This window comes from Eschscholzia californica, unplaced genomic scaffold (genome assembly GCF_041429995.1).
Source record: "Eschscholzia californica isolate CP2 unplaced genomic scaffold, dmEscCali1.0.p SCAF_4, whole genome shotgun sequence".
NCBI classification, from domain to species: domain Eukaryota; kingdom Viridiplantae; phylum Streptophyta; class Magnoliopsida; order Ranunculales; family Papaveraceae; genus Eschscholzia; species Eschscholzia californica.
In genome coordinates, this window is record NW_028238461.1 from 7,046,698 (window position 1) to 7,102,621 (window position 55,924).

The window sequence follows — 55,924 nt, forward strand, 5'->3', positions numbered from 1 at the left end:
TTCTATTCCACCTTCTTCTTCTATTCCACCCTCTTCTCTGATGTAGAAACGCAGCGGAATTAAAGATATGAAATAACTAAATAAGAACAATGAAATTAAAGATCAAATAACTCTAAATAATAAACTTTATTAAAACTTCAATGGGGTTTTTCTCTCAAATCTGAAAATAATAGACAAACTAGATATCCCTCTTATAGGGTTTTGGACTTTCCTAGATAGACTTGAATTAGAATTCCTAAATAATTAAATACTGCAACTTGCCTAAATAACTGGACTAACTCTGGACCTTTCCAATTATTGGAAATATTAAAATAGCATAATTCCTAAACCAAAATTAATTAATAAACATACTAAAATAAGAACTTTCTAAGTCCTCTCTCCTTGGCCGGTTGGACCATCACCGGGTCCGGTCATGGAATTAGTCTCCATGCCGGGTGCCCCTGCATCAGCATCCTCTTCCCTCAAGAGGTTCGTCCCGAACCGTTTGTGAAGAGAATGTAATTCCTCCTATCCATCTTCAATTGGTAATAATGTCACAATCTTCTTCCTCCATGGAAATTCATAAACATTCGAACGACCACGGTAAGTGGCATCAACATTAGATTGCCATGGCCGTCCTAATATGATGTGGCATAAATCCATATCTGTAACATCACAAGTAACTGTAGACACATAAGAAGAACCAATAGAAAGATTAATAGTACACATATGATCAACTCTTGTAGTAGTACCAGACTGAATCCAAGCTGTTTTATATGGTGTTGATTTAATTACTGTAGGAATACCCAAGAAATTGACTAGTTTAGTAGAAATCAAATTCCCTACACAACCATTGTCAATCACAATAGTACAAACTTTATTCAGTACTGTTCCCCGTGTAACGAACAAATTCTTTCGTTGAGATAAATTCCTCTTGAAAGGTGTGAAAAGAACTCGTCGAGTGAGTAACATAACCCTATCACCATTGTCGGGAATAGTGTTAATTCGTTCAAATTGATCCTCATCTGTATCCGAATTAGCTTTCTTTTCTACCAAATTGGCTTTACCGCGAGAGGGGCAAGCATTAGAATAGTGGCCTGTTTCAAAACAACGATAACACTTAACTGGAGGAGGCTTTTTATAAGGATTTTCTGTTAGTGATTTAGTACCGTCGTCCGCCTGCTTTGATTGATCTAATTCATCTGGTAGAGTTCTGACTGTTTGATTTCTCGTACTATGTCCTCGAAAAATTGAACGTGAATCAGATTCAAAAGACCGAGCTACACTAATACATTCAGAAACCGAATTAAAAGCTCTCAAATTAACCAAATCTTTAATATCATTACGAAGTCCGTCCTTGAATTTTTCTACTTTCATTGACTCTGAATCTGGGAGATTAAGTCTAGTAATAAGTCTTTGGAATTCCGAAGCATATTCCTCAACGGAACGTCTTCCTTGGCGGCAACGTAAATAATCAACACATAGTTGGTTCTCATAATCCGGAGGGAGAAAACGGGAGAACATTAATGGTTTCAATTCTAACCATGAAGAAATAGGTGGAAGGTTTAATAAACGACGATTCTCAGATTCCTGTTTCCACCAAGTAAGAGCAGTTTTAGATAAATAACCAGTTACACAACGTACCTGTTCAGGGCCTTCAACTTGCATAACATCAAAAAATATCTCAAGTCTAGAGACGTAATCCAAGAAATCTTCAATATTAATCGAACCATCATATGAAGGTACCTCCATTCGAATACGGTATGATGAACTAGGATTTGGAGATTCGATGTCAGTGGGTGGAATGTAGTGATCACGTTCGGTTTGGTTGCTTTGTACTCCCAAAGTTTGTCGTTGTTGTATGTTGGTTGGACGGGTGAGAGTGGTAGTAAGGTCACGGTTTAGAGAATTGGTGGAGAGGTGGTCTCGGTTTCGGTTGACCGGGTGGTTTTGATGACGTTGGTTGGTAGTGTTGTCGGGTTGGAAAGGGAGGTTGTGGTGTGGTTCGGTTTCAAGAGGGCGACGGTGTTGTGACCGGATCAAAAGGTGTGGTGGTTGATCGTGTTTCGGTATGAGGGTTGTATTGGTAGTGATGTTGATGGTACGGTGGGTTGGTTTCGATTGGGTTTGTTGGGAATGATGGGTATCGGTTATACGGGTAAAGGGTACGTGGGTCTTGTTGGGTCGTAACGGTTCCTAAAGGGCCAATTGGTTGGGTTTGGTTGGAGATGTTTCGGTTGTTGGTTTGTGGAGTGGTGAGGGTATTGTGATCGGCCGAGAGGTGGCTCTCGGGTGGTGGTCGGTGTGGTGTTGTCGTCGGCTCGGGGAAGGAGAATGATGGTGGTGTTGAAGAGTGGGTATAGGGGGGTAGCTAGGTGTTGGAAAAAATGTGTTTGGTGAATAGGAGGTGGTGAAGGGTGGTGTTATAATCGGTGGAGGGTGGCTAATGGTGTGGCCGAAGAGTGGTGTCGTCGGTTCGGAGGAGAAACCTAGAGGGGGAAACCGAGTGGTTGTGGTGGTGGTGGTGCCCGTTAGTGGTGAGGGTTGATGTGTGATAGTGGTAAGAGGTGGAGTTTGGTTTTTACACATACCTTCAAGTTGTTTGGAGATGATGGTGATTGAGTCATTGAGTTGATCGAATCTTTTATCGATTTTGTCGAATTTTTCTGTTGTTTCCTTCTTGTACTCATTGAACCCTTCTTCCAATTTTCTTCCTGTAGATAGCCCTTCTTTAATGTTGTCCCATTCAGAAGAGAAAGTTGGTGATTTCTCCTTAGTTGGTGTAGTAGTAGTAGTATTAACCATGATGATAAAAGTGATGAAAAAAATTATGGCTCTAGATACCACTTGATGTAGAAACGCAGCGGAATTAAAGATATGAAATAACTAAATAAGAACAATGAAATTAAAGATCAAATAACTCTAAATAATAAACTTTATTAAAACTTCAATGGGGTTTTTCTCTCAAATCTTAAAATAATAGACAAACTAGATATCCCTCTTATAGGGTTTTGGACTTTCCTAGATAGACTTGAATTAGAATTCCTAAATAATTAAATACTGCAACTTGCCTAAATAACTGGACTAACTCTGGACCTTTCCAATTATTGGAAATATTAAAATAGCATAATTCCTAAACCAAAATTAATTAATAAACATACTAAAATAAGAACTTTCTAAGTCCTCTCTCCTTGGCCGGTTGGACCATGACCGGGTCCGGTCATGGAATTAGTCTCCATGTCGGGTGCCCCTGCATCATTCTCCTATTCCACCTTCTATTCCTATTCGATCTTCTACTCTCATAAAAAATTCTCATCCTATGGTCACCAGAGGAAAAGATGGCACTCGAAAACTCAAAGTTTATACTATTTCAGTTTCTGATATCCTCTCTAATGACACTCCTACCACCTATCTTCAAGCTTCTAAAGACCCTAGGTGAAGACAGGCTATGTCAGAGGAAATTAATGCTCTTCTTCAAACTGGAACCTGGTCTCTTACTCCATCTACATCCACCATGAATATTATTGGGTGTAAATGGGTTGTTCGAATTAAAAAGAATGCTGATGGATCTATTTCGAGATATAAGGCCAGGCAAGTTGCTAGAGGATTTAATCAGGTTGAGGGTATTGATTATGAAGATACTTTCAGTCTAGTGATTAAGCCTGTTTCGATTCGAATTATTCTCTCTTTAGCTGTCTCAAAAAGGTTGGCCTCTTAGCCAATTAGATATTAAGAATGCTTTTCTTAATGGTTTTTCTCAAGGAGGAGGTTTATATGTGTCAACCACCTGGTTTCATTGATTCTGATTATCCAATTCATGTATGTAAACTTCAGTGGTCTCTATATGATTTGAAGCAAGCTCCTCGAGTTTGGTTTGAAAGATTAAGCTATTTTCTTGCCAGTCAAGGATGTCTGGCCTCTCAAACTGATACCTTTTTGTTCTATCATGTCGCTCCTTCCTCTGCTCTATATATACTCATTTATGTGGATGACATAATCATACAGGAAGTGATCCATCTCTGGTGCAATCAACCATTAACACTCTTTCCACTGAGTTTGCCATCTCTGATTTAGGTTATCTCAATTTCTTTCTGAGCATTGAAGTTTTACCCTCTTTTAATGGTTTACTCCTATCTCAAAGACAATATATTACAAAGTTGTTGCTTAAAACTAAGATGAGTGAAGCAAAATCAGTCTCTACTCCTATGGCAACCAATTGTGTTCTCAAAAAGAGTGTTGGGGATCCTTTAAATGATTCAGATACTAGGTTATATAGAAGTACAATGGGTGCTCTTCAATATGCTACCATTACAAGACCAGACATCTCCTTTTCAGTTAATAAAGTTGTCAATTTCTTCAAAGTCCAACTCAATACCACTGGTGTGCAGTAAAGAGAATTTTGAGATATCTGAAACACACTATTAATCACACTTTTACTATTACCAAATCCCCTCTCTCACTAACTGGTTATTCTGATAATAAGCTTCAGGCATTTTCTGATGCTGATTGGACTGGTTGCCCTCAGATCGTAAGTCCACTGGAGGGATTTTGGTTTTCATGGGTTCAAACTTGATTTCTTGGTGCTCTAAGAAGCAACCAACAGTGACAAGGTCGAGTACTGAGTATAAAGCCCTAGCTGATGCAGCTTCTGAGCTTGTTTGGGTTCAGTCTTTGTTTCAGGAATTGAAGATCACCTCTACTTCATGTCCAATTCTATGGTGTAACAATCTTGGTGCTACCTATTTAACAACTAATCCTATCTTTCATAATCGAATGAAGCATGTTGAGATTGCTTTTCACTTTGTTAGAGATTTGGTTAAGCATCAAAAGCTCCAAGTTCGACATATTTCAACTCATGATCAATTGGCTGATATCCTTACTAAGCCTCTCTCTATCTCTTGATTTACGGAACTCAGGTCCAAACTCAACATTGTTTCTCCCATGTTGAGTTTGCAGGGGGCTGTTAAGGATGTTCATTAGTTAAACTGTTAGTTACAAATAATTAGTTATAATTAGTTAAGTAACTAAGTTAGTTAGAGAAAGTTAGTTGAGAATTCTGTTTTAGTTTGATACTTGATTAGTTGTAACAAACTTCTCTCTCAATACTCTCTCTAAAAACTAAATTTATATCAAATCTCACTTGTAATTCAACTAATGAAAATAAGAGATTTTAGCATTTCAATCATCTTCTTCTTTTACACAGTTGATGAAACCTAGCCAAGTGATAGATAGTTAAAGTGTATTCACTTTCCTCAATTATTTAAGGTGATTTCTGAGATGTTTTAGGAACTAGGTAAGGCTATAAAGGAAGAGCTGGGTCACAATGAATTTTTCAGAACCCTAAATATCTTGGCAAACTCATTGACAATGTGTGATTCTTATCTCTTTATGGAAATTGTGCACATTCGATCTGGTGTTGAGGAGCATCTTCAATTTTCAGTCTATATTCTTTTGACATTAGAAAGAATCATTATATGACATATATATAATAAACTAAATAAACTTTATAGCTACTTTCCTAGAAGACATCTCGGGATCCTAAAAACCATATAAAATCTTTAAGGCTACCCTATGCCACCTAACTAAAACTCATTTTTTAATACTTACTATATGTTATTGATAACCTAGCTATTAAAATAAGTCAGGGACAAATGAATTTTTACTTCGATCGTCAATTAACTTTTGACATCCAAATAGGGTGAGTGTCCAACCACTACATTAAGAAATAATGGACCACAGTTCTAAAATCTATGTTACTAGAGTCATTATTTTGCCAAAAGAATTAGTTAATTTTTAGTCTTGGATTATATATCGTGTGAAACTCCACTTACAAAAGCTTCAAAATTTTAAAAGTTGGTAGGTCCTTTTGGGTTTAGGAAAAGCTAATGGATTATATTTGCATCCTATTCACATACAATTTTGTTTAATAAAAAGAAAGGAAAAACAGGTTAACTGAGTCCCCACATTCTTATAACTTAATCCATATGTAATTTTCTTTGTGTTTAATTAGGGCTGTAAACGGACCGAACTATTTTCGGATACAGTACTATCCGAATTCGAAATCCGAAATCATTCGAACTAACCGATAAGGGTTCGATATCCGACGGATGGTCAAAAATGACATCCGAATCCGATATTCGAAATGCTATTCGAATATCGAATATTATCCGATCTGAAATTCTGAATTTTAAGCCATAACATTATAACACAATATTATCCGAAATCCGAATATTATCCGATCCGAAATTCAAATACAATATTGTCTGATCCGAAATTCCGATAAGAGTTGAAGACTTGAAGTTGAACTTTGATTCTTTGAAGTCTGACTTCAAATGTGAATCGGATCGGATTTTTTCGAAGTCGGATATAGCTATATCCGAATCCGAAACCGATATCCGAAAATTATCCGACAAGACATCCGAAATTCGAATCCGAAATTCGAAATGTCGGATTATTTGAGTGCGGATGCGGATCGGATTCGGATTTTCGGACCACCGTTTACAGGCCTATGTTTAATTGTTTCGGTCGTGAAAGTAGTTGGGACCTTGTAGCAATTTTTTAATATTCTTTTAGAGAAAAAAAAGAAAAGAAAAAAGTGTCCTCTGAATTAATAACCGACTGAATGTAGCTAGTTTTGCGTTTCCTCGTGAGCCTTCTAATGGTCTATGGCAGAAGGTTAAAGGCTATTCACAACAAAACACAGAGTATTACGAACGGCTTCTGTTACGAAACAGTCCGTAAAACCACACCGCCTAAAACTTTTCTATTTTGAAGAGATTTATTTTTCCTCCACATTGAATCTCAAAGGAGTGGAATAACCTACTTAATCCCCACATTAAGTATATGTGTAATTTTAGTTGTTTTCAATGGTTTTATCTTAAGATCTTGAAACAAGTATTTGTATTCAATGCATGTATTTCAACTTATAAATCAACTCTGAATTTGATAAAGATCAGAGTTGGTGTAAGTTCTCAGTTTGATAAAAGTAAAATAGGTGTCCCACAAGAATATTATAAAAAGAAAAAAATCTTTTACTCATAATATAGATAGTTACACACATGAAACACATGAAGTAATTTAGGCTCTCTATATCTATATATGAAGATCTACTCATGCAACTTACACATACCATCATACTTGCATCTAAACAAGTGAACAACAAAGAGCAAATAATCTTGAAATGAATTCTAACAATCATATTCAAGAAGTGATTGAGGATAATCATGATCACTTAATGCAAGCTCATACTCATATATGGAAGTATGTTTTCAGTTCTGTACATTCAGGGATACTCAGGTGTGCTGTTTTGTTAGGCATACCAGACATAATTCACAGCCATGGAAAGCCCATGCCTCTCTCTAGCCTTGTTGCTGCTCTGTCTCTACCACCAAAGAAGACTGATTACGTCCATCGTCTAATGCGCTTCTTGATTCACGCTGGCTTCTTTCTTACGCAAAAACTTGACGAAAATCAAAAACAAGAAGAAGAAGAAGAAGAAGAAGAAGAAGAAGAAGAAGAAGAAGAAGAAGAAGAAGAAGAAGAAGGGCTTGTGCTGACACCATCTTCAAGGCTCTTGCTTAAAGACAATACTACCAACATGGCATCTGTTGTTCTTGCGATCGTGGATCTTATATTTATAACGCCTTAATTTGCATTTCTTAAATACTTGCTTTGAAGAGAAGAGTACCGGATCCTCGGCATTCATGGCTGCTTATGGTATGCACCTCTGGAAGTACTTGGGACAGAAGAAACCAGAACTTGGCAAGGTATTTAATGAAGCCATGGCTAATGACTCTTCCTTGGTGATGGATGTAATATTCAAAGAGGGTAAGACAGTTTTTGATAATTTGAAGTCTTTGGTTGATGTTGGAGGAGGCATAGGCTCTGCTGCTAAGTCTATTTCTGAAGAATTTCCACACATAAAATGCTCTGTTCTTGACCTCCCAAATGTGGTTGCTGATTTGCCAAAGCCCAAAGGGCAACAACAACATAGAGTTCATTGGTGGTGACATGTTTGTGTCCATCCCTTGCGCCAATTCAGTTTTCATGAAGGTATGTCAACATCTGCATACACATATAACCTAGGTATTACCACTTCCCCTGCAGGCTGGAACAATCCTGTAGTGATGATATTAGTAACCAAAAACTCTATTTATCCCTCCATTTTGGTCCTTCCCCCAGCCCTCCGCCGATGTGGCAACATATCAACGGAGTATATTTTCTCCCATTTCTCTCTCCAATTGCTCCACACTCAAGTGATATGTTGCCACATCGGCGGATGGCTGGAGGAGGGACCAAAATGGAGGGATGAATAGAATTTTTTCTATTAGTAACAACCCATGCTCAAAATTTCTCTTTTGAGCATGATATTAAATGATTTGTTAGAAATTTTTAGTAATACAACAAATTAATATAGGATTATAGAGACTTGAAACGTGTATTTAAATACACTTTCCTTAAAGCAATATTTGCTCCCTCTCCACTTGAGATTACTTATAGGTTATGAGCAAATTGCCTCCCAAGATATTACAAGCCTTATATAAATCTGCACAAAGTAATATGTGAGGATTTACTAAAGGAGCACAAGAACAATCAAGATTTGGCTAAGAGTTTATTATAGAATAAAAAGATAACTTGTTTTCTGATTTCTAAGTTGTGTTTTCTCTTATCAATTCTCTTATATATAAAGAGGTAAACAACTTTTATGAAAGTTTGCAACCTTTCATAAAAGTAGTTAAAGTTGTAAAGGTACATCTTCTTAATTTGAAATAAAACTTATAATTCAAATACAAAAAATTAGTAGACATAAATTTAAAATTCAAATGTTATTTTCAAAATAAAGTATTTTCAAATTAAATTAACTGTACATAATAAATTGTTCATTTTTTCCAACATGACTTAGACATCGTTTAGTGACTACATCCACTTTTTTCTCTCATGATATTAAATGACCTAAACATTATATTCTTGGTTGCTAGATAACCCTAGGTTAGTTAGTCTAACACTTGTTTTTTTCTGCGTGACGAGGAACACGTGCGGCCCTCACTCTGATATCATGTTAAGTTTGTGGTCATCCAACTCAAAACCAATTGTCAATGAGTGAAAAAGACCTAGATTTGGTTGCTAGATAACCCTTCTCCCATGTGGGACTAATCTCACACATAAACTATTTACTTGTGCACCTTAAGCCTCACTCTGATGCCATTTTAAGTTTGTGGGTATGGAGCTTAAAATTAAGGGAGATGCTAGAGTTACAAAGAATTTTGACAAAAAAAAGTTCCCAGCTGATGTGGCGGTTGTGATATTCATCTCTCAACGGTCTAGATTTGGTCAAAGTTTCAAACCACAACCGCCACATCAGCTGGGAACTATCTTTTGTCAAAATCTTTTGTAACTTTAGCATTTCCTTAAAATTAATTGACAATGAGGCGGGAAGTCTTATCTATTATCGAACCCATCTATTATTTTCCAGTTTCCCGAAGACTTTTGTTTTGTCTGTGGAGGACTAATTATTCTTTCCTATATATATATGATTACAAATATGCAGTTCATTATGCACGACTGGAGTGATGAAAACTGTGTAAAGATACTGAAGAACTGCAGAGAAACTATTCCATCTAGTGAAGAGGGAGGAAAGTTGATAATAGTAGACGCTGTGATGGAACCTGAGAAGAAAAAAGAAAATGCACATGAAACTGAAACTGAAACCCTACTGATCTTTGACATGATGATGCGGACTCTAATTGATGGTAAAGAAAGAACAGAGAAAGAATGGAAGAAGCTCTTTTCTGAATCTGGCTTTAGTGACTATAAAATTACTCCTCTTTTAGGGTTTCGTTCCTTGATTGAGGTTTATCCTTAGCCGTCTGTGCTAGCATCAGTGTGTACGTGTGCTCATTCGATTATGATTTTGTGTTCTTTTGGGGTTTGGTTTGTCCAGTGCTCTTCTGTTTTGTGATCTTTATTATGAGAAATCCTATTCATCCCTCCATTTAGTTTCTCTCCAAGCCTCCGCTCCCTCTGCAACATATCAATTGAGATATTTAATTTTTAATTATTTTGTTAAAGTAAAGGGACTAAAAGATGAGATGGGAAAGTGTAATAGTCCCACATTGCTCGCAAGAGTGTCCAGAGACTTGGGGCGTTACAGAAAGTTAGGTTGAAGGTCTTTTATGCAATAAAAAGACCAGGTCTGACGGCTTAGATTACTTTAAAACGAAATAGTCCAAACGGGCCTTTGCTTTTAGTCTTCGGGATGCTTTCGAGCATACGCTAGGATCTAAAGGTCTTGTTCTTTCCTCATTTGCTTTAAATCCAATGGCTAGAAATCATCCATGTGCGGTTTGCTTTCGAGATCATCTCTAAATCCAAAAAATCGTGTTCATTTCGCGATTTTGCCTCATATCCAACGCACCAGAAGGCAACCCAACCTTTTCATGCCGAAAAGGTCACCAAATTAGAGCCAATAACTACCAAAACTTCTCCTAATAGCGAAGAGATGCACCTCCTTGTTTTGTACCCTTTCGAAACCTAAAAATAGAACCCAAGATCACTCAATTCACTATCTTCTGCTCTTCTAAGTAAATTAAGCTTTTGAAGAACATGGATCGAAAGCATTCGAGTATGCCTTGAATATGGAATCGAGAGTAATTCATAACATCTAGAATCGAGAATCAAGAGCTTTCTAGTGTATCTAGAATCTGGAACAAGAGCATTTGATTGAATCTAGACTTGGTGTTAGAGCATCCTATCGTGCCTAGATACAAACTAAAGTGAGAAGTTATCTCGAAACCAAGTCAGGAGTTAACTAGAAATCAAGTTAGGAGTCAATAAGTTCAAATCAGGAGAAGTCAAAGAGTTCATATTGCTGATGAAGGTTCACCCGCTTTTTTGAACCGTGAAGTACTATCACAACCCTGCACGGAAGTTGTTGAATCCTGGGAGACATATACCTAACTGTTGGTACTTTATTGGGGTGTAAAATATCTTAAAGAAAGATAATTCATTATCGTCCCAACTTAACCCACTTTTCGCCTATCTCGGGTATGCCTGAAAGAACATTTACTATTATACACCAACATTGTCCATCTCTCTAATAATTAGAGGCATGACTATTCTGGTCTGATCAGTACGACCAGAAACTCTATTGGGAGAAACAGATAGACTAACAACTCGAAATATATACCAGACTATTCTATTTTAACTAAGAACAAAAACTCGATTGTAATAAGTAAACCAGAGAACGTAAAGACTCAAATCGATCTAGGGAAACAACAAATCACGACTCTTTTAAACTCAGAAGATGCCTTTCCATTAAGTCGTGACTATTCATAACTGTCTGTTCCAAATACCCATTAAATTTAATTTCACCCCAGACACTAAGATATTAATAAATAATTTTCAAACAAACCTAACCGTAGATTTTATATCCTTTGTTTTAAAAATCATTACAATTCCTTAATAATGGAGTTGTGTTATTAAGAGTTCAGTTTTTTTGGCCCCTTATTTTATGACTAACTTTTTTAATTTCTTATTTTTCATAAATTTAAAATCAATAAATTTTTTTTTGGCGTCGTTTCTATATCGTCAAAATCTTTATTTATTTTCTAAAACTACCCTAGCATAGGTAAACGTGTATGGTTCCTTTTGATAGGAAATTGGGCATATTTAAACTAACATTTAATAAACTCTTACCATTTTTATGTCCAACGTTTGCACCGCAAACCACTCCAAATTGTCCAAAGTAAATAAGGGATTAAGTTGCCAAATCTATTTCTTCCTATCACTCTGGACACTAACTGTGACGATGATGATTATTTGTTCCTCATAAATTAAGCTTCCATTGACTGTGATAATGATGACGATCACTTAAATTCCGATATCCGACCTTAGAACACGAAGTACGCCTTAGCAAAATCTCTATATGGGTAATACCAAACAATCCGTTATGTGACATGTAGAGAGAGAGAGAGAGAGAGACAGCTTTAGAGAGGCGAGAAACCTTCTCAAGTACTGAGCTGGGAGTTCGAAAGAGAGAAACGGTTTTAGAGAGGCGAGAAACCTTCTCAAGTACTGAGCTGGGAGTTTGAGAGAGAGAAACGTTTGGGTATAGAGAGCCAAACAGGTTAGTGTCAGATAGAGAAAGAGAAGTTAGAGTCTTGAGAGAGAAAGAAGTTAGTGTTGGAATTGGAGCTGATTTTGGTTCGACCCAACTTGTCAAACTCAGAAAAGGAATGCGCCATTGCGTTCGTCTCATCGACCTCTTCAACTTAGAGCCAATAATAACTCAATTACAATTTCAGATGAATGAGAAATTCAAGTTTAAAGTTTGAACGAAGATCAGTTAAAATAGGGACTAAAGCGTCAAATTGGACAAGTCAATTTGGGGGCCGTTTGAGCAAAGCGAGCACGTCCAGATCTGGACGGCTTGCGTTGACTACGCGAGATTTGAAGAGATCCGACGGTAGCGCGATGATGGTATCGGGATAGAGTTGGGACGAAGCCAAACGCGTTGGATCAACGAGCTCCAACGACGGGCGTCTACTCCGTGTCGAGCCAGCTTCGGGGTTTCGCTAGATTTTCATCTAACGATTGATCTCTTACTTTGTTGGGTGCCATTCGGTATGCAACTAATGGCTGGCGTTTCCTCCGAATTTTTTAGAGAAATCCAACGGTCCAGGTTACAACCGACTCTAATATTCAGTTAGTTTTCAGTTTAGTCCACCGTTTTGAAGGGATATATCCATTAATCCCAATAAACACATGTACCTATTCAATTCCTAGATAAACAACCCAAATTCATCTCATTTTACATCCAATTCATTCTCTTCTTTTCTTCTCTTCTAAAAATCAGTATTCTAGTGTGTGCCTGGAATATAAATCTGATTTGGAAGTATTCTAGTATATCTAGAATTTTGAAGAAAGAAGTCTCCGAGTGAATCCCGTCTATTTTCTTCTTCTATTCTCTCTTGGAATCAGTATTTATTCTGGTGTGTCTGGAATTCCAAAGAGAGAAGTATCTGAATGAAGTTTTAATAGTCAAGTGTTTAGAAAATCCATTCGCATCAGTCCAATAGTTCATATTATTTACGAAGGTTCGTCCGCTTTCAGAATATAGAAGTACCATCTTAAAATTCTGAAAGGATAGTCGTTATATCCCGAGGGCATACATTTTAACGTTTGGTACTGTTACGGGGGTGTAAAATGTCTTAAGAAAAGAGAATTTATTCTCGCCTCGACTCCATTAATGTTTGTCTAACTCGGTTAATCCCAAAGAAGGAATATTGATAAATCATTATTCGCTTATGGTCTATATCTCTATAACTTAGAGAAAGGAAGTTCCTTACTCCAATCGGGACTCTGTCTTAATTAAGACAAGACAGAGATAAAGTGAACTCAAACCATAACCAGAAGAACAACAGTTAGTGTCTAGAGAGAGGGGGAGGGTATGTTAATCTCATGGAGCTGATTTGACAACGTTGAAAAGGAACAATGCACATTAACCTAGTACAGGTAGTTTTGGAAGAGAAATAAAGATTCTAATGATATAAACGACGTTAGAAAAAAAGAGATTAATATTCAATTTACGAAAAATAAGAAGTAAAAAAAAACTAGTCACAAAGTAAGGGGCCATAATATAAATAACTCTATCATCAAATAGTTCTTTTTTTTTTTTTTGTTAAGGATAGATATATTAAAAACTAAATATTCAAGGTACCATTACAATACATCGACAAAAGAAAATAAGGAATACAAGTCCATTCTTTTGATCTTTCCTTTTTGCGCGCCCATTTCGCTAATTTGTCCGCTTGAGCATTCACTGTTCTTCGGATATGACTGAATTTCACCTGGTGGAGCATATGAGTTAGGTCTCGTATTTCACGAATATGCACTAGAGATTGCCATTGCACTTGATGACGTGGGTTATTCAGGTGTTTGATGAGGTTGATATTATCACTTTCAATAATGACCTGCTTGTAATTATTATTTTTCGCCCAAATAAGGCCATTAAGAATGGCTAAAGCCTCACTTTCCTCACTTTCCAAATAAGGCCACAAATTGCAAAACCATGCTTCTTGATCTACTTTTTATCCTTTTGGGGGAAGAAAGATTGATATCTTTCTGCCACTTATCTATAAATCATTAAAAAAAAAATAAAGGTAAATAATTGGGCTTATAATAAGGCAAAAAATCCACAAAGTTTGATTTTTTAATTTTTGTATGTTGATTATATATACATGTCAGACTTTTTGTCCTCTATCTTCTTTTACTTAAACCCTTTCAATTATTGGAGTATATTTTAATTTAGTGAAAGACTTGGCTTCACTTCTGTGGAAGATTCATGCCTCAGAGATTATATTCCCCCCAGTTAAAGCATTCAATTATATTTCCAAAGTTATATTACTGACTCAAAAAGACTTTCTTGTACATATATCCTTGTGTGTGTGTGTGTTGTGTGTGTGAGAGAGTGAGAGAGAGATGGACTGCAAGCATCAAGATGTGAATCAGCAAGATAATCCTGCTCAGTTAATGGAAGCTTATACTCACATATGGAAGTATGTATTCAGCTCTGTACAATCACAGACACTCAGATGTGCAGTTCAATTAGGCATACCAGACATGATCCAAAGCCATGGAAAACCCATGCCACTCTCTACCCTTGTTGCTGCTCTTTCTCTACCACCAACAAAAACGGATTACGTTAATCGCCTAATGCGCTTCTTGATTCATGCTGGCTTCTTTCTTACACAAAAGCTTGATGATGAAAGTGATGAAGAACAAGAAGAAGAAGGGTTTGTGCTGACACCATCTTCAACGCTCTTGCTGAAAGACTGTCCCAACACCATGTCAACTATTGTTCTCGCTATCGTAGATCCTATTTTCATGACACCCTTGCATTTCTTATCTACCTGCTTTGATGAGAGATGTGAGTATTCCACGCCATTCGAGGCTGCTCACGGTACAACAATTTGGGAATTATGGGAGAAACAACAGCCTGAACATGGCAAGAAGTTCGCCCAAGCCATGGCTAACGACTCTTCCATGGTGATGAGTATCATATTCAAAGAGTGTAAGAAAGTTTTTGATGATTTGAAGTCTTTGGTGGATGTTGGTGGTGGCATGGGTTCTGCTTCTAAGGCTATTTCTCAAGCATTTCCCCACATAAAATGCCTGGTTCTTGACCTCCCAAATGTGGTTACTGATTTGCCTAAGCAGTAAGCTCAACAACGTAGACTTCCTTGGTGGTGACATGTTTGAGGCCATCCCTCCAGCCAATTCAGTTTTCATGAAGGTATATATACAAAAACACACACGCCCATAAACTGTCAATGGATATCCTAATATTCGACATCTGATCTGTATTCGATTTTTTGAAATTTCGGATATCGGATACTTATCAGATATCTGCCTATCGGATATCTACTTACCGGATACAGATACACCAATATCCAATCCGATAAATATCTGGCTCCGATAATAATATATAAAAATATAAATTTTATTAATAATAATATATAAAATGGATATACCTATATCCGATTCGATAAGCTACCGTTTACAACCTACATACCTGCAGACACACGAACACGCAAATACACACACACTGTATATATATAATGCGTGTCTATTCCCTTGCATGATTTCTCATGTATAGTGTTCTTTAAGCCTACCACACACTAGCGTATGGTGAAGAGTTTCTTTTACACATATGTGATAATGTCGAAAGTAGTATCATGGTTATCCACAAGCAAAGACTTCAGTAACCCTTTTCTCCTTTCTTCCTTTTGTAGTTTTAATACTTTCTGATTACTCTCTATTCACTTACATAACTCGCACCACTTCTTTATATGCCTTGGTTTATGTGATGATATCATTATCACCGGTAATGATCATATGTCCATTTCTCTTCTCCAATCTTTCCTTGACCGTCCATTTTCACTTAAAGGCAGTCTCAAATATTTGTTGGGGTATTAAAGTCTCTCGCTCTTATAAGGGCATCTTCCTCTGCCAACAAAAATACACGCTCGATATCCTTCAGGACTCCGGCTTGATAGCCTCCAAACCCTCGGGTTTCCCTATGGAACAAAAACTCTGTCTGTCTTCAACTGATGGAACCCAATTGTCTAATCCACCATCTACCGTCGCTTAAATGGTTGCTTCTTGTATTTGACTATCAACCGCCCTGGTATTACGTACACAATTAACAACTTGAGTCTATTCATGCAGACTCCGAGTTTTGTTCACTTGGGTGCCGCTCATCGTGTCCTCCGTTATTTGAAGGGAACCCTAAACCATAAAATCTTTCTCTAGGTTTCTAGTTCCCTTCACATTTCTGGTTTTTGTGATTCTGACTGGGTCGAATGCCCTTCCACCAGACGCTCCACCTCTGGCTACGTTACTATGCTTGGTTGTAGCCGTCTCTCTTGGAAATCCAAGAATCAACCTACCGTTGCTACATCTTCCGTTGAAGCTGAGTATCGAGCTTTGGCCATGTAGCGCCCCAAATCCCAAATCTCAAGCCGCCTTGAAATCGAAGATTTGAGACCTTCAAACTGGATCCACGAGCGACGCCTACCATGAGTGCACAATCAATACCTGAAAAATGAAATAGCTGGGTTAAAACCCAACTGCAGTAGATTTCCTCAAACCTAAGTCTCGGGTAGGCAAGCTCAATCCCCAATCAAGGAAGTATTTCATTCATATTCATTATTGGCGTTATCTGAAATTTAACGTGACAACTAAAATAATACAACGAGATTTACCACACGCATGTAGAAATTAGTAATTTATGTTCTTGGTTATTAGGCTTTCAACGTCCTCGTATTCTAATCCAATATTAACTCTCGTGATAATAATCTTTCTCTTTTTCAATAGATATAAAAAGATCACACTATTCACCAAGATAGACCTTTATAGAACCCTAACTTGACAATTAAGTCGACAAAATATTATGCCAAAAGACACAATCATCCAACTCTCGTCGAATGATATGACAAGTTGGTGTCCACGTTGTATGAGAGTGTGGTCCACAAGGTCATCCATTGTGTTAGCGCCAACCCCATACGCTCCATACCTCGATCACATCTGGTAGAGAGGGCCGAACCAACCACATAATCTCATACAACCCTCCATCAACTCCATCATCACACACATAATAGCATCATACAACATACATAAGTTGAATAAGAGTGTGTCCACAAGGTCATCCATTGTGTTAGCGCCGACCCCATACGCTCCATGCCTCGATCACATCCGGCAGAGAGGGCCGAACCAACCACATAAACTCATACAACCCTCCATCACATCACACACGTAATAGCATCATACAACAAACATGAGTCGAATGAGAGTGTGGTCCACAAGTTCATCCATTGTGTTAGCGCCGACCCCATACGCTCCATACCTACATCACCTTTGGTAGAGAGGGTCGAACCAACTACATAAACTCATACAACCCTCCATCACATCACACACATAATAGCATCATACAACAAACATAAGTCGAATGAGAATGTGGTCCACAAGGTCATCCATTGTGTGAGCGCCGACCCCATACGCTCCATACCTACATCACCTTCGGTAGAGAGGGTCGAACCAACCACATAAACTCATTCAACCCTCCATCACATCCATCGCATCACACACATAATAGCATCATAATAGCATCACACCACAAACATTGGCTCTAATAAAGAATTACAAACAAGTTCCCCAAACCATTAAAGCCAACAACACATGGCAAGTCAAAATGGATGATGCTCATAATAGATCCCCACGTGGATCACAACCTCAAACAAACAAACAACAATAATAGTTAACAAATATAGACTCACCAATATAAGGTATCATATACCTAGGAAATACATTGCTTAAAGAATAGGAACCATGTGAATTATCTCAATCAATTCGCTCATTGGAGATTGTATCGACACCTAGTACAAAAATTATTATAACTCCTCACTCGGAACTTCAATTAACTCACCGTTTGAACCACTAGAAAGTAGACAAACAGACCTTTCCAACCATATAAGATACACACCGAGATTCATTACCAATCAATACCAAATCTAATTTTAATCTACACCGAAATACAGTAGGGACTGCCGTGACACCTCGTACGAAAACTATTATAACTCCTCGCTCGGAACTCTAATTAACTATCCGTTTGAACCACTAGAAAGTAGACAAACAGACTTTCCAACCATATAAGATACACATCGAGATTCATTATAAATCAATACCAGATTTACTTGTAATCTAGACAGAAATACAGTAGGGACTGCTCTGACACCTCGTACGTAAACTATTGTAACTCCTCGCTCGGAACTCCAATTAACTCACCGTTTGAATCACTAGAAAGTAGACAAACGGACCTTTCCAACCATATAAGATAGACACCTAGATTCGTTACCAATAAATCCAGATCTAATTTTGAAGTTAGATCAATACATTGTCCTATATAGATATTTTATGGAATTCAAGATAGAACTAATATCTAAATCATTCAATCATTCTTTATAGAACTTTATGTGATTAACAATACTAAACCTATCATGGAATCAATTGAAAAAGCCTACAAAAGGATTAAGAGATAAGAAATCTACCTCTTTTGCCTTAGATGACATCAAGAACACAATCATGCCCCTTTCTCTCTCTAGAGAACTCCATCCTACCTCTTTTCTTCTTTATCCATTCTTCATTCACTAAGAGTGGCTTGTTGAAGATTAAGAAGATATACTAACCATAACATAAACAATACATAGATTTATTCAACTTATTCATCAAAATCTTCTCCAAAGAATACCATTTCTCTTTCCCTCTCTAAGTTTTGTTCTAGATCCACAAAAAGAGCTCTAGACCTTTTTTTATATAATTAACTCAAGCAACCTTAGTTTTCCTTCTAACCCACTTTTATTTTATGATGCTCAAGCCCACACTAACTTACACTTCATATTAGGCCCAACCCCAAATTGACCTAGAGTTTTGTTATTTTCACCTAATTTGATATATATAGAAAATAGGGGTGTTACAGGCCACCCTTACATGTGAGCTTCAAAGGCTCAAGTATCTTCTTCATGACCTTGGTTTTAACCATTCCACTCCCGGGTTTATTCATTGTGACAATCATGTAGCCTTGCACATTGCTGATAATTCCGTAGTACATGAACGAATAAAACACATCGAAATCGACTGCCATTTAGTGCGTGAGAAGATCAAGTCAAAACTAATTGCTCCTCCATTTACTTTCACAACAGAACAACTTGCAAATATCTTTACAAAATCTTTGGGGGCCGAAGCATTCAAGAAGATTACTAGAAAGTTGGGCGTTGTTTCTCCTCCCGCTCCAACTTGAGGGGAGTATTATGGATATAATACCCAACCTGAATGGATCAGGTACCCAACCCAAGCCGAAGACACTACAAACCGCCTCCAGCATGCAACTGGGCAACCAAGGGATCAACACCAATAGATTTGTGCATATCTTGTATATCCTTGTTCTACATAGATTTCCTTGTGTATTCAATCTCATTGTTTCTATCTCTCTCTATACCTCTCGGCTAGCTTTCTCTCTCTCTTCTCTTTATCTAGAAAGACTAGGTTCTAAATATTTACAAAACCTGAACTGGATTTGTATTTTTCTTGTGAAGAAGAATAAAAAAACTACATAGAAAAGGAGAAGAAGTGCATCAATTTGGAGAAATTTTTGGTGATTTTGCGTGGAGAGAAAAATGGGAGTAAATTGAGGAATCCTGAGAGAGAAAAGTAGAGAATAGAAAATACTTGGGCTAGTAGTTGTTAGAGAAAATGGTTGTTTGGGTCAAAAAATTATATATAATGACTAAAAAAACCATGAACTTTTTCTATTAACTAGAAATTACCAAAATATTATGTATAATGATCTATAGAGTTTAAAATAATATGGTTAATTATCATTAAGGTCATTTTCTAATATTTTGATTCCCAAAACACCCTTAAAACAGTAAAATTCACTTTTAAAAAAAAAAAACTCTAAAATTTTAGGTTTTTTTTTTCTCCATGCTTGTTCTTCTTCTTCAAATGTTGCGAAGGATTGACGAATAATCTCTGACAATCTCTGTTTTTCATCACTTTCTTTCTCAACAAGTAATGGTTTTGTAGTTGATGGCACAATATTGAAGCTTAACGGATCAAACTTCCATTCAGCTATTGCTTCTTTCGATTTCATCCTCGTTGATTTCTATCCTTGGTGTGATCACTGTAAACGCATCTCTTCTGAGATCGGTCTCTCTGTCTAGAAATACCAAACTTTGATCTTGTACAGATTGGGGTAGCACGATAGGATTAAAGAATTTGGGTATCTAGGTAGCGTTATAAGTATCTTGATTGCATATTGACAAACTGGTTTGTTTTATCTTCAATTAGCAGTTAGGGTTGGGTTTGTCTTGAATTAGATGGGTATTCTTTAGATCGACGCTTGTTGGTCAGATTCTTCGATTCCGAGTTGTAGGTAACTTGTTCGATGAAATTCCTCTGAAGAAGAAGTAAAAAAATAGAGAAAGCCCCAGATGATTTTGTCGTCAGATGAAATGGGTAGCTATGAAAAGCTTCGATTTTTGCAATATTATGGTGGTAAGGTTTTACAGACTTTCATCACAATCTTGCTTCTTTGTCCTAAACACTACTTCTCCATTTAAGTACAAGCTCAGATCTCTTTCTGTACTTTCATCAATATAAAATTCTCACTTAATATGAATTCAAAGTTTAGCTCATCTTCAAAATCAAGTATGCATCACAAAGATATCTCATTTCAATTCTCTAAGAAGGAAGAAACCCAAATCTCAAACTTGTTGGAAACAAGTATCAAAGCTCCTTTTATAGAATGTGCATTTAAAATTTGTTTACTATGTCCCTTACTTGGTTTTATTTTCTTTACCTTCCCAGATGACTCCAAAAGAAGCTTTTCGGATGATTTATCACAAATTCCATGGAAAAGGCCTAGGCAAAAGGAAGCAAGAAAAGCGAATAAAACGGTACGAAGAAGAAATGAAGTTGAAGAAGATGAAAAATTCCGATACGCCATTGGAGTCAACAGAGAGAATGAGGGAAGCCCAAGCCCGGATGAAGACACCATATCTTGTGCTCAGTCGAAATGTTTAAGTACTACTCATGCTTTACTAATATCGATGAATAACTTGTAGAATCTTAGAGGTATTGTGATGAACTTTGTCTCAAATTTATCCAAGATATGTTTTAATCCGCTTTTTCTATATCTTTAATTTTGTAACTAACTACTCTTGATTAAGTAATTGGTATGATATATACATTGATTTGTTGAGTGAAGCATATGGTTTCTGTTTGTTCTGTGAATTAATTTTCTGTAGTAGTATCTTAGCATCTGCTCGTCATTGGTAAAGAGAAGATTCATATCAGTATTAATGTCGTCATTGGACATGTCGACTCTGGAAAGTCAACCACCACTGGTCACTTGATCTACAAGTTGGGAGGTATTGGCAAGCATGTTATTGAAAGATTTCGAGGAGGCTGCTGAGATGAACAAGAGGTCATTCAAGTATGCATGCATGGGTTCTTGACAAGCTCAAGGATCTCAAGCGTGGTTTTGTTGCCTCTTAACTCCAAGGATGACCCAGCCAGGGAAGCTGCCAACTTCACCTCCCAGGTCATCATCATGAACCGTCCTGGTCAGATTGGCACACTCTCCAGTTCTTGACTGCCACACCTCCCCACATTGCCTTGAAGTGCGGTGAGATCCTCACCAAGATTGACAGGCGATCGGGAAAGGAGCTTGAGAAGGAACCCAAGTTCTTGAAGAATGGAGATGCTGGTGTGGTTAAGATGCTTCCAACCGAGCCCATGGTTGTGGAGACCTTCACTGGGTACCCACCTCTAGGACGTTTTGCCGTGAGGGACATGTGTCAGACCGTCGTTGTCCGAGTCATCAAGAGTGTTGAGAAGGACCTAAATCCGCAGCCAACAAGAAGTAAACTGTGAAGCTCAACGGTTGGGTAGATTTCTTCAACCTTCATTTTTTACTATTATCTCATAGGCTTTTTTATACCCTAAAAGTTAGCTGGAGAGGAGGTGAAGTTTTCCCTCACATTCCCACAACCAATGTTCCACTCGATAACGTTCCTCAATATAACTGTCACGACGCCACTCGCTAGTGGCGACTCTATCATTTTACGACGCCAGCCAACCCAACGTTATGATAAGCTTCTTGTAGGCTCAATGTGATTATAATGTGAGTTTAGTCTGAGGGCATTTGCACAAGAAGCTCATTGATCTGATGGTCTGGTACTATCACTTATTTACAATTATTTTCTCTTCTATTTGTGAACTACATAGTAAATGAAAAAGAAAATATGAGTAATGTTGCAGATAGTTAGTCTTTTTTCTGCAGTAGTGATTATTGTGATTTCAAGTCGAATATAAAACTTTGAAGAAGGCTAGAAGAGTTCATTGTCAGATCGACAAGTGGATTAGGGTTTTATGTAGAAATACACGAAAATAAATTTTATTTTTCTTAGTTTAAGAAATAATGTATTTTCCGATGATCTCCAAGATGAAATAAACAAAGAAAACCAAAAGGTCTTTGAATAGCTTTCTATTTCAACAAGCTTCATTTCCAAGTAGAGATTGAGCATCACATTTGTTGTCCTCAACTACTACTACAGAATTTAAGGCGTATAAACTACTTTTCAAAACATCGACAAAATAAGTGTCTAATTTTCTAATACCGATGTCGTCGAGATTGTTGCAAACACGTTTGCAGAACGGATTGTTGCAAACGCGTTTGCAGAACTGATTTTGCAAACTCGTTTGCAGTTCTGATTGTTGCAAACGCGTTTGCAGAACTGGTTGTTGCAAACGCGTTTGCAGAACTGGTTGTTGCAAACGCGTTTGCATAACTGGTTGTTGCAAACGCGTTTGCATAACTGGTTGTTGCAAACGCGTTTGCATAACTGGTTGTTGCAAACGCGTTTGCATAACTGGTTGTTGCAAACGCGTTTGCATAACTGGTTGTTGCAAACGCGTTTGCATAACTGATTGTTGCAAACGCGTTTGCAGAAAAACGTAAAGGAAAAAAAACGCCTTTTTTTTTTCTGGAGTTTTTTTTTTTTGTAAAAAGGTATTGAAAGTGGATCTTGTTAGAAAGCTAATGAAAAATCATTTCTGAATATATAAGTTTTATAGAAATCCGACATCTCAAACAAAAGTTATATCGAATTAAAATTTAAAGAAAAATAAAAGAATTTAGTTACACAAAATGACAAAAAGGGGTATTTTAGTATTTGCACACTTTTTGACCTGAATAATAATTTTCAAATGTTTTGTGTTTTTCTACTCATTTTCAATATTATTTTGACCTTTTTAGAAATTACCTCTAGTTGTTATAGGGAGATCGTAACCAATTTTGGTACATTAAAAAATTCATTATTGACACCAATAACCTTATGTTTTGAGTCGATTTACATGAAGAGGATTTTATGTCCAAAACTGGTGCTATGCCCGGCCAATATCCCGACCGGGGTACTTGGACGAGCATGATCTAGTGAGAAAGTCAAACACTTTCTCTCACTAGATCTGAACTGGCCAAATACCCTGTCTGGGATTCGACTGAGATATTGGCCGCGCATAGCATCATCGTTGTTTTATATCAGCTGTTGGATATAATCTTTATCAACCTCCTACTAAAAATGACGCCCAAACTTATTTTCCCATAATGGACTGAGCTACTTATATAAGATTGTTTCCAATAAAAAATATGATTAATTTCGTGTATATGATGAATATGGCTATAAATGTGTAGTTTATAATGCATGATTGGAAGGACGAAGACTGCATAAAGATACTGAAAAACTGCAGAAAAGCCATTCCATCTAGAGAAGAGGGCGGAAAAGTGATTATAGTAGACGTTGTGATGGAACGTGAGAAGAAAAGAGAGAATTTGAACCAAATTGAAATTGAAACCCAACTTGTTTTTGACATAATAATGATGGCTATGGTTAATGGTAAAGAAAGAACGGAGAAAGAATGGAAGCAGCTTTTCTCTGAATCGGGGTTTAGAGACTACAAGATAACGCCACTTTCAGGGGTTCATTCCCTAATTGAGGTCTATCCGTAATTATTCGTGTGTCAGCTATTAATATGTATGTGTAATGCCTAGAAGTTTATGTGTTCTTGTGGTTTTGATTTTCCCTGATGCTAAAACATTGGCTAATAAATTATATTTCTGTAAATACTAACGTTGTTTATGATGATCTGATGTTCTGTTTTCTAATTTATGTCATATAGAATAGGGAAATTTGATACAAATTCCATAGTATTTTTTTTTTGTTTTGGTGAAAAATGTGATCACTCAATTTTTCATAATTTTCTGTTCTCTAGGTATTTTCGTAATTTACAACTGTTTACAAGAGGGTTGCGATGATTTGCAAGAGGTTTGCAACTGCTTGCAAGAACTCTGTGTAAGAGGCAGTTTCTAAAAATTGAAGAGGAGGTTTAAGAGGCAGCAATAGGCAGTTTCCAAATTGGGATGGTTTCCAATTTTTTGTGCTCAATAGGCAGTTTCCAATTTTTTGGCTTATAATATATATAAATAGGGGTTGAGTGCTTTGTAATCAACACACCAACACAAGCAACAACAACTCTTCTTTAGAGAGCTAGAGAGAGAGCAAGAGTGAGAGAAATTTTTCATAGTTTTTGAGCGGTGTTAAATTTCTCGGTCGTCGAAGATTTAGTATAGAAGGTTATTACTATACGGTACCATCTTGGGACGAACTTGCGGGTTGTGTTAGTCGTCTTCATCTATCCTTCAATAAAGATTTCTTGTTCGCCCGAGGACGTAGGCTTTAAAGCCGAACCTCGTTAATTTCTGTTCGCATATTTAGATTTTGGCTTAGCTTTTCGATTAATCTTCATAGTCGAATCAATTTCTAGGTAGGTTCGATAGCTTCCGCGACTTTTAGTTATAACAATTGGTACCAGAGCCTTGTTGAGATTGAACGAAGAGAAGATGGGATCGAGAAGTGGTACGGTCAAAGCAGGGAAATATGAGATAGAGAAGTTCAATGGGAAAAACGATTTTTCTTATTGGCGGATGCAGATGAAGAATCTGTTAATCTCGCAGAAATTACACAAGACGTTGACGGGAAAGAAACCAGGAGATATGTCAGATGAGGATTGGGAGGAGTTAGATCTCGAAGCACGGGCTACCATTATGTTGTGTCTTGAGAGGGACGTGGCGTTCCTAGTAGACGGAGAAACAACGGCGGCGGGTGTGTGGTTAAAGCTAGAAAACAGTTTCATGACGAAAACTTTAACGAATCGGGTCTACTTAAAATCCAAATTATTCACATGTAGAATGGAAGAGGGTTCTTCTATTCAGGAATATGTGAATAGGTTTGACAGGATTATCTCAGATTTGAAGGATATTGATGTTAAGGTTGAGGATGAGGACCAAGCCCTCATATTGTTACTTTCATTACCTAAATCCTATGAGAACCTTGTTCAAACTTTGATGCTTGTTGGTGATAGTCTAAGCATGGAAGAGACGAAAAATTCGCTATTAGCGGATGACCTTCGTAAGGTTGCTACTAGCAGTATGGCGTCGGGTGGAGTAGACAAAGAACAAGCACAAGGGTTGTTTGTAACGAGGGGGAGGAGTAATGAAAGGGGAAAGGGAAAGGGCGGGAAATCTAGATCCAAATCTAGAGGCTCTTTCAAGAAAATGTGCTTTAGTTGTGGTGAGCTTGGCCACTTTAAAGCGGCTTGTCCAAAGAGAAAGTTGAAGCAAAAGAACTAAGGCTACAAGGAGAAACAAGAGATGCAAGAGGCGGGATATGTGTCAGAAGAGGCGGATGAATGTTTCTCGGTGACAGAGGTGTCTGAGAAAATCTTCGATAAGTGGATGCTTGATTCAGGGGCGTCACACCATATGTGTCCAAATAGGGAGTTGTTTACTACCTATAGGAGTATAGATGGTGGTATAGTTATACTAGGTGATGATAGTATATGTAAAACTGTGGGACTCGGAACAATACGTATCAAGATGCACGATGGAGTGGTGAGAACATTGACGGACGTAAGACACATACCCGATTTGCGAAAAAATCTAATTTCCCTTGGTGTGTTGGAGCGGAACGGCTGTAAGATAATTATAGAGAATGGCTCCATAAAAGTCGTTAAGGGTTCTTTGGTGGTAATGAGAGGTACTCGTTACGGTAATTTATACAAACTTTTGGGGACAACAATTACGGGAGATGTAGCAGTAGGAATCAGTGGAAGGGATCCAACGGCTAGTACGAGGCTTTGGCATATGTGCCTTGGGCATATGTCAGAAAAGGGTCTATCTTTGATGTGCGGGAAAGGCTTGTTGAAGGACATGAAGAAGCCTTGCATGGAGTTTTGTGAGCATTGTGTGTTCGGGAAGGCACACAGGGTGACGTTCTCTACAAGCAAGCACAGGAGCAAAGAGGTGTTAGACTACGTACACACCGATGTCTGGGGACCGGCAAAGTTACCTTCCAAGGGTGGTTCCAGGTATTTTGTTACATTCGTTGATGATCATTCGAGATTTGTCTGGCTTTATTTTCTGAAGCATAAGAATGAGGTATTCAACACATTCCTGGTGTGGAAAGCAATGATTGAGAACAAAACTGGTCGAAAGCTGAAGACGTTAAGGTCGGATAATGGGACCGAGTACACGGATGGGGCATTCAAGGAGTTTTATAATCAGGAAGGCATTGTGAGGCACTGGACAGTAGTAAACACACCTCAACAGAATGGAGTCGCAGAGAGATTGAACCGTACACTACTTGAGAAGGCTAGATGTATGCGCTCCAATTCGGGATTAGGCGTAGAATGGTGGGCAGAATCTGTTGCTACAGCTTGTTATATTGTGAACAGGTCTCCACATTCTTCTTTAGATGGCGGCATACCTTACTTGGTGTGGTCAGGTGAACATGCAGATTACGGGAGACTTAAGGTTTTCGGTTGTACGGCCTATTACCATGTTAAAGGTAACAAGCTTGACAATAGAGCAAAGAAGGCAATTTTCTTAGGATATGCTACAGGAGTCAAGGGTTATCGGCTATGGTGTACGGAAGACAAGAAGTTTGTAATCAGCAGAGATGTGGTGTTTGATGAGTCATCTATTGTAACTATGGCGAAAGCTACGGTGCCTAGTTGTGGTGATGTTGGGTCTACTAAAGCTCAAGTAGTGGAAGTAGAAGCCGAAGACCAACGGGTTTCTAGGAATCATGATCAGGTCGAGCATCAGGATAATACTCAGGATGAGGAAATTGATGAACCCGATCATGAGGAGGTTCAAGGGGAAGGTACACAAGTTTTACAACAACAACAGCAGGATGTTTCGGTACACACTAGGCCGAAACGGTTATATAAGCCGGTACAGAGGTTAGGGTCAGACAAACCTCTTAGGCATTATGGGCAGGCAAATCTTGTTGAATATTCACTCTCGGTGGAAGACGACGAACCGGTCACCTTCAAACAAGCTATTTCCGCGGAGGATAGAGAGAGTTGGTTGGTTGCTATGCTAGAAGAGATAGAGTCTCTTCACAAGAACAAGACATGGGAAGTTGTCCCATTGCCCGAAGGAAAGTCTGTTATTGGTTGTAAATGGGTGTACAAGAAGAAAGAGGATTCTTCCGAGATCAAGGGTACAAGGTATAAGGCAAGACTAGTGGCCAAGGGTTATGCACAGAAAGAAGGGGTCGACTACAATGAGATTTTCTCACCGGTCGTGAAACATACTTCTATTAGGGTGCTATTGAGTATTGTTGCTCACAAGGATCTTGAGCTGGAACAACTCGATGTTAAAACCGCCTTCTTGCACGGAGATTTGGAAGAAGAAATTTATATGGCTCAACCTGAGGGATACAAGGTTGAGGGTAAAGAAAATCAAGTATGTCGTTTGAGAAAGTCTCTTTACGGATTGAAACAATCCCCTCGCCAATGGTACAAACGATTTGATTTTTTCATGCTAAAGCATGGTTTTCGCAGAAGTGACTATGATTGTTATGTATACATCAAGAAGCTTCGCGAAGGTGACTTTATTTATCTCCTTTTGTATGTGGATGACATGCTTATTGCTTCACGAAGCATGGTGGAGATAAATAAGTTGAAATCTCAACTCAGTCAAGAGTTTGAGATGAAAGACATGGGCGCTGCAAAGAAGATACTGGGAATGGAGATTAAGAGAGAGCGGTCAAGTAAGAAACTGTACTTGAATCAGAAAGGTTACATCGAACGAGTAGTTTCTCGATTCGGGATGCAGAATGCGAAGGCGGTGTCAACACCTTTGGCACCACACTTCAGGCTCTCGGGAAAACAATCTCCCACTACTACGGTGGAGAAGGATCATATGGATCGTGTACCGTATGCTAGTGCAGTTGGCAGTTTGATGTACGCTATGGTGTGTACTCGTCCGGATATTTCACAAGCGGTCAGTGTGGTTAGTAGGTTTATGGCAAACCCAGGGAAGACACATTGGGAAGCTGTGAAATGGGTCTTGAGGTACTTGAAGGGTACCGTTGATACGGGTTTGTGCTTTGGTGGAGACACATGTCAGGTAAGCGGTTATGTTGACTCGGATTATGCTGGCGATCTAGATAGAAGACGATCTACTACTGGTTATGTATTTAGGGTACATGGTGCTCCAGTTAGTTGGCGATCGATGTTACAATCTACAGTTGCGTTATCTACTACGGAGGCCGAGTATATGGCTATGGCCGAGGGTGTGAAGGAAGCATTGTGGTTGTGGGGTCTTCTGGATGATTTAGGGATTAAGCAGGAGTGCGTGGATGTATGGTGTGAAAGTCAAAGTGCGATCCACTTGGCGAAGAATCAGGTCTATCATGCTCGTACTAAGCATATCGATGTCAGGTATCACTTTGTACGAGATGTCATAGAGGAAGGTGATGTTTCTCTCATGAAGGTACACACAGATGAAAATCCCGCGGACATGTTGACTAAAGTGGTGACGTGTAGCAAGTTTCAGCATTGCTTGGAATTGCTACAAATCGGCTCGTGTTAAGTTGCCCGAAAGGGCGTAATGGCGACAAGGTAATCTTTATGTGAAGGGTTGGTAGAACTACGGTAGGCTTGATCCTGTAAAAGGGTACGTAGGCAGCCATGGTCATATGGCGCAGTCGGATGAAGTTACAAGAAGCAGATATATCTTACAAGGAGTATCCTGGTGTTCGTCCAAAATTTGAAGTATATCAAATTGTGTACGAGGTGGAGAATTGTAAGAGGCAGTTTCTAAAAATTGAAGAGGAGGTTTAAGAGGCAGCAATAGGCAGTTTCCAAATTGGGATGGTTTCCAATTTTTTGGCTCAATAGGCAGTTTCCAATTTTTTGGCTTATAATATATATAAATAGGGGTTGAGTGCTTTGTAATCAACACACCAACACAAGCAACAACAACTCTTCTTTAGAGAGCTAGAGAGAGAGCAAGAGTGAGAGAAATTTTTCATAGTTTTTGAGCGGTGTTAAATTTCTCGGTCGTCGAAGATTTAGTATAGAAGGTTATTACTATACGGTACCATCTTGGGACGAACTTGCGGGTTGTGTTAGTCGTCTTCATCTATCCTTCAATAAAGATTTCTTGTTCGCCCGAGGACGTAGGCTTTAAAGCCGAACCTCGTTAATTTCTGTTCGCATATTTAGATTTTGGCTTAGCTTTTCGATTAATCTTCATAGTCGGATCAATTTCTAGGTAGGTTCGATAGCATCCGCGACTTTTAGTTACAACACTCTGGCTCGGGCGTACTCTAGGTTCCTACATGTGCCACCCAAGTAAATCGGTTGACGTCTTGATTTGTCAAGGCTAACTAATATTTGGCTTAGCAAGACGAAGTAATGCCTTCACTGCCAGTCTGATCAGTTAGACAAGCTTGAAGGGGACAATGCCTCCGAACACCAGTTGCAACTCAGGTCAACATTCAGAGCACGCGATATTTAATGCTCACAATCGGGACGCATCTGGCCAGCATAAGAGCTGATCGGACTAAGATTTCTTTGGTTGGATTTGTCATTCTTTAGGTCGGAATCTTTTCCTTGTTGTTCTTGCTGGTTAGGATATCCTAGAGTTAATCTCGAGATTTTCTTTTGAGTTTTTATTTTAGACTAATTCTTAGAGACAAAAATCTTAACAAGCTTTCATGGCGGTTTCATGTTGAGCAGAAGACGAACTTCTTCTAAGAGGAAACAAGTTTCTGCTAGGAAAAATGTTCATCCATGTTGAAAGTGGGCTTTTAAACCAAATTTAAGTTTGGGCCTAATATGAAATGTGGGCTTGAGTAAATGGTTTTATCAAATTTGAAGGGGTAAAGAAGGAAAAAGATTCCTTGAATTAATTAAAAAGATGTAGTAGAGTTCCTTATGTCTACTACTTGAGTAAACTTAGAGAGAGAAAAAACTAGAGCTTTCTTTGAAGAAGATTTTTTTGTGAATAAATTTGAAGTAATCAATTCGTATGTATCTGTTAGAACTAAAAGTCGCGGAAGCTATCGAACCTATCCTAGAAATTGATCCGATTATGAAGATTAATCGAAAAGCTAAGCCAAAATCAAATATGCGAACAGAATTTAACGAGGTTCGGCTTAAAGCCTACGTCCTCGGGCGAACAAGAAATCTTTATTGAAGGATAGATGAAGACGACTAACACAACCCGCAAGTTCGTCCCAAGATGGTACCGTATAGAATTTAACCTTCTATACTAGATCTTCGACAACCGAGAAATTAAACACCGCTCAAAACTATGAACAAAAAATTCCTCTCTCACTTGCTCTCTCTCTTTAGCTCTCTCTCTTTAGCTCTCTCTAAAGAAGAGTTGTTGTTGCTTGTGTTGGTGTGTTAAACAAGCACTCAATGCCCCCTATTTATATATATTATAAGCCAGTGGGAAAATTGGAAACCATCCAATTTTTGGAAACTAAATTGGAAACCGCCTATGCTTTGGAAAATTGGAAACCGCATAGCTTTGGAAACCGCCTCCAATTGTTTCACAAACCGCCTCTCTTCAATTGAATCCAAAACCGCCTCTCACAATTCTCCACCTCGTGCACAATTTGATATACTTCAAATTTTGGACGAACACCAGGATACTCCTTGTAAGATATATTTGCTTCTTGTAATTCCATCTGACTGCACCATATGACCATGGCTGCCTACGTACCCTTTTATAGGATCAAGCCTACCGTAGTTCTACCAATCCTTCACATAAAGATTACCTTGTCGCCATTACGCCCTTTCAGGCAACTTAACACGAGCCGATTTGTAGCAATTCCAAGCAATGCTGAAACTTGCTACACGTCACCACTTTAGTCAACATGTCCGCGGGATTCTCATCTGTGTGAACCTTCATGAGAGAAACATCACCTTCCTCTATGACATCTCGTACAAAGTGATACCTGTCATCGATATGCTTAGTACGAGCATGATGTACCTGATTCTTCGCCAAATGGATTGCACTTTGACTATCACACCATACATCTACGCACTCCTGCTTAATCCCTAGATCATCCAGAAGACCCCACAACCACAATGCTTCCTTCACACCCTCGGCCATAGCCATATACTCGGCCTCCGTAGTAGATAACGCAACTGTAGATTGTAACATCGATCGCCAACTAACTGGAGCACCATGTACCCTAAATACATAACCAGTAGTAGATCGTCTTCTATCTAGATCGCCAGCATAATCTGAGTCAACATAACCGCTTACCTGACATGTGTCTCCACCAAAGCACAAACCCGTATCAACAGTACCCTTCAAGTACCTCAAGACCCACTTCACAGCTTCCCAATGTGTCTTCCCCGGGTTTGCCATAAACCTACTAACCACACTGACCGCCTGTGAAATGTCCGGACGAGTACACACCATAGCGTACATCAAACTGCCAACTGCACTAGCATACGGTACACGATCCATATGATCCTTCTCCACCGTAGTAGTGGGAGATAGTTTTCCCGAGAGCCTGAAGTGTGGTGCCAAAGGTGTTGACACCGCCTTCGCATTCTGCATCCCGAATCGAGAGACTACTCGTTCGATGTAACCTTTCTGATTCAAGTACAGTTTCTTACTTGACCGCTCTCTCTTAATCTCCATTCCCAGTATTTTCTTTGCAGCGCCCATGTCTTTCATCTCAAACTCTTGACTGAGTTGAGATTTCAACTTATCTATCTCCACCATGCTTTTAGAAGCAATAAGCATGTCATCCACATACAAAAGGAGATAAATAAAGTCACCTTCGCGAAGCTTCTTGATGTATACACAACAATCATAGTCACTTCTGCGAAAACCATGCTTTAGCATGAAAAAATCAAATCGTTTGTACCATTGGCGAGGGGATTGTTTCAATCCGTAAAGAGACTTCCTCAAACGACATACTTGATTTTCTTTACCTTCAACCTTGTATCCCTCAGGTTGAGCCATATAAATTTCTTCTTCCAAATCCCCGTGCAAGAAGGCGGTTTTAACATCGAGTTGTTCCAGCTCAAGATCACTGTGAGCAACAATACTCAATAGCACCCGAATAGAAGTATGTTTCACGATCGGTGAGAAAATCTCATTGTAGTCGACCCCTTCTTTCTGTGCATAACCCTTGGCCACTAGTCTTGCCTTATACCTTGTACCCTTGATCTTGGAAGAATCCTCTTTCTTCTTGTACACCCATTTACAACCAATAACAGACTTACCTTCGGGCAATGGGACAACCTCCCATGTCTTGTTCTTGTGAAGAGACTCCATCTCTTCTTGCATAGCAACCAACCAACTCTCTCTTTCCGCCGCGGTGATAGCTTGATTGAAGGTGACCGGCTCGTCGTCTTCCACCGAGAGTGCATATTCAACCACATTTGCCTGTCCGTAATGCCTAAGAGGTTTGTCTGACCCTAACCTCTGTACCGGCTTATATAACCGTTTCGGCCTAGTGTGTACCGAAACATCCCGCTGCTGTTGTTGTAAAACTTGTGTACCTTCCCCTTGAACCTCCTCATGATCGGGTTCATCAATTTCCTCATCCTGAGTATTATCCTGATGCTCCACCTGATCATGATTCCTAGAAACCCGTTGGTCTTCGGCTTCTACTTCCACTATTTGAGCTTTAGTAGACCCGACATCACCACAACTAGGCACCGTAGCTTTCGCCATAGCTGCCATAGATGACTCATCAAACACCACATCTCTGCTGATTACAAACTTCTTGTCTTCCGTACACCATAGCCGATAACCCTTGACTCCTGTAACATATCCTAAGAAAATTGCCTTCTTTGCTCTATTGTCAAGTTTGTTACCTTTAACATGGTAATAGGCCGTACAACCGAAAACCTTAAGTCTCCCGTAATCTGCATGTTCACCTGACCATACCTCGTAAGGTATGCCGCCATCTAAAGAAGAATGTGGAGACTTGTTCACAATATAACAAGCCATAGCAACAGATTCTTCCCACCATTCTACGCCTAATCTCGAATTGGAGCGCATACATCTAGCCTTCTCAAGTAGTGTACGGTTCAATCTCTCTGCGACTCCATTCTGCTGAGGTGTTTTTACTACTGTCCAGTGCCTCACAATGCCTTCCTGATTACAAAACTCCTTGAATGCCCCATCCGTGTACTCGGTCCCATTATCCGATCTTAACGTCTTCAGCTTTCGACCAGTTTTGTTCTCAACCATTGCTTTCCACACCAGGAACGTGTTGAATACCTCATTCTTATGCTTCAGAAAATAAAGCCAGACAAATCTCGAATGATCATCAACGAATGTAACAAAATACCTGGAACCACCCTTGGAAGGTAACTTTGCCGGTCCCCAGACATCGGTATGTACGTAGTGTAATACCTCTTTGCTCCTGTGCTTGCTTGAAGAGAACGTCACCCTTTGTGCCTTCCCGAACACACAATGCTCACAAAACTCCATGCAAGGCTTCTTCATGTCCTTCAACAAGCCTTTCCCGCACATCAGAGATAGACCCTTTTCTGACATATGCCCAAGGCGCATATGCCAAAGCCTCGTACTAGCCGTTGGATCCCTTCCACTGATTCCTACTGCTACATCTCCCGTAATTGTTGTCCCCAGAAGTTTGTATAAATTACCGTAACGAGTACATCTCATTACCACCGAAGAACCCTTAACGACTTTTATGGAGCCATTCTCTATAATTATCTTACAGCCGTTCCGCTCCAACACACCAAGGGAAATTAGATTTTTCCGCAAATCGGGTATGTGTCTTACGTCCGTCAATGTTCTCACCACTCCATCGTGCATCTTGATACGTATTGTTCCGAGTCCCACAATTTTACATATACTATCATCACCCAGTATAACTGTACCACCATCTATACTCCTATAGGTAGTAAACAACTCCCTATTTGGACACATATGGTGTGACGCCCCTGAATCAAGCATCCACTTATCGAAGATTTTCTCAGACACCTCTGTCACCGAGAAACATTCATCCGCCTCTTCTGACACATATCCCGCCTCTTGCATCTCTTGTTTCTCCTTGTAGCCTTCGTTCTTTTGCTTCAACTTTCTCTTTGGACAAGCCGCTTTAAAGTGGCCAAGCTCACCACAACTAAAGCACGTTTTCTTGAAAGAGCCTCTAGATTTGGATCTAGATTTCCCGCCCTTTCCCTTTCCCCTTTCATTACTCCTCCCCTCGTTACAAACAACCCTTGTGCTTGTTCTTTGTCTACTCCACCCGACGCCATACTGCTAGTAGCAACCTTACGAAGGTCATCCGCTAATAGCGAATTTCTCGTCTCTTCCATGCTTAGACTATCACCAACAAACATCAAAGTTTGAACAAGGTTCTCATAGGATTTAGGTAATGAAAGTAACAATATGAGGGCTTGGTCCTCATCCTTAACCTTAACATCAATATCCTTCAAATCTGAGATAATCCTGTCAAACCTATTCACATATTCCTGAATAGAAGAACCCTCTTCCATTCTACATGTGAATAATTTGGATTTTAAGTAGACCCGATTCGTTAAAGTTTTCGTCATGAAACTGCTTTCTAGTTTTAACCACACACTCGCCGCCGTTGTTTCTCCGTCTACTAGGAACGCCACGTCCCTCTCAAGACACAACATAATGGTAGCCCGTGCTTCGAGATCTAACTCTTCCCAATCCTCATCTGACATATCTCCTGGTTTCTTTCCCGTCAACGTCTTGTGTAATTTCTGCGAGATTAACAGATTCTTCATCTGCATCCGCCAATAAGAAAAATCGTTTTTCCCATTGAACTTCTCTATCTCATATTTCTCTGATTTGACCGTACCACTTCTCGATCCCATCTTCTCTTCGTTCAATCTCAACAAGGCTCTGGTACCAATTGTTAGAACTAAAAGTCGCGGAAGCTATCGAACCTATCCTAGAAATTGATCCGATAATGAAGATTAATCGAAAAGCTAAGCCAAAATCAAATATGCGAACAGAATTTAACGAGGTTCGGCTTAAAGCCTACGTCCTCGGGCGAACAAGAAATCTTTATTGAAGGATAGATGAAGACGACTAACACAACCCGCAAGGTCGTCCCAAGATGGTACCGTATAGAATTTAACCTTCTATACTAGATCTTCGACAACCGAGAAATTAAACACCGCTCAAAACTTTGAACAAAAAATTTCTCTCTCACTTGCTCTCTCTCTTTAGCTCTCTCTAAAAAAGAGTTGTTGTTGCTTGTGTTGGTGTGTTAAACAAGCACTCAATGCCCCCTATTTATATATATTATAAGCCGGTGGGAAAATTGGAAACCATCCAATTTTTGGAAACTAAATTGGAAACCGCCTATGCTTTGGAAAATTGGAAACCGCATAGCTTTGGAAACCGCCTCCAATTGTTTCACAAACCGCCTCTCTTCAATTGAATCCAAAACCGCCTCTCACAGTATCTATAGCTATTATCTAATGTTTTCGAATGTCTTTTTCTTTGTTAATGAAAAGAACAACAACAATGTTAGTGTTTATGTTGAATGAAGATTTGTGATAGAATGATGGTTAGTTCGAGTATATGGTGTTATATCCTTTATGTTATAGTTGTTATCTTTTCTTAAATCTCCAAAAAATAGTATTGGAGCTATGTTATCTTATCATTTCAACATTTTGAGAATCCAGGGTTTATGAAAAAAATTTGGGGATCTTGTAAGAAAAATGGCAAATCTGGTGCAATATCAAATACTTAGGTTAACAAACGAAAACTATGAACATTGGTCCATTCAAATGAGTTTAACTGTTGGGATCTCAAGATTTGTGGGATACTGTTCAAAATGGTCATGTAGAGCCAACTTTAGAAGAAGAAGATATTATAAATGACGTGCAAAAAAGTGTCCTTAACGATTCAAGAAGGAATGACAAAAGAACTTTGTTTCTTATATGTCAAGGGATTGATAGTTCTACATTTGAAAAAGTGTCCGAAGCAAAATCATCGAAAGAGGCTTGAAATATTCTCAAGAATTCTTTTAGAGGAGTTGATAAAGTGGTGAAGGCTCGTCTTCAAATTTTGCGTGGTGAATTTGAAAGGTTAAGTATGAATGAAGGAGAATTTGTCTCCGATTATGTTTCAAGAGTATTGTCTAATATTAACGAAATGAAAAGGTGTGGTGAAAATTATGATGATGTTCGAGTGATGGAGAAAATTCTACGGTCTTTGACACCTAAATTTGATAATGTGGTTATTGTTGTTGAAGAATCAAAAGACTTGGAATCCATGACAGTAGATGAATTGATGAGAACTTTGCAAATCCATGAACAAAGGGTGAATAGAAATGTTGCAACCTCTTCAAATTGTTCGATTGATCAAATGCTTCAAGCAAATAGAAGAAAAACAATATACACCTCTTTTTATCTCTCTATAAAATTTCTCTCTGTAAAAACTAGAGCCTCTCTCATTATTTCTTTGTCTTTCTAAAAACTCTCTCTCTCTCTTATTTTTTCATAAACTCATTCACTTATCTCCATCGTTAACATTATTAGTATGACTCCAATTACTCAGATCTATTGTTTCGATAACTTTTTTCTTCCAACTTCTTCTCCTTCATCTTCCAACCGTAACTTAGCATCAGTAACTTTAATCAGAATTTTCATTTAAACTCACTTATTAGTTTCTTGCTCCGATGACTTTGACAAAACCCTTCAAACTAAACAAGACTGCCCTTCACACATATCTTCCAAATTCGAGCGAACTCATCGACTTTAAAAGAAATCCTGAAACAAATTAGGTCAAAATCAAAAACCCAGAAATTAAAATCAATTTTTTGTCCAATTAAAAGGCTTTTAGGGTGAAATCCCCAAATTTAAGTTACAGTAGTGAAAGAAAGTGAGTTTAGAGAGAGAAAGACAGAGATGGTGGCCCCTGGGACTAGCTTTATATCTTCCTCCATAACAGATAAAGAATTAATAAAACAAAGAGCAACCTTTATATCTTCCTCCATAACAGATAAAAAATTACTATACTGAATTTGATGGATTTGACACAATCAAATAGAGAAGTAATCGAACTTACAACTTGATTTCTAGTTCTCGAGGAATCCCATCGAGAATGAAACCAGTTTCCCCTCTATTAAACCATTTTCCCAACCTTTTCGACAACAACCCAAAGATTATATCCTCTGGGACTAGCTTCTCTGGATTTGCTACCAGTCAGAAAACAACATAAAGTCGTTCCGACTTCCGAATCAAATCCCTAGATTTTCCCGTTCTCACAGTTAACTTTAGCCTAGAAATTCAGACCAAAATCAATCTTAATCGATAGAGATTTTTGGTTGATTTTAGTTTCATTAATGACTTCCTAGATATTCAAGGGTTAGGTTTACAACATAGAAAGAGATAATGAGAGGGTGTTTGATTTTTTAGCACTTATAAGTGTTACCACTTACTAAGTGATAGTAAGTAATATCACTTGTAAGTGCTATGACATTTGTTTTCTATCACTTCTAAGTGCTTGATTTTTATTTTTATATTAATTTTAAATGTCATAAAAATGAGAAGTTGTCTATTTTAACCTTAACGTATTTACACATACATTAGCATTTCATACTAATTCATTATGCTCACGAGTTTGGATACAAGAGAATTACGGTTTATGAATACTTTGTGATATTAGGACTTCATCCCCAAACTCAAAAGTGTCTTGGCGTTAACCGCCAATTCGCCTTTTTTTTTTGTCTTTTTCACGTTTAGTGGTTCGTGTGTGAATCGCACGCGTGATTCGTGACCAAACTGCCCCTCATACTATCCTCCATCTAATCTAACGGTGACCATTTCATCTCGTGATCAACGGTCAAAAGATAACCGAGAATTTTTTAATGTATCAAATCCAAAATTCAACTGCTTTCTAACCAAGGCATTACTCGCGAGAAACCTTTGGCTTCCTGAGTTTTAATCGTTCGTCATCGTACCAAGTAAACCCTAAACTGGTTTTGAGCTCGGTCACCACTATTCAAATCGAAATCGTTAGGGATTTCTTCCTGAATCAGTTGTAAAGTATTTTCCTCATTTGATTCTTCCTTTTGCAGCTCGTTTTGACTGAAGAAATAGCTTTATCTCTCTAGCCCTAAGTAATAATCAACCTAACTCTAAGGTTATTTAGCATGTATATTATGATGGGTTTAGGGTTTAGAGGCTTAAATGTTCATACAAATGGTTTCTTAGACTCTGTTTCTTTCAGAAGGGTTTTTAAATGTTCATACAAATGGTTAAATGTTCATACAAATGGTTAAATGTTCATACAAATGGTTTCTTAGACTCTGTTTCTCTTAGTTGTATATCATAGAAGGATTTTTAGACTCTTTCCATGTATATCATATAAGGGTTTTTAGGCTCTGTTTAGGGTTTTTAGATGTTCATATTATTGTCTCATGTTCTTGTCATATAAGAGTCTGCTTCTTTTGCCAAGAGTCATATAAGACTCTGCTTCATGTACTTGTTGATTTTTATGATTATATACTACCATCTGTTCATGTCTGTAGGTCTAGTAGAGAACTTGGCAAAAGAATGTTGGTAGTAAATTACGATGGTCTTTGGAAGAGTTATATTTTTCCTAAAAAACATTATTGGAGTTGTGATGACTATATGAGTGGCAAAATTGCCTTAATTCCAAATGTTGATGGTGATGAGCTTAACATGATTGACTTGGTTCAAGGGATGGTAAGTAGGGACAAAGATCTAGTTGGGCATAACATGAACTTTTTTTACTTGAAAAAGGGTAGTATGTGTAAAGTTGTTAAAGAGGCAGATTTGCTAACATGGTTGACTGAAGGGGACCTTGATTCAAGAGGAAGAGCACAGTTGTTTCTTGACCACAATCCACCACTCAACTCAACTCCAGTTGGACATGGTATAAAAACAGTTAAGAAGAGGACCCCTTGCTTATTGAATTCTAGTGCTGTTAGGATGAAATTGTATGAAGTATCAAGTCCTACCAAGGATAGTGATTTGGTTGGTAGTGAAGATGTGGCAGATAGTGGAAGAAAGGATAAGGGAAAGAAGAAAGTTTACGATGTCAACTTAGAGTTTGTTGATCTTATTGAAGAAAAGTTAGATGATATGCCCAACTTGGATGGTTTTGATCCCATGGAGCCAGTGCCCATTCTAGAACCAAACTTGACAAATGAAACTAATGTGACTTCTGAACCTCAAATCCCTCAAGACCCTCAGACTGAGGGTGTGGCAGATGAGTTGGATGGTCTCCCTGTAGAAGACAATTATCTTAGTTATAATTCATTAAGTGATGATGATTATGACCCAAGTAAGGATAATTAACACATTGAGCAAGAACAAGATGTAGATTTAGATGAAAATGGTTATAGACCAAGAACTGAAGAATTTAATGAATTTGTGCAAGAGTCAGCCAACATTTACACCAATGAAGAGTCTTTGGAGCACCAAAGGCCTGAGCTTGCTAAGGATGTGCTAACAGTAGGTCTTATGTGGGATAATATACTTGAAGCAAGGAAGTTCTTGAGAAGATATGCTCTGGACCAAAGATTTGAGTTCAAATACATCAAAAATGAGGAATACAGGTTAAGAGCCAAATGTGTTAATGCAGACAGTGGTTGTCCTTGGTTCTTCTATGCAAGGAAGAGTGTGAAGGACAAAGGCTCAATTGTTTTGAAACAACTTGACAACACCCACACTTGTGAGCATAACTTTAGATTGAAGAACAAAATGGTTGATTGTATGTTTGTAGCCGAAGTTTTAGAGGAAATAATTAGATCACAGAAGCCAAGAAACTTTAATCCCACAAACATCAAGGCTACAATGTGGAAAGAGTTTGTGATTGAGATAAGTTATTGGACTGCATGCAGAGCTAGGGTCATAGCTCTTGAGAGGATATTTGGTAACTCTGAGGATGGTTACAAAATGGTACCTGCCATGTGCATGAACTTACTTGCTGCTAACCCTGGCTCTATGGCTACATGTGCAAGGTCTGATTTTGATCACACATTCAAAAACTTGTGCATTGCATTTAAGCCATTTTTAGATGGTTTTGTGAAGGAGTGTAGACCTATTATTGGGTTGGATGGTTGCTTTTTGAAAGGGAAGTATGGTGGTGTGTGTTTGTCTGCAACTGCCTTGGATGGGAATAGTGGGTTGTATCCATTGACCACATTTGCAAGTCAGAGAGCTTTGAAACTTGGTATGATTTCTTAAGACAACTAGGTGAACATGTAAGAATGCATCCAAAACTACTCACTCTTATCTCTGATAGGCAAAAGGGGTTAATAGAGACTGTTGCACAACTATTTCCTAACAATCCTCATAGATTTTGCTTTAGGCACATGTATAAGAATTTTAAAAAGACTTATGGCGGTCAGGATCTTATGCATTTGGCTTGGGGTGCAGCCAAGGCATATAAAAGAGAAGATTACCAATTGTGGGCAGATCAATTGAAGAAAGACAATGAAGCTGCATATCTTTGGCTACATAGGTGTGAAGTTAGTTCATGGTGTAGAGCTTTTTTTGATCAAGGAACTAAGTGTGAGCATATTACAAACAATCTTTCAGAAAGCTTCAATAGTTGGATAGGAGAGTTGAGAGATTTACCATTGTCATCTATGAGATAAATTTCACTTGATGATGATGTCTTTGCTTTATGAGAGAAGGAAAACAGCTAGACAGTGGGATCCCAATGGGATTGTACCAAGAGCCAAGAGGGTAATAGATGGGTATCAAAAGAGCATAAGCAAGTTTAGAATCCAAGGAGCCAGTGACCATCTTTTCAATGTATATGAGGTGAATACTGCAAATAAATGGACTATGAACTTGGCTAACTAGAGTTGTTCCTGTTGTGTATGGGATCTTACTGGAATCCCATGCATTCATGTTGTCCCTATCATCATGCAAACTAGGAGATCATGGGCAGGGTAAGTACTTTTAACCTTTTTGACAATTCTTTAATCATTTGTAGTTTAAGATTACAACATGTGTAAACCTTTTTGACATTTCTTAATTCATTGATAGGTATTGTAGTGATTATCACAAGGTAAGCACTTACCTAATTGCATATGGTGGATTTATAACTCCAATGAAGCAAAACAAAGACTGTGGTGAAGTAAGTGTTGCTATATTTCTTTGATGAATATTTCTTTGTTATTTTCATCCTAATGATTGTCTATGTGATGTGTTGGTGGTGTATGTAGTCAATGTATGAAGTTCTTCCACCCATCATAGTTAGGCCAGCTGGGAGGCCAAGGAAGCAAAGGAGGAGAGGTGTAGATGAACGACCTTCCAGCCAAAAGCAGCCAAAGAAGTGCAGGAGATGTGGTGGTGTGGGTCACAACAGTAGGACCTGCAAGGGTGGTCAATCACAACCACAAAGACCCCTACCAACTCTGCGTAGGGGAATGAATGGTGCTACACCTTCCACACAACAGTCCACCACCACAACTCAGCCATCAACATCCACAACCCAACCATCAACATCTACAGCAAACCTAGGATGCAAAACCTTCTTTGGCAGGTCACCAACAATACCCATGAACCAAGTATTTAGGCCTTCTAAGTTACTGCCAAGAAAAGCAGGGAAGAAGTAGTTTGCAGACTTGTTAAGTTTGATCATTTTGTGAAGAACATACTTATAGTTTTGCTCTTTTTTTGTTGGAAAGATAGTAATGTTTAGAAAGTTGATCATTTTGTGAAGAGCATTAGGTTGGTTTTATCAAAACTTGTTAAGTTTGATCATCTTGTGAAGAACAGTAGGTTTGGAAAGTAAGAAAGATGTGTTAGGTATCTAACAGGAACTATGTTAAGTCTTATATGTAGCATGCACTTTTGCAGCTATAAAAGTTGGTTATGTTTTGAATCTTAGTTTTTTTTTGTAAAGTTGAAACCTTTTGAATGTTAGTTGCTACAAATATGTCTTATCTTTAACTTCTAACTTACTGAATATCATTTTGATACATACTTCAAAGTTTCACATTGTTAAACTTGTTACAAAACTCTTCAAGAGTAATGGTGATCACAATTTGAGTTTGGGAAGGATTACCTTGCTTCTGTCCTTGGTTCTTATTCATTGGGCAATATTTCTTCCAGTGATTTGAATCTCCACAACCATAGCAACACACTACTCGACGTTGTTTCACACGTTGAGTTTGATATTCAAGCATGGCTTCATCTAGCCACTGAAAAGATTCACATTTGAGGTATTGGCATCTCAAATACTTTCTTCCGGGGTTTCTTGAAGTACTCGACACCATCACTTTTTGAATGCCATCGCAATTTTTTTTTCGTACATGCCGAGTAAAGAAAGGGACAATTTAGAGCTACATGAGTCTTCATCACACAAATTTGACACAAGGCTTCCTGAAAACGAAAATAGCTCATAACTTATGGGATAACACCCCACTGTAAATACGTTAATCAGGGAAGGACCCCCCACCGAAAATAGAAGAGAACAGATTATACCTCAGTTGATGAACTAGACTTAGCTCCTCCTCCCATCGTTTTGGCAACAATGAACTCACTTCCTTGTTTCAACCCTCCCAAAACCTCATCATCCATCGAGTGAAGCTCTTGCTTTTTATAAGCCTTTAGGTTTCTTACCGTTGGAGCTTTTGGGGGTGGTTTGAGGATGATATTTCAACGAGTATTTTGAAATATCATATCTGGACCATTGATCACGAGATGAAATGGTCACCGTTAGATTAGATGGAAGATAGTATGAGGGGCAGTTTGGTCACGAATCACGTGTGTGATTCACACACGAACCACTTAACGTGAAAAAGACGGAAAAAGGCGAATTGGTGGTTAACGCATTTGATTTTGGCGGTGAAGTCCTAATATCACTAAATAAATGGGGGTCTATGTAAAATTAGCCCTAGAAAATATTAACCTCAAATAATTAAAAATTATGAAGGAGAAATAACTTACGCTGCATGATAGAGTTTGGGTGGTTCCGTGATTGATGAAGGAAGAGATGTGAACAAAATTTAGGAGAAAAGCTTAGGTGAAAGATGAGTGAAGAAGGAAAAGAGTCATCGCTAAAGTCATAAAAGATTTTTTACTTGTTAATTGTTCAAGATTTTCTTTTTAGTTATAATTATGTTGGTAATTATTATATTCGGAGAGGATAAATATGTCTTTCTTAACACTTAGAAAGTAAGTGTAAAAAAATAAGCTTCAAGTTGGAGCTTACTTTTTTGCACTTACTTTTGCCCCGCTTACACGTGGTGTTCAATTATTAAGTGAAAATCACTTAATAAGTGCAAAAATCAAACACCCTCTGAGAGAGAAAGATTTTCTATAGAGAGGAAAAGTTGAGTTTTTCGACAAGGAGGGAGAGTTTTGAAAGAGAGAAAAAGTTTTTAGAGAGTGGGAGATTTTAGGGAGAGTTGGCTACACAGTTTAAAAAAGAGGGTATTTTTGGACAGTAAAAAATAAAAGTTAACAGTCAAATAGACGGTAACGTTCAAAGGGGGTCATATGGGTATTCAATAAAGTAGGGGGCTACATGGGAAGCTGGTCATAAACTAGGGGATCATTTGAGAAATAACCCATAATATTTTGGCCAATGCATTGTAAATGTTGTTAACAACATAATTATGTATGTTCTCAACATTTTATAACAAGTCAGGAAAAATTGTCAACATTTTATAACAAGTCAGAACATTATTTCATATGTTGTCAACAGTTTAATAGAACACAATTGGATATGTTGTCAACAGTTTATAACGAACATATTTACATATGTTGTCAACATTAGAAGGGTAAAAAGGAGATTATGGAAAAAAAATATGACTGTCTTGTTAATAACATAATTATATATGTCGTCAACGGTTTACAAAGTGTTAAAAAATGGGTGTTTTTACATGGCCGCGGCTTTGGGGAATAAAGAAAATTCTCCGTAGAATAAAGACTTTTCTTAAAACTAAACAAATAAGATTGACTTTTTATGTTTCTTTTTATTGCTAAGGGGCTTCTAATTTTAGAAGATGCTATAAAAAAGGCTCCTCCATTTCATCACCTCTCTCTACCACTTCATCATCTTCTCCGGCGAAAGTCGACGGCCGGCGACCTTCAAACATAAAAAAAAAAATTTATTTTTTTATTTTCTCTTCTCTCTCCTCTCTCTCTCTAGAGAGAGAGAAAAGAAAAAAAAATTTAGAGAGAGACAGAAAATTAATTAAATTTTTTTTTTTTATGTTTGAAGTCGCCGGCCGGAAAATTGGCCGGCCGGCGACTTTTGTCGGAGAAGATGATGAGGTGTCGAGAAGATGAAGTGGCAGAGAGAACAGATGAGATGGAGGAGAACTTTCAAAAAAATGTATTCTGTATTCCCCATAAAAATTTATTCCCCGAAGAATTTTAAAAAAAATCTGGATTCCCTCGAGAATTTATTCCCCGGAGAATTTTCTTTATTCCCCAAAGCCGCGGCCTTTTACATGATTATTTTTGGATGGTTCTTTTTTCCTATTAGGGTCCACAGCTTTTAGGCTTTTCATGCATTAAAAAAAAAAGTGTCCTCGGACTAGTTTTGTCTTTCTCATGGGCCTTCTAATGTTCTATGGCAGAAGGTTAAAGTATATTCACTACAAAAACACAGAGCCTACAAAGTCTGTTACTAAACAATTGGTAAAACCACGCCCCTAAAACTTGAGTTAATTCTTATATGGCCCCCTACTTTGTGACCAGTTTCCTTTATGGCCCCTAAATTTCTGTAAATTAAAATATGACCCCCTATTTTCATGGAAATGTCATAACTACCCTTCCCATTAATATATTTTCAAAATAAAATTAAAAACAAAAACCTAAATTCCACCTCACTTCCCTTTCCACCACTCATCTCTCTCTCCAACTCACCTCTCTCTCTCTCTCTCCAAGTCAGCACTCTCTTCTCCGATGAAGGTCGCTGGCCGGAAAATTTCCCGGCCGGCGACCTTCAAACATAAAAAAAAAAAACTTTTTTTTTTTCACTCATCTCTCTCTCTCTAAAAATTCCGGCGAAGGGAAAATCTGGTCTGTTGAAGAACATACCAGATCTGTTGAAGAACAGACCAGATCGGCCTGTTCTTCAACAGACCAGATTCCGGCGAAGGAAAACCCCCTTCGCCGGAATTTTTAGAGAGAGAGAGAGATGAGTGAAAAAAAAAAAAAAAAAATTTTAAGTTTGAAGGTCGCCGGCCGCAAAATTTTCCGGCCGGCGACCTTCATGAGAGTGCTGACTTGGAGAGAGAGAGAGAGGTGAGTGGAAAAAAAAAAATTTAAGTTTGAAGGTCGCCGGCCGGAAAATTTTTCAGCCGGCGACCTTCATCGGAGAAGAGAGTGCTGACTTGGAGAGAGAGAGAGAGAGGTGAGTTGGAGAGAGAGGTGACGTGGAGAGAGACGAGTGGTGGAGAGGGAAGTGAGGTGGAATTTAGGTTTTTGTTTTTAATTTTATTTTGAAAATATATTAATGAGAAGGGTAGTTATGACATTTCCATGAAAATAGGGGGTCATATTTGAATTTACAGAAATTTGGGGACCATAAAGGAAGCTGGTCACAAACTTTTGTATTTTGAAGAGTTTCCTCCGCATTGAATCTCAAAGGAGTGGAATAACGCACTTAATCCATACATTAAGTATAATAGGGAGCCGTATTTCTTTTTTCAAATCTGAATTTGAAATATAAATTAGTTTGTGTAATTTTAGTTGTTTTGCATGATTTTATCTTAAGATCTTGAAACAAATATTTGTGTCCAATGCATGTATTTTCAACTTATAAACCAACTCTAAATTATGAGAGCATCTCCAATGGGACACTCTAACAAACACTCTAAAAGTCCTAGTTGTCAAGGGCCAATAGAGATTCTCTTTCCAAAATGTCAATATAGAGACACTCTAATTTTTGTTGGTCTCCAATGGAGATCTCTAAAGTGTCTATACTTAATACACATGTCCTTCTTTAATTTAGTAGATAAAAAGTAGTTGAAAAACAAAATTTTTTATTGGTTGAATTTAAAAGTAACACTTAGAGTGTCTCAAGAAGACACTCTCATTTTAGAGTTTCTCTCTCTAGACTCTCTATAAGTGTTAGAGATTAAGTGTCCCATTGGAGATGCTCTGATAAAGATCAGAGCTGGTTGAAGGTCTGAATTTGATAAAAGCAAAATAGGTGTCCCACAAGAATATTATAAAGATACTTTAATGTAGATAGTTAACAAACGTGAAAAACATAAAGTAATTTAGGCTCTCTATATCTACATATGAAGCTTGACTCTTGCAACTTACTCACACTTGCATTTACACAAGTGAACAACAAAGAGCAAATCATCTTAAAATGGATTCTAACAATCATATTGAAGAAGTGATTGAGGATAATCATGATCAGTTAATGCAAGCTCATACTCATATATGGAAGTATGTTTTCAGTTCTGTACATTCAGAAACACTCAGGTGTGCTGTTTTATTAGGGATACCAGACATAATTCACAGCCATGGAAAGCCCATGCCTCTCTCTAGCCTTGTTGCTGCACTCTCTCTACCACCAGCAAAGACTGATTACGTCCATCGTCTAATGCGCTTCTTGATTCACGCTGGCTTCTTTCTTACGCAAAAACTTGACGAAAATCAAAAACAAGAAGAAGAAGGGTTTGTGCTGACACCATCTTCAAGGCTCTTGCTTAAAGACAATACTACCAACATGTCATCTGTTGTTCTAACCGTCGTGGATCCTATATTTATGACGGCTTTGCATTTCTTAAATACTTGCTATGAAGAGAAGAGTACCGGATCCTCGGCATTCATGGCTGCTTATGGTATGCACCTCTGGGAGTTCTTGGAGCAGAAGAAACCTGAACTTGGCAAGGTATTTAATGAAGCCATGGCTAATGACTCTTCCTTGGTGATGAATGTAATATTTAAAGAGGGTAAGACAGTTTTTGATAATCTGAAGTCTTTGGTTGATGTTGGAGGTGGCATAGGCTCTGCTGCTAAGTCTATTTCTGAAGCATTTCCACACATAAAATGCTCTGTTCTTGACCTCCCAAACGTTGTTGCTGATTTGCCAAAGGACAACAACGACATAGAGTTCATTGGTGGTGATATGTTTGTGTCCATCCCTTGCGCCAATTCAGTTTTCATGAAGGTATATCAACATCTGCATACACATATAACCTAGCTAGGTATTACCACTCCCCTGCAGGCTGGAACAATCCTGTAGTGACGATAATAATAATATAACAACCCATGCTCAAAATGCTGTCAGTCAAATGGATTTTAGTGTCCACCCTTTAACCAGATGCACCCCTCCTGTTTATAGGAGGGATCAGATCATGACTGAGATAAAGGTGCAACTGATACCTCATATTATGTACTAGGTTCCCGTCCTCTCTTGAATCATGTTGTTTTGTGCGAGAAAATTTTTTCTTGGATAAATGAACAGAGATGGGTTTAGTAAAATATACGAAGGGGATTGTAAATACAGAAAAAAGTAGGGGAGTTAATAGTTTTTTATTTTTGAGAAATCGACTACGATCTACGTTAGTCGTTACAAGGCATTAATACATCATGGAGATGTGATAAACACGATAACCGTCTAAGTTAAACCATCAACGAAAGAGGTCTAAAGTCCAACAACATGAAAAAGGTCTAAAGTCCAACAACATGAAAGAGGTCAAAAGCCCGACAAATTCATTAAATTATTTATACCTTTAATAACTCAAGTTCAATAAACCATGGATTCCACCTTCTCTAGGAATCAAACTTGGGGCCTCCACGGTTTTGGGCTTAATAGATTAACTAAGAGGAGAGAATTAAGAAAGAACCCCTTGGAAATTGGTAATTTTTGTAACTACATCCCCTTTTTTTCTCTCATGATATCAAATGACTTAGATATCATTTAGTTTCCATATTTACTGAAAGAGTTCGAATTTTAAGCAAGTCTACTCCGTTAGATTTAAGTATTTAACCTCAAAAGAAACAGATGGTCAGACTTATCTCCTATGTCATCGATCGAACTGTTTTTATATACAGTATATATAAGATTTGGAGCCACTAGGGAGGCCCGGTATACTACTTACTGGGTCAGAAGGTTTCTATTTTGCCTCTGTGGTCTATTCTGTCACACATTCTCATGTTTAAGTTTTTTTGCTATGGTACTTGTGTTATTGTTGGTAACATAGAACTTGAGTGACTATTTACTTATGCGCCTTAAGGCTCGCTGTGATGCCATTTTAAGTTTGTGGTATCGAGCTTAAAATTAATTGACAATGAGGCGGGAGGTGTTACCTATTATTTTCTAGTTTTTGAGAGACGTTTGTTCTGTCTATGGGGCACTATATATATTTTCTTACTTATATATGTGACTACAAATATGCAGTTCATTATGCATAATTGGAGTGATGAAAACTGTGTAAAGATACTGAAGAACTGCATAGAAGCCATTCCATCTAGAGAAGAGGGAGGAAAGTTGATAATAGTAGATGCTGTGATGGAGCCTGAGAAGAAAAAAGAAAATGTCCATGAAACTGAAACTGAAACCCAACTGCTCTTTGACATGATGATGCTGACTCTAGTTGATGGTAAAGAAAGAACAGAGAAAGAATGGAAGAAGCTCTTTTCTGAATCTGGCTTTAGTGACTATAAAATTACTCCTCTTTTAGGGTTTCGTTCCTTGATCGAGGTTTATCCTTAGCCGTCTGTGCCAACATCAGTGTGTTTGTGTGTTCATTTGATTATGATTTTGTGCTCTTTGGGTTTTGGTTTGTCCAGTGACAAAAAATTGGCTAATAAACTACAATTGTTTTTAACAAATGTGGTATTTTGTCCTGAAGTTCTATTGTTGACTGTTGTGTTTTGTGATTTCTGTTGTGTACTTGAGATAAATAATGTTATATCCCTTGACTTTCTTTAACATCTCAGTAATTCTTATTGTTTGCAAACATTTGTTGGGAGATTTTCTCAAAACTTACTTCTTTGTTTAAGTTGTGCTTATATTAAAAAAAAAAATATATGACGTGTAACGATCTAACCTCCTTCTTTGTTTGCAAACGAGAACCCTTATTCATGAGATCCTCCTTTCATTTCGGAGTTCTTTGAGATTTTTGGGTTTTACTGATTCTGCATGAGGCAGTTGCCACATTACTCGTCATTGTACCACATACTACTTCACAATGCTTGGTGCGTGTCCGTTGTCTTGGAAATCCAAGAAACATCCAACCGTTGTCGATCTTCTGTTGAACCAGAATATCATGCTCCTGCATTTCTAACAACCGAGCTACAATGGTTGAAACACCTTTTGCTAGACCTTCGATTTCAATTCCGAAACCTTTTCAGGTTTTCGGCGACCATAAATAAGCGACTATGCTTATCGCTTCCAATCCGGGCAAATAAAGCACATCGAACTCGATTGCCACTTTGTGTGTGAGAAACTTGAAAATGGTCTTATCCTGATATCTTATATTTTGTCCGCCGACCAGGTAGCTAATATTTTCAGCAAATTTTTTGGCTCTAGCCAATTCCACCAATCACCTTCCAAGTATAGCTTGCCTCAGCTTTCTTCCTCGACTCCAACTTGAATAGACATATGTGAGCCGATATGTGTATTTTAATTTTTTTTGGCAAAGATGAAGTTAGGGGAGCTATGTAAAGAGAAAAAATTCTCAATCAGAGATGATCTTGGGAGAAGGAGGGTAGCTTGATTTTAGAAAAATAAATTTTAACTTATTTGAGAAAGATAAATTTTGACATCAATAACCGTTGCATTAGGTGGTGATTGTTAATCTATGTATTGTGACGACTCTCAAAAAGTTGTTGAGTTGAAACATCGTTACGGCTCATGATGGTGATGCAAAATTGAGTTTGCTAGGGAGAGCAGAGCTGAGGGTGTTGAAGTCGTCTAGGGCTTTCTCAGGACGAGCATGCATTTACAATGTTTGGTTAGATGCCTCTCTCCCCAACAATTGTATTATCCCGATAAGTAGTTCAGGCTTTCTAACACCTTCTTTGATTTCCTCGGGTCCTCTTTAAATAGGCTTGTTTGCCCTTTTATTTTGCCATGGCTATCATCTTCTCCTTGTTTGAGTCTCCTGGTTTTTAAGAATTCTGCCTTTTCTGACTCTCTTATTTTCATACTTTTGGAGCACTTTGGATCATTTTTTTATTATAATGTCGAGTGAATCAGTCTTCTTCAAGAAGGAGAGAGACCAAAAAAAGGATGGAAATCCGTTATACAAAACAGAAATGCTGTATGGAGCGACTTTGAAAACCGAGGTCAAAAGCGGCCCAATCAGAGTGTGACACGTGGCCGGAGGACTTGAATTCACGTGCTGTTCTGAGAGGATTTAAAGTCGAGTCCTCAAGTATACAGTGTTTTGCTTCAGGTCCTTCATCTAAAATATGATCTGGACCGTTGAAGATGCCAACGGTCCAGATCATATGGAAACATCAGATAACCAAACTGCCCCAAACTCTCGCCCCCCTCTTCTCTCTCTCTCGACAAAACCAACGCTCTCTCCTTTTCTATCTCTAAAAAGGGCGCATCTAAAGGGGCCTCCCCAAATTGATGTAGGCGCCTCCTCATAGGGGTTGACCATGGTCAAACTCCCAATAAATGTAGGCGCCTCTTTTCGAACTGATTAGTCCGAGGCCCAAAGCCTCGTCACGGGCTGGACAGTCCGTAAAGAGACGGAATGTCCAGTCTGATTGTGTTCGGACCAGGGCCAGTCAGGAACCATGCATTAGGTCTCGGACTGGACCAGTCCGAAAAGAGTCGGACTTTCCGGTCCGATTGTGTTCGGACTGAAACCAGCCCGAAACCATGCATTAAGTCTCGGACTGACGAGAGATGAAATATCACCAGTCCGAAAAAAAATGGAGGAAGTTGATATTTCATCCCCAAATCTCGGTCGGTTTCTTCATCCTCTATCTAGTGTTTATTCATCTCAACAAAACCTAGAATCTTAAGCTTATAATTAATGGTTTTTGTATTTCTTTTAACCTTGAAGATTTAAAAAGAAATCTAGGTTTTTTATCCTTCATGATGTTTAATCTTTGATTGTTAACGAGTTTTCGTTAATAGATTAATGGATTTGGTTATGCTTGATCTTTGATTGATTTTTAGATTGAGAATTGAGAAAGTAGAGAGAGAAATAAATTGACGGAAAAGTGGGAGAGGAGAGGGAGGCGCTCGTGGAGGCGCCTAAGCAATTTAGGGAGGCCCCTATAGAGGGGAGGCCCCTACAACATTTTTGGGAGGCGCCTATAGAGGCGCCCCTCTAGAAAATACTCAAACCCAAGAATTAAACAATCCATAGTAGTTAATTGGGTGTATTTTATAAAGAGTCCATGGGTATATAGACCAAAATTAATTTGATAATAGGTCTATAGACCATTCTTCTTAGATTATGGATTTTTGGTCCTTTTACAAGAAGGGTATAAAGTATGGCTAATTTATTGGGTAATACCAAATGTATCCCAAATCAAAAAACCCCGGGTTTTTTGAATTTACGAGGGTTTTAGGAAACTTTCCCAAAACCCGTGGGCGTGATTTGTGGGGGATCTTTATTCAGCCGAAACAGATTGGATACCAATCTTCATTTGGGAAAAAATTTAGGATAAATTTTAGGATAAAAATTTAGGAAAAAACTGTTAGATTCTCACGAAAATTTCTCTCTAAACCTACTTCATTTGGGATTTCAATCGGTTTAATGTACCTTGATTTTAGGATAAATTTAGGAAAAAACGGTTAGATTCTCACGAAAATTTCTCTCTCTTCTATAATCTGTTTAGAAACAAAATCTAAACTTTCCCAAATCAATTTTCTCTCTCTTCTTTCAAGATTTAATATGGAGATTTATTAGCCAAAAATATGGAGATTTATTAGAAAAAAAAAGATAGAAACAAATCATAATTTCTCTCTCCTCTAAACAGATTTGGAAATCAAATTTTCTCTTTCCTATTATCTGAATCAATCTAGGATCAATTTAGCGTGATTTGGGGGTTAATATACAAAACATATATATCACTTTCTCTCACTTAACTTTCAGTTTTGGAAATAGTATATTTTTCTGGAAACATTAAAGCAGCATTTGTTTTCGTTTTTACTCATACATAAATACACATTGAATACAAATTATGAAACAAATACGTAAATTATGTATTATTTATGACGAGGAAACCATCATTTGTCAAGTATACAACATAATTTATCAAATGTATGTGGGTCTTGTTCAATAGATTACACATAATTTCTTTTACATTACACATAATTTCTTTTACATTACACGTCCTTTACATTCTGTTACAAAAAAAGTACAAAATCTTCTTTGGTTCAAAAATGATGCCCATCCATGTACTCTCCATTAGTTTCGTTGACTCACTTTGATTTGATGATTCTCTTTGAAATTTCATCTGGTATCTACACACATAAATACACATACATTAAAGAAAAAAAAAACCATATATTGTATTATAAACTACATGTATAGTTTCGTAAATTATATATAATGTTTGTCAAATTTTGACATCATTTGAAGGTTTTGAGTAGTTTGGTAAACTTATCAAGGCTACTGTTTTGGGTGAAAAGTACACGTAATGGTAAATAAATAATATACAATTTATGTGCACTTATACGTAAATTATATACATAATGGTAAGAACATGAAGATATACGTAAATTATATATAATTTATTGTAAAGTACATGAGATTTGATAATAAAGAGAAGTATTTCTACTAATGAAATGAGTACTGTTTTGGTGTTAAAGCACGAGTAATGTTCTGTAAATTACCCATAATTTCCTCTAAATTGTGGTAATTTACGATAAAGTACATGTACTGTAAATTCTGTTATTAGTAACCGTACGAAAGAACAAATGTTTCATAAATCCGTACGGATTGAAAACCGGATCTGGAGAAAAAAAAAATGAGAACATCATAAATCGATTATGAAGATCTTAGAGAGAGAAAATCACAAATAATGATGAATATTTGCATAGATGATACAGATTAAAAGATCAAACGAGGTAGATGAACCAGATTATACTGAAAATCATGGATAACTTTAAAGATGATGATACAAAACATAAAATATTAAACAGAAAGATGAATACGAACCTGGAAATTAGATGAACCAGATTCAATGACGATGGAAATCAAAGATTAATCAAATATTAAACAGAAAGATGAATACGAACCTGGAAATTTGATGATGGAACAATTAATAAACGATTGTGGATTGAGTTGGTGAAATAGATTGGAAGAAGAGTTCGATCTTCAAAAATGGAGGATGAAAAATCTTTTCTGAATCACATTAGGGTTGCGGTTTTAGAGAGAGAGAAAAATGATTTGGATTTTAGTTTTAGATAGAAAGAATATATGGTTTCTGTTACGGAGGAGATTGGAGAGAGAAAGTGGGAGATAAAATAGGAAAGAGATATTTAGGGATTTTGGGAGAAAAACCGTTTTTATATATAAGGAAGGTTAATTTAGGTATTATGAATTAATATGTATTCTAGGGATTTGTATTTTCCCTCTAGATGTACCTAAAAGGACTAGATATCCATTTAGATTAATATTTTGGTTTTTAAATCCTTTTTAGGATTATAGAGGATTAAATCTCCTATTAGGACCCTATTTTTGGTCTATAGACTCAAAAATTCTTTTATAAAACCCTTGTACAAATTCATATTATTCCCACTATAACTCCCCAATTAAGTGGTTAAAATGAAACCTGGTTCCATGAATTTAGTAGTAAATCAAGTACATGCCATTATGTTGAGTAAACTACACTGAAATTTGGGTTTACTGTATTTACTCCGGCTTGATGCATATTTTGTTTAATTTGAATTACTTTATGTTCATACAGTTCAATTTATACTTTTTTGGTTTAGTCGTTTAGAATACCACCTTTGGGAATACTGTGAGAATTATCGTTCAAATAATTCAAGTATTAGTCGAATGATAGAAATATATTTCACAATAGTAAAGAAGAGAGAGAGGTAGAGATTAATATTTCTCTTGTGTATTGACAACAATGAGGGTTACAGGTATTTATAGACTAATGAAATACAATTAGGGTAAATCTAGGATAAAGATTACAAGTATATGATGTTTATCTAAATATAATACGGAGTCTTCTGGAACATAGAGACCGGTGGGACCGGTCTCTCTCTTGGCCGATCGGGTTATATGGATCGGGTGGCCGATCCATATACTTAACCCTAATACTCCCCCTCAAGTTGGAGCAGGAATGTCAATGATGCCCAACTTGCCAATAATGGATTTGAAAGCTTCTGCACCTAGTGGCTTCGTAAGTATGTCAGCGAGTTGTTCCGAGGAGGGAGTAAATGTTGGAGCAATCAAGTTGTTTTTAATCTTCTCACGAACCAGATGGCAGTCGATCTCTATGTGCTTGGTTCGGTCATGAAAAACTGGATTCTCGGCAATGTGAATAGCCGCACGATTGTCACAGTGGACCGGCATGGGGGAAGAATGATCAATCCCTAGATCGGAGAGAAGAGATTTGAGCCATTGAAGCTCACAAGTGAGAGTGGCCATGGCCCGATAATCAGCTTCCGCGGAAGATCGAGCAATAGTGTGTTGTTTCTTGAATTTCCAAGAAAGTGGGCTGGACCCAAGCATTGTGATATAACAGTGGTGGATCGTCTGGTTGTGGGACAGCCAGCCCAGTCAGAATCACAGAAACCAGAAGACGACTAGAAGAAGAGAGTAAGATTCCTTTTTCAATGGAACCTTTGAGATATCGCAAGACTCGGTGTGCAGCATCCATGTGTGAGGAACGAGGATCTTGCATGAATTGACTAAGACTGTTGACTGCAAAAGTAATGTCCGGACGAGTCACAGTGAGATAAATAAGGGGGCCTATAAGGCGACGATATACTGTGGGATCCTCTAGGGGTTGACCATCTGTTGTAGATAGTTTCGATTTTTGATCCATAGGAAAAGGGGAAATTTTTAAAGCGGTGAGTCCCGAGTCTTTGAGAATGTCAACAATATACTTGCGTTGACACAAAAATATGCCTTTAGAAGATCTGGATACCTCAATACCTAAGAAGTATTGAAGACGTCCAAGGTCTTTGAGAGAGAAGGCAGCGCTAAGGAAGGATTTGAGGGAGGATATGGCTGAATTGTTAGTCTCTGTGATTATGATGTCATCAACATAAACCAAGACATATATTGATGTGGAACCTCTGCGATATGTAAAGAGAGAGTAATCGGAGAGGGATTGCACGAAACCTCGTTTCAGTAGTACGGAGGAAAACTTAGAAAACCACTGGCGAGAGGCCTGTTTGAGGCCATAAAGAAATTTTTTAAGGTGGTAGACACGTGTCTCCCCCTGAGGTGAAAAGCCAGGTGGTAACTTCATAAAAACTTCTTCGTCCAAATTTCCTTGGAGAAAGGTGTTGTTGACATCCAATTGGTGGAGAGACCAGCCCTTGACTGCTGCAATGGACAGAAGAACCCTGACTGTTACTAATTTT

The 55,924-nt window shown here is 38.0% G+C and overlaps 1 protein-coding gene and 2 pseudogenes across 4 annotated transcripts; all 3 read left to right on the forward strand.

Moving 5' to 3' along the window:
* Positions 1-7,100: 7,100 nt before the first annotated feature.
* Positions 7,101-9,906, forward strand: LOC147542139 (trans-resveratrol di-O-methyltransferase-like; annotated as a pseudogene). Its single transcript, XR_015224368.1, has 2 exons — positions 7,101-8,031; positions 9,527-9,906. The product of XR_015224368.1 is annotated as a trans-resveratrol di-O-methyltransferase-like (transcript).
* Positions 9,907-14,436: 4,530 nt separating this feature from the next.
* Positions 14,437-24,256, forward strand: LOC147542140 (trans-resveratrol di-O-methyltransferase-like; annotated as a pseudogene). The gene is made up of 2 exons (XR_015224369.1): positions 14,437-15,271; positions 23,789-24,256. The product of XR_015224369.1 is annotated as a trans-resveratrol di-O-methyltransferase-like (transcript).
* A 22,415-nt stretch (positions 24,257-46,671) lies between these two features.
* LOC147542141 (trans-resveratrol di-O-methyltransferase-like) lies at positions 46,672-49,341 on the forward strand. 2 transcript variants are annotated; one of them, XM_086638583.1, is made up of 3 exons: positions 46,672-46,739; positions 46,772-47,569; positions 48,803-49,341. In XM_086638583.1, exons 1-3 carry the CDS (start codon positions 46,689-46,691, stop codon positions 49,115-49,117), a joined length of 1,164 nt encoding a protein of 387 aa, XP_086494709.1. In that variant the 5' UTR covers positions 46,672-46,688; the 3' UTR covers positions 49,118-49,341. The 2 variants fall into 2 exon arrangements, with proteins under 2 accessions (XP_086494709.1, XP_086494710.1); XM_086638584.1 differs by having other exon boundaries at positions 46,718-47,569.
* Positions 49,342-55,924: the final 6,583 nt, after the last annotated feature.

What these genes read in the sequence shown, in the direction of transcription:
- LOC147542141 (XM_086638583.1), top strand. Translation starts at nt 46,689, where the DNA reads ATGAAGCTTGACTCTTGCAACTTACTCACACTTGCATTTACACAAGTG. An exon ending in TTGCATTTACACAAGTGAAC is followed by an intron (nt 46,740 to 46,771) that starts AACAAAGAGCAA and finishes AAAATGGATTCT; the next exon opens with AACAATCATATTGAAGAAGT. An exon ending in CCAATTCAGTTTTCATGAAG is followed by an intron (nt 47,570 to 48,802) that starts GTATATCAACAT and finishes ACAAATATGCAG; the next exon opens with TTCATTATGCATAATTGGAG.